Raw genomic sequence first — 72,089 nt, 5'->3', positions numbered from 1 at the left:
ACATCATTAGCCTCCCTATCATTACTAGGATCTTGATTAAATATTGGTCGAGATACTTCATATGGGGCAAACAATATTACATTACTTATTCCTTTATATAGATGATACATCAGTTGATTCAAATGTAGATAGGCCAATGATGTTATTGAGGCGTGCATGTATGCATGTTGCCAACTCAACAGTTCAATTGCTTGTTTGTTTCAGACATAGTTAAATTGCTCTTTTCAATTGCTTTATTTGTCCTAAGTTAATGAGATGCCCAAACAATGATGCCTGATATAGGGTACTTGTACAACTATTAGTTGACATGATTAAAGGCCTTACCATTTAATTACTCTGGTGAAGTGTGCCTGAAGCTTTGAAGTCTATTAACCAACTATTACTGGATGAGGCTCACAATATAGTTTATATGAGGCTAATGAGTGCATAGTTTTGCTTGCTGTAGTAGGTTTGTATGAATCCCTCTACAGTTCATTATGCTCCCTAAGACTCTTCTAGAACATGGCACATAATGTTCCAACTAGTTAATTGAGCTACCGAATGGGTAATTGCTTGCTCACTTATACGCAAGATATATATATAATGTTCAGTAGCTGCACGTGGTCTAAATTTGTAACCTGTCTGTGTATTGGATTTGGCCCCAACATCATCCTCCTCTGGTAAGCTAAGAGAGATTTCTGTATGCGGGCTGCACAGACTACCGTTTTTATAATTTGTAAAATATCACCTGCTTATGCTTCATGACGTGTAATATTATTGTTAGTCCTGTTTTGCCATGTACAAGATAGTTTGTCTTGCTCGCTTCACTGTTGTAACTATATTTTTGCCCTAGTCATGTGTACTTAAAGAAACGTTTCAGGATGAAGTGACATCAACACAAAGATCTGAGAGCAGTGCAGCATGGTCGTTACCAAATGATTATGGATTGGAATTGGAATGTGCTGATGTTCTAGAGCATCAACTAGAGGTGGCAAGAAACGTGTATATGATTCTCAACATGTAATCAACATGTCGAGACTGGAGTTGCAGGTATTAGATGCAGGAGTAAAAAAATCAAACAAGACACTAAGTAACCACAAAGGAATTGGAGATTTTGCTGACTGAAATTCATGCTATCTGAATCCGGCCAATCCTATTTTCTGAAGAGATTATAGTTCAAATGGCAAGTTCTGTTGATGCACGTCCATGATGTATGAGCTTTATTTGCTGAGTGTATGTAATTTGTTGTTTGTGTATGCTTTATTAACACTGGTGCCGAACTATAATGCCCAGTGTATATAATCTGTTGTAATTTCTTTATTGTATAGTGTAGGATTATTCTTCGTTTATATGCCTTAGTCTCTTTATTATATAGTGTAGGTTTTTTAGAGGCGATAGTATAGAGTAGGATAATTCTTTGTATATGCTATATTGTTGAAACAGGGGTCAACACGCGCAAACATTACCTGGACGTCATCCGAATGAACAAACATGTGTAGTCAAAGTGGGCCTTAATTGAGTTGGTCAACTAATATTTAGTGGATCCTAATTGATGTGGTCTCATAATGGATCGATGGCCCAATCAACAAGGCCCTTTACAATTAGTGGATTTCGGCCCACCTCTGTGGCCCATCGTAACAAGGGCTCTTAGCAGGCCGTTAACAGGCTGAAAGCTCGATAGGGCCGTATAAACGGAAACGGCCTGCGGGCCTCTAGCAGGCTGAAATAAACGTCAATTTTGTCTCGGCCCTTTTACTTGACGGGCCAGTAAGAGGCCAAAAGTGTTTTGGGCCAAAAGAGGACCAATTTACAAACTAGGCTTTTAACAGGCCGAAAGTCGTGTCGGATTGAAATTGTGCCCTGGAGAACATGGGCCGCTAATGGACCCAAAATTAGGTGGCACCGTCAAAGGTCTAATTGTTGTGTTTGTCGTTAACAAGCCGAAAGACACAATGGGATAGAAGTTGCCCCATGTACATCATGGGCCAAGAAAAGGCCGAAAGTCAAAACAAGCTAGAAGTTGGTCCAACTACAAAATGGGCCGAGAAAAGGCCGGAAGATGCACCGACGGGATATTGGTCCATATCTATAATGGGTTGCTAACCGACCGAAAGAAGGTCGGGCCGTAATTGAACCCAAAGAAGGTCGGCCCGTAATTGAGCCCAAAGACATAGCGGGCTGTTAACGGGCTGGAACTGGCGATGGGCTGGAAATTGTCAAATCTAGAATGGGTCGTTGATGGGTCGATTATGTGTAACTCGTAGATGTCGTGGTTGTGAATGGGCCTGACGCAAGTAGGCCACTAATGGGCTGGCTCGCTTATTTTGTCAGGCCCGACCTTTTAACCTAAACGGGCCACTGTTGGGCCATGCCACGTGTCGACGTATCATAGGCGACTGCTGTCCATTGGACGACTGACATATGTCGCGACGTGGAGCTGACACGTGGTTCCTTCAACCAATGAGAATTTTACACGTGGAAAATTGCCATTGGTCCGTGCTGTTAGTGGGTTATCGGATCCGAAACCGGACCCGATAGCTTAACGGCGACCCGCTATAGTGGAGGCCACGTGTCGGTTACCCTTGATGAAAGCACTTCCATGATGTGTCATTTATCATCATGGAAGTGAACATTTTCGTGATGATAATTTTAGTATTGTCATGGAACACTTCTACGATGGTACATGTATGACTATCTTGATTCTATCATAAAATCGTCATGGATGTACATGCATGACAGAAAACATGACCTATTGTGACAAACACATATCATCACGAATGTGTTTTTTTGTAGTGTAGCTAGAAATCTAAAAACAAATTACCCGCCTTCAGCAATGCAAATATCGGCGGTTCCGCCGCTTTTCCTTATTATCATACACGCATCTTACTAGACCGTGTGCGATCTCGGATGCTCCCGCCCCACATCAATTCCTTTACCCAAATTTTAGTAGCCACTGTATTTCAACCGTCACCTTCACCCCTCCACCACCGACCTTATAGTAAAATTTTAGTAGCTGAGGCATTTGAACCATCTCCACCCACCATTACTAAATTTTCAGAAGTCGCGACGTATCCTCAAACACCAGCTCTCCCCCTCCATAGCCCCCCTGCTCGAACCCTAGCTCATTGTCACCGGCACCGCCAACCCCTGCCGGACTGCCCGTGCCTCCTAGCTTAGATAATAAAGTTCACGTTACCCAGCGATTCCCATACCGTCGCCCCCCCTAAGTTTTTAGATGAGGCATGTGGTGTCCTGATGACCCACAAGTATAGGGGATCAAGTGTAGCTCTTTTCGATAAGTAAGAGTGTCGAACCCAACGAGGAGCAGAAGGAAATGACAAGTGTTTTTTAGGAAGGTGATGTCTGCAAGTGCTGAAATTGTAAGTAGCAGAGTGGTTTGATAGCAAGGTATTGTTACGAGCAAGTAACGATAGTAGTAACAAAAGTGCAGCAAGGTAACCCAATCCTTTTGAGGCAAAGGACAGGCCAAAACAGTCTCTTATGATAAGCAAAGTGTTTTTGAGGGTACACGGGAATTTCATCTAGTCACTTTCATCATGTTGGCTTAATTCGTGTTCAGTACTTTGATAATTTGATATGTGGGTGGAATGGTGCTTAGGTGTAATTCTTACTTGAACAAACCTCCTACTTATGATTAACCCTCCCGCAATCATCCGCAACTACAAGAAAAGTATTAAGAATAAATACTAACCATAGCATTAAACTTTTGGGTCCAATCGGTCCCTTACGGAATAGCGCATAAACTGGGGTTTAAGCTTCTGTCACTCTCACAACCCATCATCTAGTTGCTACTCCACAATGCATTCCCTTAGGCCCAAATATGGTGAAGTTTCATGTAGTCGATGTTCACATGACACCACTAAGGGAATCACAACATACATACTATCAAAATATCGAACACCTATCAAGTTCACATGATTACTTGCAACATGATTTCTCCCGTGACCTCAAGAACAAAAGTAACTGCTCGCAAATGATAAACATGCTCATGATCAGAGGGGTATTAAATAGCATATTGGATCCCAACATATAATCTTCCACCAAATAAACCATATAGTTATCAACTACAAGATGTAATCAACACTACTAGTCACCCACAAGCCGCAATCGATAGTTCCGGTAACAAGATTGAACACAAGAGATGAACTAGGGTTTGAGAGGTCATGGTGCTATTGAAGATGTTGATGGAGGTTGCCCTCCCTGTGATGGGAGAGTTGTTGGTGATGATGACGACGATGATTTCCCCCTCCGGGAGGGAAGTTCCCCCGGCAGAATCGCTCCGCCGGTGGACAAAAGTGCTCCTGCCCAAGTTCCACCTTGAGGCGGCGTCGCTCCGTCCCGAAAGTCCTCCCTTTATTTTTCTAGGTCAAAATGACTTATATACCAGAAGATGGGCACCGTAGGTGGGCCTTGATAGCCCACAAGTATAGCGGATCGCAACAGTTTTCAAGGGTAGAGTATTCAACCCAAATTTATTGATTCAACACAAGGGGAGCCAAAGAATATTCTCAAGTATTAGCAGCCGAGTTGTCAATTCAACCACACCTAGAAACTTAATAACTGCAGCAAAGTGTTTAGTAGCAACTAATATGATAATAGTGGTAACGGTGGCAAAAGGTAACAGTAGCAAAAGTAATATTTATGGGTTTTGAAGTAATTGTATCAGTAGCAGTGGAAAAGTAAATAAGCGAAGAACAATATATGGAAAGCTCGTAGGCATTGGATCAGTGATGGAGAATTATGCCGGATGCGATTGATCATGTAACATTCATAACCTAGGGTGACACAGAACTAGCTCCAGTTCATCAATGTAATGTAGCCATGTATTCCGAATATAGTCATACGTGCTTATGGAAAAGAACTTGCATAACATCTTTTGTCCTACCCTCCCATGGCGGCGGGTACTAATGGAAACTAAGGGATATTAAGGCCTCCTTTTAATAGAGTACTGGACCAAAGCATTAACACATAGTGAATACATGAACTCCTCAAACTACGGTCATCACCGGTAAGTATCCCAATTATTGTCACTTCGGGGTTAACGGATCATAACACATAATAGGTGACTATAGACTTGCAAGATAGGATCAAGAACTCTCATATATTGATGAAAACATAATAGATTGAGATCTGAAATCATGGCACTCGGGCCCTAGTGACAAGCATTAAGCATAACAAAGTCATAGCAACATCAATCTCAGAACATAGTGGATACTAGGGATCAAACCCTAACAAAACTAACTCGATTACATGATAAATCTCATCCAACCCATCACCGTCCAGCAAGCCTACGATGGAATTACTCACGCACGGTGGTGAGCATCATGAAATTGGTGATGGAGGAAGGTTGATGATGACGATGGCGACGGATTCCCCTCTCCGGAGCACCGAATGGACTCCAGATGAGCCCTCCCGAGAGAGTTTAGGGCTTGGCGGTGGCTCCGTATCGTAAAACACGATGAATCCTTCTCTCTGATTTTTTCTCCCTGAAAGTGAATATATGGAGTAAAGGTTGAGGTCGGTGGAGCGTCAGGGGGCCCACGAGGCAGGGGGCGCGCCCCCAACCCTCGTGGACAGGTGGTGGGACCCCTGACGTGGATCTTTCTTCTAGTATATTTTATATATTCCAAAATACTTCTCCGTTGATTTTCAGGTCATTCCAAGAACTTTTATTTCTGCACAAAAATAACACCATGGCAATTCTGCTGAAAACAGCGTCAGTCCGGGTTAGTTCCATTCAAATCATGCAAGTTAGAGTCCAAAACAAGGGCAAAAGTGTTTGGAAAAGTAGATACGACGGAGACGTATCAACTCCCCCAAGCTTAAACCTTTGCTTGTCCTCAAGCAATTCAGTTGGTAAACTGAAAGTGATAAAGAAAATTTTTACAAACTATATTTGCTCTTGTTGTTGTAAATATGTAAAGACAACATTCAGGTTTTCAGCAAAGATTATGAACTAACCATATCCACAATAACACTTAGGTCTCATGTTTACTCATATAATGACATAATCAACTAGCGAGCTATAATAATAAATCTCGGATGACAACACTTTCTCAAAACAATCATGATATGATATGACAAGATGGTATCTCGCTAGCCCTTTCTGAGACCGCAAAACATAAATGCAGAGCACCTTTAAAGATCAAGGACTGACTAGACATTGTAATTCATGGTAAAAGAGATCCAGTCAAGTCATACTCAATGTAAACTAACAACAATGGATGCAAATGACAGCGGTGCTCTCCAACTGGTGCTTTTTAATAAGAGGGTGATGACTCAACATAAAAGTAAATAGATAGGCCCTTCGCAGAGGGAAGCAGGGATTTGTAGAGGTGCAAGAGCTCGGTTTTGAAATAGATATGAATAATATTTTGAGCGGTATACTTTCATTGTCAACATAACAACCGAGAGATCTCGATATCTTCCATGCTACACACATTGTAGGCGGTTCCCAAACAGAATGGTAAAGTTTATACTCCCCCTCCACCCACAAGCATCAATCCATGGCTTGCTCGAAACAACGAGTGCCTCCACCTAACAAGAGTCCCAGGGGAGTTTTGTTTGTAGTTATTTTGATTTGATTTGCATAAAGCATGGGACTGGGCATCCCGGTGACCAGCCATGTTCTCGTGAGTGAGGAGCGGAGCCCACTCCTCTTGAGAATAACCCGCCTAGCATGGAAGATGCATACAGCCCTAGTTGATACATGAGCTATTCGAGCATACAAAACAGAATGTTTATTTGAAGGTTTAGAGTTTGGCACATACAAATTTACTTGGAACGGCAAGTAGATACCGTATATAGGTAGGTATGGTGGACTCATATGGAACAACTTTGGGGTTTATGGAGTTGGATGCACAAGTAGTATTCCCGCTTAGTACAGGTGAAGGCTAGAAAAAGACTAGGAAGCGACCATCTAGAGAGCGACAACAGTCATGAACATCATTAAAATTAATCAACACCGAATGCAAGCATGAGTAGGATATAATGCACCATGAACATAAATATTGTAGAGGCTATGTTCATTTTGTTTCAACTACATGCGTGAACATGTGCCAAGTCAAGCCACTTGAATCGTTCAAAAGAGGATACCACCCTATCATACCACATCACAACCATTTTAATAGCATGATGGCACGCAAGGTAAACCATTATAAACTCCTAGCTAATTAAGCATGGCATAAGCAACTATAATCTATAATTGTCATTGCAAATATGTTTTTTCATAATAGGCTGAATCAGGAACGATGAACTAATCATATTTACAAAAACAAGAGAGGTCGAGTTCATACCAGCTTTTCTCATCTCAATAAGTTCATCATATAATCATCATTATTGCCTTTCACTTGCACGACCGAATAGTGTGGATAATAATAATAATAGTGCACGTGCATTGGACTAAGCTGGAATCTGCAAGCATTCAATTCAAGAGAGAAGACAAGGTAATATGGGCTCTTTGTTAGATCAACAATAATGCATATAAGAGCCACTCAACATTTTCATTATGATCTTCTCCTCTCGACCCAAAGAAAGAAAGAAATAAAACTATTTACACGGGAAAGCTCCCAACAAGCAAAAGAAGAACGAGAAATCTTTTTAGGTTTTCTTTTTAATTACTACCACTACAGGCATGGAAAGTAAACTAGCTAAAAAGCTACAACTAATTTTTTGGTTTTTTCTTAAGGTTTATCAAACACACAAGAAGAAAGCATAAAAAGGAAAATAAACTAGCATGGATATTACAGTGAAAAAGTATGAGCACCGACAACTAGCATGAGTGTGTGAACATGAATGTAATGTCGGTGACAAATACGTACTCCCCCAAGCTTAGGCTTTTGGCCTAAGTTGGTCTACGGCCACGCTGGCCTAGCGGATATCCAAAGTTGTAGCTGGGGTCGTACTGAGAAGAATCCCCCTGGTGCCACTGGTTGGCGATCTCTTCCGGATTCCACTGATAAATAGACTGCCGATGAGGATCAAATTATGGTTCCGGCTCTGGCTCTATAGCTGGTGTGGAGTTTCGGTAGGCGTGAATGGCCTCCGGTGAAACAAGGTACTTGCCTGCAGATAAGTCAAACAAGGAAGGAGCAGGCAAAGTAATAGTCTCAGGGTGTTTTTTATCAAATATCAGCTTGTACTTAAGCATCTTTTCCTTATTCTTAACAATAAAATCATGTGCTACCATACTCTTATAGTCTAGAAAAACAGGAGGCATCAACTTTTCTTCCTTCTCATAATGTCTAATAGGTATGTTACAATGTGCAGCGAGGCGCGAGGCAAAAATACCTCCCAAGATGGGGCCCTTAGTACGGTTAAGATTTAACCGCTTTGCAACAATAGCGCCCATACTAAATGTGTCATCACGGAACAAGGCATGGCACAAAATAATGATATCAGGGGCACTAAGATTGCCACAGTTTCCGCGACCAATTAAGCATCTACTAGCAAATATTTCAAAGTAACGTAAAACAGGAAAATGTATGCTAGTAATTCTTGCATCAGAAACTTTCCTCGTTCCCCTACAACAATTGTATCAATAAACCCTTCCACATCGTCACGATGTGGTTCCTCTACACTGCCCTCGAAAGGGATCAAACAAACCCGACAAAAATCACGAAGTGACATCTCCTTATGCTCATCATATAAATAAAATTCCACCATAGTAGGTGAGCTCCTAGCATGAAAATGAAAGTTTTGCACAAAGATATTGGTGAGTAAGAGATATTGTTCGCATTGGCCGTGGAGGAAGGCCGTGAGGCCTGCATTCTCAGCCAACTCATAGAAATCATCATAAATCCCGGCTGCTCTCAAGAAATCATCACAAGCCCATTCACACGGCCGGACATCCATGGTGCGAGGGAGATTATACTTGGGCTTCTTGTTCTTTTCACTTTGTTTATCCTTCGAGCTTCGGCTCGATGAGCCCCTCAAAAATCTCCTCATCTTTTTCTGAAATTTTTAGCAACTTCAAAATAAAAGTGAACCAAACTCAACAAAATTGCTAGCAACTACTCCTACAAGTGCCTAGAGACTATATCATGCATTAGAACTAATTTTGACCACATAAATTTGACATGCAAGCTCAAGAACAGGGTCACCTAAGCAGCAAAAATTTGCAATGAATAAAGCACTAGAAAAAAACTAATTGGACCATTGGAGGAGTCACATACCAAAGAACAATCGCCCAAAGCAGTTTTGTGAATGGAGCTTTGAGCTAGGAGATCGAAAATGGTAGCAAGATGAGCTTGAACTCGGGTTTGAGCTGGCTAGTGATTTTTTTGGGAGGAAGGAGTGTGTGGTGGCTGAAATAAGTGGAGGGGACCCACGTGGGGTCCACGAGGCAGGGGGCGCCCTCCACCCTCGTGGGCACGTGGCTGCTCCCCCTGCTGTGTTTTCAGTGCCAGATATTCTCAAATATTCTAAAAAAATCATATTTAATTTTTAGTGCACTTGGAGAACTTTTATTTTCGGGGTATTTTTTATTGCATTGATAATTTAGAAAACACACAGAAATTACTATTTTTGATTTATTTAATATAAATAACATAAAGTAAAAAGAGGATACAGAGAGTTGTGTTTTCTAAATTCATCCATCTCATGCTCATCAAAAGGAATCCACTAACAAGGTTGATCAGGTCTTGTTAACAAACTCATTTCGAATAACATGAAAACGGAGAATTTCGAATAACACAATGTTACCTCAACGGGATATGCACGTCCCCAATAATAAGAATATCATATTTCTTCTTGACAGTAGGTAGAGGAAATTCAAAACCTCCACAAATAATCGATGGAATTTTTCCAATAGAGTTTATACTATGAACTTGATGTTGTTTCCTCGAAAAGTGTATCGTATGCTCATTGCCATTAAAATGAAAAGTGACATTGCCTTTGGTGCAACAAATAATAGCCCCTGCAGTATTCAAAAAGGCTCTTCCAAGAATAATAGACATACTATCGTCCTTGGGAATATCAAGAATAACAAAGTCCGTTAAGATAGTAACGTTTGCAACCACAACAGGCACATCCTCACAAATACTGACAGGTATAGCAGTTGATTTCTCGGCCATTTGCAAAGATATTTCGGTAGGTGTCAACTTATTCAAATCAAGTCTATGATATAAAGAGAGAGGCATAACACTAACACCGGCTCCAAGATCACATAAAGCAGTTTTAACATAGTTTAATTTAATGGAGCATGGTATAGTTGGTACTCCTGGATCTCCAAGTTTCTTTGGTACTCCACCCTTAAAAGTATAATTAGCAAGCATGTTGGAAATTTTAGCTTCCGGTATCTTTCTCTTATTTGTAACAATTTCCTTCATATATTTAGCATATGGATTCATTTTAAGCATATCAGCCAAACGCATACGCAAAAAGATAGGTCTAATCATTTCAGCAAAGCGCTCAAAATCCTCATCATCCTTTTTCTTGGATGGTTTAGGAGGAAAAGGCATGGGTTTCTGAACCCATGGTTCTCTTTCTTTACCGTGCTTCCTAGCAACAAAGTCTCTCTTATCATAACGTTGATTCTTTGATTGTGGGTTATCAAGATCAACAGCAGGTTCAATTTCTACATCATTATCATAACTAGGTTGAGAATCAACATGAGCATCATCATTAACATTATCACTAGGTTCATGTTCATTACCAGATTGTGTTTCAGCATCGGAGATAGAGATATTATTGGGATTCTCAGGTGTGTCAATAACAGGTTCACTAGAAGCATGCGAAGTCCTATCATTTTTCTTTCTCTTCCTTTTAGAAGGACTAGGTGCATCAATATTAATTATCTAAGAATATTGCTCAATTCTCTTAGGATGACCCTCGGGATACAAAGGTTCCTGAGTCACTTTACCTCCTATAGTTGCAACTCTAACAGCAAAGTCATTATTTTTACTATTCAATTCATTGAGAAAATCATTCTGAGCCTTAAGTACTTGTTCTACTTGAGTGGTAACCATAGAAGCATGTTTACTAATAAGTTTAACTTCACCTTTAACATTAGCCATATAATCACTCAAGTGTCCAATCATATAAGCATCGTGTTTCAATTGTCTACCAACATAAGCATTAAAATCTTCTTGCTTAACCATAAAGTTATCAAATTCATCCAAACATTGGTTAGCAAACTTAGGAGGAGGGATTTTAGCTTTATCATATCTATAGAGAGAATTTACCTTCACTACCTGTGTCGGGTTATCGAGACCATGTGTTTCTTCCATACGTGATGAATTAAGACCATGTATTTCTTCAACAGACGGTAAATTCTTAACATCTTCAGCTTTTATACCTTTTTCTTTCATAGATTTCTTTGCCTCTTGCATATCTTTAGGACTGAGAAATAGAATGCCCCTTTTCTTCGGAGTTGGCTTAGGAGCTGGTTCAGGAAGTGTCAAATTATTTTCATTGGTCAACATATTATTCAATAGAATTTCAGCTTGATCAACAGTTCTTTCCCTGAAAACACAACCAGTACAACTATCCAGGTAATCTCTGGAACCATCGGTTAGTCCATTATAAAAGATATCAAGTATTTCATTTTTCTTGAGAGGATGATCAGGCAAAGCATTAAGTAATTGGAGAAGCCTCCCCCAAGCTTGTGGGAGACTCTCTTCTTCAATTTGCACAAAATTATATATTTCCCTTAAAGCGGCTTGTTTCTTATGAGCGGGGAAATATTTAGCAGAGAAGTAGTAAATCATATCCCGGGGACTACGCACACAACCAGGATCAAGAGAATTAAACCATATCTTAGCATCACCCTTTAATGAGAACAGAAATAATTTAAGGATATAATAGTAGCGAGTTTTCTCATCATTAGTGAACAGGGTAGCTATATCATTTAATTTAGTAAGATGTGCCACAACAGTTTCAGATTCATAGCCATAGAAAGGATCAGATTCAACCAAGTAATTAACTCAGGATCAACAGAGAAATCATAATCCTTATCAGTAATAAAGATAGGTGAAGTAGCATAAGCAGGATCATATTTCATTCTAGCATTCAGAGTTTTTTCTTTAAGCTTAGCTAATAGTTTCTTAAGATCACTTCTATCATTGCAGGCAAGAAAGTCTCTAGCAGTTTCTTCATCCATAACATAACCCTCAAGAACAACAGGCAATTCATATCTAGGGGGAGAATCTTCATCATCACTTTCATCAATATTATCAGTTTCAATAATTTCATTCTCTCTAGCCCTAGCAAGCTGTTCATCAAGAAATTCACCAAGTGGCACAGTAGTATCAAGCATAGAAGTAGTTTCATCATAAGTATCATGCATAGCAGAAGTGGCATCATCAATAACATGCGACATATCAGAATTAATAGCAGAAGCAGGTTTAGGTGTCGCAAGTTTACTCAAAACGGAAAGTGAATCAAGTGCAGAGCTAGATGGCACTTCCTTACCTCTCCTCGTAGTTGAGGGAAAAATCTTGGTTCTTTAATCTTTCAAGTTCTTCATAATGATAAGAAGATATAAATCCCAAGTGACTCAAAGAATAGAGCTATGCTCCCCGGCAACGGCGGCAGAAAATGTTCTTGATAACCCACAAGTATAGGGCATCACAAAGTTTTTGAGGGTAGAGTATTCAACTCAAATTATTTGATTCAACACAAGCGGAGCCAAAGAATATTCTCAAGTATTAGCAGCTGAGTTGTTAATTCAACCACACCTGGAAACTTAATATCTGCAGCAAAGTGTTTAGTAGCAAGTAATATGATAGTAGTGGTAACGGTGGCAAAAGGTAACGGTGGCAAAAGTAATATTTTTGGGTTTTGAAGTAATTGCAACAGTAGTAGCGGAAAAGTAAATAAGTGAAGAACAATATATGGAAAGCTCGTAGGCATTGGATCGGTGATGGAGAATTATGGCGGATGCGATCGATCATGTAATAGTCATAACCTAGGGTGACACAGAACTAGCTCCAGTTCATCAATGTAATGTAGGCATGTATTCCAAATATAGTCATACGTGCTTATGGAAAAGAACTTGCATGCCATCTTTTGTCCTACCCTCCCGTGGCAGCGGGGTCCTAATGGAAACTAAGGGATATTAAGGCCTCCTTTTAATAGAGTACCGGACCAAAGCATTAACACATAGTGAATACAGGAACTCCTCAAACTACGGTCATCACCGGTAAGTATCCCGATTATTGTCACTTCGGGGTTAACAGATCATAACACATAATAGGTGACTATAGACTTGCAAGATAGGATCAAGAACTCTCATATATTGATGAAAACATAATAGGTTCATATCTGAAATCATGGCACTCTGGCCCTAGTGACAAGCATTAAGCATAGCAAAGTCATAGCAACATCAATCTCAGAACATAGTGGATACTAGGGATCAAACCCTAATAAAACTAACTCGATTACATGATAAATCTCATCCAACCCATCACCGTCCAGCAAGCCTACGATGGAATTACTCACACACGGTGGTGAGCATCATGAAATTGGTGATGGAGGAAGGTTGATGATGACGATGGCGATGGATTCCCCTCTCCGGAGCCCCGAACGGACTCCAGATCAGCCCTCCCGAGAGAGTTTAGGGCTTGGCGGCGGCTCCGTATCGTAAAACGCAATGAATCATTCTCTCTGATTTTTTTTCTCCCCGTAAGTGAATATATGCAGTCAAGGTTGAGGTTGGTGGAGCGTCAGGGGGCCCACGAGGCTGGGGGGCGCCCCCCCCCCCACCCGCGTGGACAGGTGGTGGGCCCCCTGACATGGATCTTTCTTCTAGTATTTTTTATATATTCCAAAATAATTCTCCGTTGATTTTTAGGTCATTCCGAGAACTTTTATTTTTGCACAAAAATAACACCTTGGCAATTCTGCTGAAAACAGCGTCAGTCTGGTTTAGTTCCATTCAAATCATGCAAGTTAGAGTCCAAAACAAGGGCAAAAGTGTTTCGAAAAGTAGATACGACGGAGCCATATCATGCCTGGGTGAGCACAACCCAGCAGGGCGCGCCTGGGCTCCCTGGCGCGCCCAGGTGGGTTGTGCCCACCTGGTGGGCCCCCTCTGGTACTTATTGGGTCCAATATTCCTCATATATTCCATAAAAATTCTCCGTGAAGTTTCAACTCATTTGTAGTTGTGCAGAATAGGTGGCCTAACGTAGCTTTTCCAGGTCCAGATTTCCAGCTGCCGGAATTCTCCCTCTTTGTGTATACTTTGCATATTATGAGAAAAAAGGCATTAGAATTACTCCAAAAAGCATTATTATGGATAAAAACATTATAAATAATAGTAAGAAAACATGATGCAAAATGGACATATCAACTACCCCAAGCTTAGACCTCGCTTGTCCTCAAGCAAAAACCGAAATCAAAAAACATGTCCACATGCTTGGAGAGAGAGGTGTCAATAAAAACAAAATACGAGCATAGAAGGATCGTGTTGATTATTATAATAGCAACAAAATTAAACATAAGACTTTTGTCATATAGTTCTCATGAATAAGTAACAATACATCACACAATCGAAGTATAAAGCAAAAACTCTATTTGAAACCAACAAACTATGTTCTCAGTCAACTTTGCAACAACAATTCATCATCTTTTCAGCAAGGGTCATGTATCAGAGCCTTTAGGCAAGTCCACATACTCAACCATCATATATTCTTCTATAATTGCTAACACTCACCGCGTACACATGAGCAAAACGTTTCAACTAGACACATAGGAAAATAGGGGCTTATAGTTTCGCCTCCCAATGTACTCACCTCAAGGGTGATGTCAACAATAATAACTCATGCTATCTTATTCAACTGGATATATGTGCCTAGATCTTTCATCACCACATGATGCTTGCCAAAGGAGAAAAATAAAAAGGAATAGAAGGAAAACTTTGACTCTTTGCATAAAAGTAAATACATAAAAGTAAAAGATAGGCCCTTCGCAGAGGGAAGCAAAGGTTGTCATGCACTTATTTGTTTGTATGCTCAACCCCTTGGTACAAAAGAATGGCAACTTACTTGAGGGATCTTGCTCAATCCTTAGGTAGGTATGGTGGACACTTGAAGATAAGATTTGGGTTTAAGGGTTTTTGGATGCACAAGTTGAAGGAAATATGCCCTAGAGGCAATAATAAAGTTGTTATTTATATTTCCTTATATCATGATAAATGTTAATTATTCATGCTAGAATTTTATTAACCGGAAACTTAGTACATGTGTGAATACATAGAAAAACAGAGTGTCCCTAGTATGCCTCTACTTGACTAGCTCGTTAATAAAAGATGGTTAAGTTCCTAGCCATAGACATGTGTTGTCATTTGATGAACAGGGTCACATCATTAGAGAATATGTGATGGACAAGACCCATCCATTAGCTTAGCATAATGATCATTCAGTTTTTCTGCTATTGCTTTCTTCATGACTTATACATGTTCCTCAGACTATGAGATTATGCAACTCCTGAATACCGGAGGAACACCTTGTGTCCAATCAAACGTCATAACATAACTGGGTGATTATAAAGATGCTCTACAGGTGTCTCCGATGGTGTTTATTGAGTTGGCATAGATCAACATTAGGATTTGTCACTCCGTGTATCGGAGAGGTATCTCTGGGCCCTCTTGGTAATGCACATCACTATGAGCCTTGCAAGCAATGTGTCTAATGAGTTAGCCACGGGATGATGCATTACAGAACAAGTAAAGAGACTTGCCGGTGACGAGATTGAACTAGGTATGATGATACCGATGATCGAATCTCGGGCAAGTAACATACCGATGACAAAGGGAACAACGTATGTTGTTAATCGGTTTGACCAATAAAGATCTTCGAAGAATATGTAGGAACCAATATGAGCATCCAGGTTCCGCTATTGGTTATTGACCGGAGATATGTCTCGGTCATGTTTACATAGTTCTCAAACTCGTAGGGTCTGCATGCTTAACATTCGATGATGATTTGTATTATGAGTTATGTGATTTGATGACCGAAGGTTGTTCGGAGTCCCGGATGAGATCACAGACATGAAGAGGAATCTCGAAATGGCCGAGGCATAAATATTTATATATTGGAAGGTTACATTCGAACACCGGAATGGTTCAGGTCGTTTCGAATGAGTTTTGGAGTACTGGGGGTTACCGGACCCCCCCCGGAAATTATTAGGCCTCATGGGCCTAGTGGTGGAAGAGAGGAGGCCGGCCAAGGAGTGGCACGCGCCCCCTGATACGTCTCCAACGTATCTATAATTTCTTATTGTTCCATGCTATTATATTATCAACCTTGGATGTTTTATATGCATTTATATGCTACTTTATATGATTTTTGGGACTAACCTATTAACCTAGAGCCTAGTGCCAGTTTCTGTTTTCTCCTTGTTTTAGAGTATCGCAGAAAAGGAAAATCAAACGGAGTCCAATTGACCTAAAACTTCACGGAACTTATTTTTGGACAAGAAGAAGCCCACAGAGTATCGAAGTTGGACCAGGAGAGTCCTGGGCTGCCCACGAGGGTGGTGTAACGCCCTCAATGCGGCTATATCTCCTACGTGTCGAAGCACGACTTAGAGGCATAACCGCATTGAAAGCAATGTCGCAAGTTAGGCAATCTTCACAACATCCCATGTAAATAGATAATAAAAGGGGGAAGGTACATAGTTGGCTTACACTCGCCATGTCAAACAAAGTACATAAATAGCATTACATCATCCAATCACTCAAGGCCCGACTACGGTGCCAAAATAAAAGATCAACCCAACATGCGACACGGTCCCGATCGCCCCAACTTGGCACCACTACTGATCATCAGGGAAAGACACATAGTAACGGCGTGAGTCCTCGTCGAACTCCCACTTGAGCTCAAGCGCGTCATCTGGAACGGAGTCGTCAGGCCCACCATATGGTTTGGAAGTAATCTATGAGCCACAGGGACTCAGAAATCTCGCACCCTCGCGATCAAGACTATTTAAGCTTATAGGTAAGGCAAGGTAATGTGTGGAGCTGCAGCAAGCGACTAGCATATATGGTGGCTAACCTGTTCGCAAAAGAGAGCGAGAAGAGAAGGCAAAGCACGAACGAATAACTAGAGAACATCCTGCGCCAAGCATTACTCCAACACCGTGTTCACTTCTCGGACTCCGCCGAGAAGAGACCATCACGGTAACTCACACAATTGATTCATTTTAATTAAGTTAAGGTTCAAGTTATCTACAACCGGACATTAACAAATTCCCATCTGCCCATAACCGCGGGCACGACTTTCGAAAGTTCAAATCCCTGCAGGGAGTCCCAACTTAGCCCATGACAAGCTCTCACGGTCAACGAAGGATATACCTTCTCCCGAGACATTCCGATCAGACTCGGTATCCCGGTTCTACAAGACACTTCGACAAGTTAAAACAAATCCAGCAACACCGCCCGAATGTGCCGACAAATCCCGATAGGAGTTGCACATATCTCGTTCTCAGGGCACACTCAGATGAGACATCCTACGAATAAAACCAAAGCTCAAGTTGCCCCGAGGTGGCCCTGCAGTCTACTCGGTCGGACCAACACTCAGAGGAGCACTGGCCCGAGGGGTTTAAATAAGATGACCCTCGGGCTCCGGAAACCCAAGGGAAAAAGAGGCTAGGTGGAAAATGGTAAAACCAAGGTTGGGCATTGCTGGAAGAGCTTTAATCAAGGCGAACTATCAAGGGGTTCCCATTATTACCCAACCGCGTAAGGAACGCAAAATCCGGGAACATAACACCGATATGACGGAAACTAGGGCGGCAAGAGTGGAAAAAAACACTAGGCGAGAGGCCGAGCCTTCCACCCTTGACCAAGTATATAGATGCATTAAGATAACAAGATAATATAATGATATCCCAACAAGAAAAAATAATGTTCCAACAAGGAACGGTCTCCAATCTTCACCTGCAACTAGCAACGCTATAAGAGGGGCTGAGCAAAGCGGTAACATAGCCAATCAATGGTTTGCTAGGACATGGTGGGTTAGAGGTTTGACATGGAAATTTTGGAGGCATGATAAGCAAGTGGTAGGCATCGTAGCATAGGCATAGCAAAAGAGCGAGCATCTAGCAAAGCAAATATAGAAGTGATTTCGAGGGTATGATCATCTTGCCTGCAAAGTTGTCAGAGTTGACTGGATCCTCGAAAGCAAACTCAACGGGCTCCTCATTAGCGAACTCGTCTCCCGGCTCTACCCAAACAAGACAAACAAGCTAAAGGAATGCAATCAACCATGTGCAAAGCTCAAACAACATGATACAAACATGGTATGCTATGCGGGATGCGATATGTGATGCATATGCAAGATTTGACAAAGGATGAATGAACCTGGCCTCAACTTGGAAAACCAAGTGTGCCACTGGAAAGGTGAGGTGATTTCGGTTGAAATCGATATAAAGAACGCCGGAATCGGATGCACGGGTTGGAAATGGCAAGCAATTCAAATATAACAAGGGTCTGCAATAAACAGCAAGTAGCCATCTAAATGCAACAAGACAAACATGCTACAGCACTCAAACATGGCAAGAAAATACATGGAAGGGATCCATTCATAATGCTTAACAAAATATGAACACTGAGCTACGGCCAATTCATCCATTAACAGGTTCAAACAAGCATGACAAAAGTGCAATTGGTAAACAGATTTCAGACTTAGCGAAATTAACACTTGTCTGGAATTTCAGATCAGGTAGCACACTTTGGAGCACGAAAACTGGATGCTACATGAGTTTAACATGGCAAAGCAAAGCATGGCATGGATCTAATCAAAGAGCTTAACAAAAGTCCCTTAGTGACCTTGAGCCAAAAGGGATCAGAAAATACAATTGCAAGCATGTGAACATGGCAAAAACATAAACAGATCACAGACTTGGAGAAAAACTGGAGCATGCAAATCAGATATCAGGTAGGCATGTTTACAAGCTTGATGCACTCACTACAGAGCATGACATGACAATCTAAGCATACACCCATCAAGAATACACATTATACAAGCTAGACATGGCCAGAACAACAACAGAGCATGCACGGATCAACTACAACATCCTCGGCAAAATCGCTAACAAGTAGACAATCTGCCCAGATTCACGAAATAACAAAAGTAGAGCTCGATTGACTCAAGCTAGGATGCTCCAAAATTGCAAACAAAGACACATATGGATAGATCACTACAAGATTAACAAATCATCCTTACTGATCATCCTCAAAAGAGGCACGGATCACTAGGAAACAACATGAACATATGGCAAATTGATAAAAACAGATCAAGGACTTAGTGGAATTGCTAAGTCCCTGAAATCAGCATTAACGAATGCACCACTTTGCAAGCTTTCTCTAGTCACCACACTCATCACAAAAATACATGGATTGCACCTCTAGAAAGATGGAAAAGCATATAACAAAACACATGTAGAGCTCAGGGGCATATGATGCACACATTAATCATGGAAAAAATGACAAATAGCTATTTGGAGCAGCAGATCTGACAATTAACTCAAATAGCACTCTTCCAACAGCATTTCGGGCATCAAGATGAACTCAAATGAAAATGATGCAATGAGATGAAATGATGTACTCTCTGAGTCGAACATTTTTATATGCTATATGCCCAAAATGGATCTACGGATGCAAAGTTACGGCACAATGAACATGGCAATTTAATTAGGGACTTAGGAAAAAAAGGAGGTCAACCCCTAGGGTTTCCAGATCTCGATCGCCGGTACAGTTTTCGAAGAAGCTCACCAGAGTTATTGGGAGGGGTCGCCGGAGTAGAGGTTCCCGGGCCGGAACTCGCCGGATCCGACCGGCGGGGAGCCGGAGTGGCGGCGGGGGCTCCGGCGAGGGAGGAAGAGGCGGCGCGGGCGAGACCGATGACCGGCGCCGGAGGACGGGGCAGCGCGCGAAGCACGTCGGCGACGATGGCGGCGGTGGTGCGGCGGAGAGGCTGGTGGCGGCCGGTGCTTCCCGGAGGCGGTGCGTGACCCGAGCGAGGCGCGGGCCTCGGCGGCGGCGGCTTCGGTCCGGGGGGCCCCGCCTGGGCCCCGGCGGGCCGGTGCGGCGATGTGGGCGCGCGGGCGGCGGGCGAACCGGGCGATGACATGTGGCATCGGCGGGCGGACCGGACACGTCCGACCTGCGGAAATTCGTCCGGCAGCGACGGATGGAGTGGATCTAGGGTTTCAGGAGAGGGGAACCGAGAATTTCGGAGGAGGGGCTATATATAGGCATAGAGGGAGCTAGGAGAGTCCAAATGAGGTGCGGTTTTCGGCCACGCGATCGTGATCGAACGCTCTAGATGATGGAGAGGGTTTTGATGGGTTTTGGGCCAAAATGGAGGGGCGTTGGGCTGCAACACACACGAGGCCTTTTCGGTCCCTCGGTCAACCGTTGGAGCATCAAACGAAGTCCAAATGGTACGAAACTTGACAGGCGGTCTACCGGTAGTAAACCAAGGCCGCTTGGCAAGTCTCGGTCCAATCCGGAAAAGTTTAATCCCCACACACGAAAGAAAGGTAGAAATGACCACCGGAGAAGAACGAAGCGTCGGAATGCAAAACGGACAACGGGGAAAATGCTCGGATGCATGAGATGAACACGCATGCAAATGCAATGCACATGATGACATGATATGCAATGCATGACACGCAAGCAATGACAAGGCAACAACAGCGAATAACTGGACGACACCTGGCACATCGGTCTCAGGGCGTTACAACACTCCACCACTACGAGAGGATCTCGTCCCGAGATCTAGAATGGCACCGGAGGGAACAACGGAAAAGAAAAAGAAGAGGTAAAACTAAGTTGCTTCTTTGACAAACGAGTGAAATGAAATAACCTTGAAAGGTTAAGTCATTTCGAGAAAAGAATACAACGGAGATGAACAAAATTGAAAACGCTCCGGTAGGGAAGAGGAACAAGGAAGAACGACTTCGGGCAGCACTCCGATTGAAACGGAAGTCAAAAACTTGATAAAATGAAAAGAACTTGAGCAGAGGGCACGACACTCCGGTTAAACAAGACAGAGAAGGAATAAAACTGATATAATTTGGACAACACTTCGACTGTAAATGGAAGAAATTGAACATGATCTTGACAAACCGAGATGAGGAGTGAAAAGAACAACATCACTAGACCTCCGGGAGAAATAAAAGAATAAAGATAATTGAAATAAAAGAATGGAGAAGAAAATGCCAACTTCTGCCACAAAAGAACTTGAAAAGGTATCCTTGGGAGAAGGGTCGAACGGAGTTGTTGGAAACACAACAACGAAAAGATAAGCTTGATATGGTCTTATGGAATACAGCTCAAAATATGAGGTGACAACCTGCCACTCATGGGAAAAAGAATTGATTGAATTTACATGAACAAGGAGATGATAAACTTATTTCACCGGGAGGATAAAGAAGAACTTGGGTCCTTTATAAGCACCATAATAGCAACAATCCTTGGAGAAAGCTTCAGGTGAAATATAACCCAAGAATACTTCAATGAAGAGATTGATGGATTTAAGATATCTCTTTCTTGATAACTTGTGAATCGTGAAACACGAAGGAAAAATTATCGAAAATGACATAACACCACCACAAAAGATAAGCTAGAAAAAATTGCACTCCGGATTGCAAGATGAAGAATGCTTGAGCTCCTTAGAAAAGAATCTCGATGAACACTTCGAGAAGGAAATAAATCCTTGATGAACTATCATGTAGAACCTCCATGAAGAACTCCAGTAACAAAAGAATAACAAAATAAAGAGAAGTCAGAAACACAAGGTGAAGACTTGCAATGATTTAGATGAAGCTTTTTGACAAGATAGAGTGGAAACTTGTAACTCCGTAAAAGAAAGATGGACAACTTGAATCGAGAATTTGAAGAACCTCCGGAATAAGGAATTAATCACTTGGATGAACAAGAATAAGAATTATGTTATGCATATCCTTCACCAATTAAATTGATGACAAGCAATGTATTTGGCATACTACTTACTCTCTTAGAAAGGATTAAGGTAGATATAGCGCAAACTAGAGAATGCCTTCAACGAAACACCGGTGGAATTGAAACAACGAATGAATTGATATGATAATGAAAGAAGAGGAATCTTGCACGAACCATCGTAAGAATTAAAAAATGAACGAAGAGAAGATAAAGAAACACCGGGAAGAATTATAAAATGAACGAGGATGCTTGAGAAGATTTAGACACATGAAAACGAAGAGATCACGAGCCGATTTGAGAACACTTGAACGAAGCACCGGTTAGCTTGGAGAATGAAAACTGAAGGCTGGGAATGAATAAACCTGAATTGATGGACTCCAGATAGGTGAAAAGGAATTCCCACAATCAAAACAATTATGAGAGGATGGCCTTGAACTAGAACCACGAATCTCTGAGAGAACGGATAAGATATGGAGGTTAAACTCTTCTTCGGTCTTCAAATGACGACGAGAAACACCACCAATAATTATTGAGGCACACCAGAATGAAGAATGGAAAAGTTGATGCAACGATGAAAAGAATTTGAAAGATCTTGGAGAAAAGCATATGACTGATGAAAAATTCATTCTTACGTCAAACTTGGAAAAAGAATTTGAGAGTAACGCTGGGAAAAGAGAAGAGTCAGGTAAGATCCTGGGAAAAGACCTGTGGGTTAGGGCCCACTCAAAAGATACACCGTTGAACAATTTAAAAGAGAGAAAACACCGGTTAAATAAAATGGCTTGAATAAGATAACAACCTTGGATTAGGTTTGAACGGATCTTGAATGAAAAGACGAGCCTTCCGAGATATCTTCAGCACTCCAGAACAACTGAATAGCGAGAGGTGAATGATTAAGAATTGCACCGGCATGAGAAAGCATTGAAATGAGTAAAAGGGTATGATCAACACCAAAAGCTTGAATAGAATCCACCGGAGAAGAAAAAGAATGACGAATGACGAACTTGAAGCTCCATTAGAATCTTCCTGAGAATCACCGGATAAGAACATTGACGGAAAAGGAATGGAGAGACTTCCATCAATAAAATGGATACTTGAATAAGAAATCTGGGTCCTTGAAGAAACAAGGGTGGGAGGGTGGGAAAAACAAAGGCAACTTGGAGACGGAAGAAATGAACACCGTCGAGAAGAACTGATACTTGATCTTGCGGATGTTGAAATGTTCGATCCACTTGAAAATAAAACACGCCGGTTGAAAAGGATTGACATGACAATATCGATGATCATGAAGGATTGGTATCCACATCGGAGTATGAGAACACCATTTGGGAAGGTATGGAATCAACATTTGACTTCGAAGCAACTCGAATACCCCAACTCAAAACAAAACAAAGGATTGGCTTGCAAAATAAGCCGGAACAAACATATCATAGAGATTTCGTCCGAAGTTTTCATGGTGGGGCCTACACAGGCTCGATCATACATCACCATCATGTACAAGGCAGTCCACATGACATACGAAGCGTCCCCGAGTCGGCATAGCCAAGGACTCTTTAAGACACAACGAGACCACTGTAAAACCGACCGTGAATAGGCGGACCACTAGACGTCGAACCCGAATTTCATATCATACATCTGTCGGAAAGATATCCTAAGAGCTACTTGAATTCCCACTTATAAACTCCCGAAACTTTCCCAGTTATGCAATCAGGTGTTGGGGATACAGGGGAAGCATAATATCTCACCCAAAACTAGCAAATCCTACATCCAGCTGTATCCATCCTTCAACACATAACCAAGAAAAACTTCGGAAACCATCTACCTCAACCTTCGAAAAGCATCCGTTATACAAGTTATGGCAATACTCCCGAACTCCCGCCCCAGTACTAGGTGGCGTCGAGGTTATCTCACCAACAACTGCATAAAAGAGATTTTCGATGTTGGTGTACTAAACTCAGGTATTCCAGAACTACAACGATAAAATTGTGATGACAACACCTCGGAGCTCAACTCCCCGGGACACTGCCACAACCTCTAAATGACAGGAGGCACCAAGAACAATGTTCTCGTCACAAATCCATCGGAACGATTCCAAGATACCCGCGTGATCCTAATTTTTTTTGTGAAATTTGAGAAGAGAAGAGTTAAAACTCTACGTCAGGATGCCTTACCAGAGCGATGAAGGGACTGGGGACTAAAAAAGAATTCCTAAACTCTCCGATATATAATTCCTAAATGACTCAAAAACATTTTTCTAGACTCAACAACGGCTGCTAAAAATGATCAAGCAGTGGGGGCTCCTAAGGTCGGGGAAGGCTCTGATTACCAATTTGCAACGCCCTCGATGCGGCTATATCTCCTACATGTCGAAGCACGACTTAGAGGCATAACCGCATTGAAAGCAATGTCGCAAGTTAGGCAATCTTCACAACATCCCATGTAAATAGATAATAAAAGGAGGAAGGTACATAGTTGGCTTACACTCGCCACGTCAAACAAAGTACATAAATAGCATTACATCATCCAATCACTCAAGGCCCGACTACGGTGCCAAAATAAAAGATCAACCCAACATGCGACACGGTCTCGATCGCCCCAACTGGGCACCACTACTGATCATCAGGGAAAGACACATAGTAACGGCGTGAGTCCTTGTCGAACTCCCACTTGAGCTCAAGCGCGTCATCTGGAACGGAGTCGTCAGGCCCAGCATCTGGTTTGGAAGTAATCTATGAGCCACAGGGACTCAGCAATCTCGCACCCTCGCGATCAAGACTATTTAAGCTTATAGGTAAGGCAAGGTAATGTGTGGAGCTGCAGCAAGTGACTACCATATATGGTGGCTAACCTGTTCGCAAAAGAGAGCGAGAAGAGAAGGCAAAGCACGAACGAATAACTAGAGAACATCCTGCGCCAAGCATTACTCCAACACCGTGTTCACTTCCCGGACTCCGCCGAGAAGAGACCATCACGGTAACTCACACAGTTGATTCATTTTAATTAAGTTAAGGTTCAAGTTATCTACAACCAGACATTAACAAATTCCCATCTGCCCATAACCGCGGGCACGACTTTCGAAAGTTCAAATCCCTGCAGGGGAGTCCCAACTTAGCCCATGACAAGCTCTCATGGTTAACGAAGGATATACCTTCTCCCGAGACATTCCGATCAGACTCGGTATCCCGGTTCTACAAGACACTTCGACAAGTTAAAACAAATCCAGCAACACCGCCCGAATGTGCCGACAAATCCCGATAGGAGCTGCACATATCTCGTTCTCAGGGCACACTCAGATGAGGCATCCTACAAGTAAAACCAAACCTCAAGTTGCCCCGAGGTGGCCCCGCAGTCTACTCGGTCGGACCAACACTCAGAGGAGCACTGGCCCGGGGGGGTTAAATAAGATGACCCTCGGGCTCCGGAAACCCAATGGAAAAAGAGGCTAGGTGGAAAATGGTAAAACCAAGGTTGGGCATTGCTGGAAGAGCTTTAATCAAGGCGAACTATCAAGGGGTTCCCATTATTACCCAACCGTGTAAGGAACGCAAAATCCGAGAACATAACACCGATATGACGGAAACTAGGGCGGCAAGAGTGGAACAAAACACTAGGCGAGAGGCCGAGCCTTCCACCTTTTACTAAGTATATAGATGCATTAAGATTAGAAGATAATATAATGATATCCCAACAAGAAAAAAATAATGTTCCAACAAGGAACGGTCTCCAATCTTCACCTGCAACTAGCAACGCTATAAGAGGGGTTGAGCAAAGCGGTAACATAGCCAATCAACAGTTTGCTAGGACATGGTGGGTTAGAGGTTTGACATGGCAATTTGGGAGGCATGATAAGCAAGTGGTAGGCATCATAGCATAGGCATAGCAACAGAGCGAGCATCTAGCAAAGCAAAGATAGAAGTGATTTCGAGGGTATGATCATCTTGCCTGCAAAGTTGTCAGAGTTGACTAGATCCTCGAAAGCAAACTCAACGGGCTCCTCGTTAGCGAACTAGTCTCCCGGCTCTACCCAAACAATACAAACAAGCTAAAGGAACGCAATCAACCACGTGCAAAGCTCAAACAACATGATGCAAACATGGTATGCTATGCGGGATGCGATATGTGATGCATATGCAAGATTTGACAAAGGATGAATGAACCTGGCCTCAACTTGGAAAACCAAGTGTGCCACTGGAAAGGTGAGGTGATTTCGGTTGAAATCGATATAAAGAACGCCGGAATCGGATGCACGGTTTGGAAATGGCAAGCAATTCAAATATGACAAGGGTCTGCAATAAACAGCAAGTAGCCATCTAAATGCAACAAGACAAACATGCTACAACACTCAAACATGGCAACCAAATACATGGCAGGGATCCATTCATAATTCTTAACAAAATATGAACACTGAGCTACGGCCAATTCATCCATTAACAGTTCAAACAAGCATGGCAAAAGTGCAATTGGTAAACAGATTTCAGACTTAGCGAAATTAACACTTGTCTGGAATTTCAGATCAGGTAGCACACTTTGGAGCACGAAAACTGGATGCTACAGGAGTTTAACATGGCAAAGCAAAGCATTGCGTGGAGCTACTCCAAGAGCTTAACAAAAGTCCCTTAGTGACCTTGAGCCAAAAGGGATCAGAAAATACAATTGCAAGCATGTGAACATGGCAAAAACATAAACAGATCATAGACTTAGTGAAAAACTGGAACATGCAAATCAGATATCAAGTAGGCATGTTTGCGACCTCGATGCACTCACTACAGAGCAAGTCATGACAAACTAAGCATACACCCATCAATAAGACACATTATACAAGCTAGACATGGCAAGAACAATAACATATCATGCACGGATCAACTACAACATCATCAGCAAAATCGCTAACAAGTAAACAATCTGCCCAGATTCACGAAATAGCAAAAGTAGAGCTCGATTTACTCAAGCTAGGGTGCTCCATAATTGCAAACAAAGACATGGATGGATAGAGCACTCCAATATTAACAAATCATCCTTACTGATCATCCTCAAAAGAGGCACGAATCACTAGGAAACAACATGAACATATGGCAAATTGATAAAAACAGATCAAGGACTTAGTGGAATTGCTAAGTCCCTGAAATCAGCATTAACGAATGCACCACTTTGCAAGCTTGTGATTGTCACCACACTCATCGCAAAAATACATGGATTGCACCTATGGAAAGATGGCAAAGCATATAACAAAACACATGTAGAGCTCAGGGGCATATCATGCACACATTAATCATGGCAAAAATGACAAATAGCTATTTGGAGCAGCACATCTGATAATTAACTCAAATAGCACTCTTCCAACAGTATTTCGGGCATCAAGATGAACTCAAATGAAAATGATGCAATGAGATGAAACGATGTACTCTCTGAGACGAACATTTTGATATGCTATATGCCCAAACCGGATCTACGGATGCAAAGTTACAGCATGATGAACATGGCAATTTAATTAGGGATGGGGAAAAAAAGGAGGTCAACCCCTAGGATTTCCAGATCTGGATCGCCGGCACGGTTTTCGAAGCAGCTCGCCGGAGTTCTTGCGCGGGGTCGCCGGAGTAGAGGTTCTCGGTCTGGATCTCACCGGATCCGGCTGGCGGGGAGCCGGAGTGGCGGCGGGGGCTCCAGCGAGGGAGGAAGAGGCGGCGCGGGCGAGACCGGTGACCGGCGCTGGAGGACGGGGCGGCGCGTGAAGCACGTCGGCGATGATGGCGGCGGTGGTGCGGCGGAGAGGCTGGTGGCGGTCGGCGCTACCCGGAGGCGGCGCGCGACCCGAGCGAGGCGTGGGCCTCGGCGGCGGCGGCTTCGGGCCGGAGGGCCCCGCCTGGGCCCCGGCGGTCCAGTGCGGCGATGTGGGCGCGCGGGCGGCGGGCGAACCGGGCGATGACACGTGGCGTCGGCGGGCGGACCGGACACGTCCGACCTGCGGAAATTCGTTTGGCGGCGGCGGATGGAGTGGATCTAGGGTTTCAAGAGAGGGGAGCCAAGAATTTCGGAGGAGGGGCTATATATAGGCATAGAGGGAGCTAGGAGAGTCCAAATGAGGTGCGGTTTTCAGCCACGCGATCATGATCGAACGCTCTAGATGATGGAGAGGGTTTTGGGCCAAAATGGAGGGGCGTTGGGCTGCAACACACACGAGGCCTTTTTGGTCCCTCGGTCAACCGTTGGAGCATCAAACGAAGTCCAAATGGTACGAAACTTGACAGGCGGTCTACCGGTAGTAAACCAAGGCCTCTTGGCAAGTCTCGGTCCAATCCGGAAAAGTTTAATCCTCACACACGAAAGAAAGTTAGAAATGACCACCGGAGAAGAACGAAGCTTCGGAATGCAAAACGGACAACGGGGAAAATGCTCGGATGCATGAGACGAACACGTATGCAAACGCAATGCACATGATGACATGATGTGCAATGCATGACACGCAAGCAATGACAAGGCAACAATAGAGAATAACTGGACGACACCTGGCATATCGGTCTCAGGGCGTTACAGGTGGGGGGCGCGCCCACCCCCCCTAGGCGCGCCCCCTACCTCGTGGACATCCCGGAGGTCCACCGATGTACTTCTTCCTCCTATATATACCCATATACCCTAAAAACTTCGGGGAGCACAATAGATCGGGAGTTCCGCCGCCAGAAGCCTCCGTAGCCAATGAAAGCCAATCTAGACCCGTTCCGGCACCCTGCCGGAGGGGGAATCCCTCTCCCGGTGCTCTCCATGACGAGGAGGGAGTAGTTCTCCCTCGGGGCTGAGGGTATGTACCAGTAGCTATGTGTTTGATCTCTCTCTCTCTCGTGTTCTTGAGGTGGTACGATCTTGATGTATCGCGAGCTTTGCTATTATAGTTGGATCTTATGATGTTTTCTCCCCCCTCTACTCTCTTGTAATGGATTGAGTTTTCTCTTTGAAGTTATCTTATTGGATTGAGTCTTTAAGGATTTGAGAACACTTGATGTATGTCTTGCGTGGGATACCCGTGGTGACAATGGGGTATTCTATTGATCCACTTGATGTATGTTTTGGTGATCAACTTGCGGGTTCCGCCCATGAACCTATGCATAGGGGTCGGCACACGTTTTTGTCTTCACTCTCCGATATAATCTTTGGGGCACTCTTTGAGGTTCTATGTGTTGGTTGAATAGATGAATCTGAGATTGTGTGATGCATATCGTATAATCATACCCACGGATACTTGAGGTGACATTGGTGTATCTAGGTGACATTAGGGTTTTGGTTGATTTGTGTCTTAAGGTGTTATTCTAGTACAAACTCTAGGGTTGTTTGTGACACTTATAGGAATAGCCCAACGGATTGATTGGAAAGAATAACTTTGAGGTGTTTTCGTACCCTACCATAATCTCTTGGTTTGTTCTCCGCTATTAGTGACTTTGGAGTGACTCTCTGTTGCATGTTGAGGGATAGTTATATGATCCAATTATGTTATTATTGTTGAGGGAACTTGTACTAGTGAAAGTATGAACCCTAGGCCTTGTTTCAACACATTGCAATACCGTTTACGCTCACTTTTATCATTAGTTACTTTGCTGTTTTTATATTTTCAGATTACAAAAACCTATATCTACCATCCATATTGCACTTGTATCACCATCTCTTCGCCGAACTAGTGCACCTATACAATTTACCAGTGTATTGGGTGTGTTGGGGACACAAGAGACTCTTTGTTATTTGGTTGTGGGGTTGCTTGAGAGAGACCATCTTCATCCTATGCCTCCCATGGATTGATAAACCTTAGGTCATCCACTTGAGGGAAATTTGCTACTGTCCTACAGACCTCTGCATTTGGAGGCCCAACAACGTCTACAAGAAGAAGGTTGTGTAGTAGACATCAAGCTCTTTTCTGGCGCCGTTGCCGGGGAGGTTAGCGCTTGAAGGTATATCTTTAGATCTTGCAATCGAGTCTTTTAGTTTCTTGTTTTATCACTAGTTTAGTTTATAAAAGAAAATTACAAAAAAATGGAATTAAGTTTGCCTCATACGCTCCATCTTTTTAATATCTTTCGTGAGTATGATGGAAAGGAAAATTGTGCCAAAGTGTTAGAAGAAGAATGCATTAAAATGTTTGGCACTAAATCCTTGAATGATGAGCATGATTGCAATGTTGTTTGTATGAACTCCTTGAATATCCATAGTACTAATGATGATTTCACTAGTTATGATGAAAATGTCTCCTATAAACATGTCAATTTTTGTGGAGTGCATTGGGTTTGCAAGTACACACCAAATAGGGAAGATACATATTGCAAGAGGCATAAGCATTCGGAAACTAAATTGTTGCAAGAAAGGCTAGATGTTTGTGCTAAAAATTTATATTTTCTTAGCCGTACTTGTGAACTTTGCAATGAACGTGGTCATTTAACCATCCGATGCAAATTGTTTCATGATCTAATCGTTTCCAAAAATTGTGATGACTTGATTTCCCTTGCATATCATAATGAACATAGTTTGCTTATGGGTTACGAAGAAATGAAACGTATAACTAACTATCTTCCAGTATTTTCCCGTGATAAACTTCTTGGCTTTGATCTAGAGGAAATTTATATGTATTGTGCGGTGAATTGTATTTAAAATCCTTATATTGCCAACTACATAAAGAAAAGAAAACAAATATAAGATGAATAGAATACTAATGAAAGGGAAGAGACTTCCCAATACCCTCCTATTATTTCTTATGATGAATTAGGTAACGAGGAGGAGCCTCCTATTCAACAAATCTCATTAAAGGAGCTCCAAAAAGAGGATTGAACCCACACGTGATGTGGTGAAGAAGAAGAAAAGAAAAAGGAAGAGAGGCAAAAAGATATCTCCCCCAAATAATGCTTCTCCTATTACTATTGTGCCTCATGAAAATATAATTGTGGAAGATAATGATACTTCTTATTATCTTGAAAATCTTTTTGGCACTTGCTTGGAAGAATATGATAATTGTTATACTATTGGTGCTATCCATACTATTAATGATGAGAGTGATTATGATTATGATATGAAAAGGCCCAAGCTTGGGGATGCTATGTTTGATGAAGATCATGTTTTTGAGAATATATTTGCTGCAATTAATGTTTGTCCCAGGCTAGGGGATGCTATGTTTAATGAAGATGATATTTTTAGTCTTCTAAGTTTTGATATGCAAATTTATAATGATGATAGCATGCCTCCTACCTATGATGATTATTGTGATGATACTTATGCTATAAAAAGTAGTGATTATATTTATAAAACGTGTCATGATTATGATTACCCCTTTTCTGAACATTACTCTTTTAATGTGGAAACAATTTATAGTATTCGAGTCTCTTATGATACTCCCACTATTCCGAATGAGAAGAATTTTGCTTATGTGGAGAGTAATAAAAATTCTATGCTTGTAGATCATGAAAAGAATGCTTTAGGTGCTGGTTATATTGTTGAATTCATTCATGATGCTACTGAAAATTATTATGAGGGAGGAATATATGCTTGTAGGAATTGCAATAATATCAAGTTTCCTCTATATGTGCTTAAAGTTTTGAAGTTATGCTTGTTTTACCTTCCTATGCAAGTTGATTCTTGTTTCCATAAGTTGTTTGCTCACAAAATCCCTATGCATAGGAAGTGGGTTAGACTTAAATGTGCTAGTCATATTCTTCATGATGCTCTCTTTATGTTTCAATTCTTATCCTTTATGTGAGCATCATTGAAATCATCATGCCTAGCTAGGGGCGTTAAACGATAGCGCTTGTTGGGAGGCAACCCAATCCTATTCTTGTTATTTACTTCTTGCTCCTGTTTAGTAATAAATAATTCATCTAGCCTATGTTTAGATGTGGTTTTATATTTTAATTAGTGTTTGTGCCAAGTAGAACCTTTGGGAAGACTTGGGTGAAGTCTTTGCGATCATGCTGTAAAAAACAGAAACTTTAGCGCTCACGAGATTTGCTGCCATTTTTTATTGGAGAGTGCTATTTAGTTAATTATTTTTGAAGATGATTAATAGATAAATTCCTCAGGTCCACCAATTTATTTGAGAATTTTATGAGTTCCAGAAGTATACGTTTGATCCAGATTACTACAGACTGTTCTGTTTTTGACAGATTCTGTTTTCTATGTGTTGTTTGCTTATTTTGATGAATCTATGAGTAGTATCGAAGGGTATGAACCATAGATAAGTTGGAATACAGTAGATATTACACCAATATGAATTTATAATGAGTTCACAACAGTACCTAAGTGGTGATTTATTTTCTTATACTAACGGAGCTTACGAGTTTTCTATTAAGTTTTGTGTTGTGAAGTTTTCAAGTTTTGGGTAAAGATTCGATGGATTATGGAATAAGGAGTGGCAATAGACTAAGCTTGGGGATGCCCAAGGCACCCCAAGGAAATATTCAAGGACAACCAAGAGCCTAAGCTTGGGGATGCCCCGGAAGGCATCCCCTCTTTCATCTTCATTCATCGGTAACTGATAACCCACAAGTATAGGGGATCGCAACAGTTTTCAATAAGTAAGAGTGTCGAACCCAATGAGGAGCTAAAGGCAGAACAAATATTCCCTCAAGTTCTATTGACCACCGATACAACTCTACACACGCTTGATTTTGGCTTTACCTAGAACAAGTATGAAACTAGAAGTACTTTGTAGGTGTTGTTGGATAGGTTTGCAAGATAATAAAGAGCAAGTAAATAAAAAGTGGGGGCTGTTGTAAGTAAAGAAGCAATAAAGTAAATATAGAGAGTGTGGAAAAGTGGTGGTAGGGGTTGCGAAATTTTCCCTAATCAATTGACTACTTTACTAGACCGATAGCAAGTATTATGTGGGAGAGGTCACTGCTAGCATGTCATCCCTGACTTGGAATTGTATGCACTTATGATTGGAACTATTAGCAAGCATCCGCAACTACTAACATTCATTAAGGTAAAACCCAACCATAGCATTAAGATATATTGGTCCCCCTTCAATCCCGTATGCATCAATTTCTATGCTAGGTTGAAGTTTCTGTCACTCTTGCCCTCCAATACATAGTCCTATCAACATACAACTAACCCTATGGTGTGATCCACATGCGCACTCATATGATGGGCACCAAAGGACAACAACATAACCACAATCAAATTAAATCAATCATAGCAATTCATCAACCACCAATAGGACAACGAAAATCTACTCAGACATCATAGGATGGCAACACATCATTGGATAATAATATGAAGCATAAAGCACCATGTTCAAGTAGAGGGTTCAGCAGGTTGCGGGGGAGTGGACCGCTGTAGATAGAGGGGGGAAGGTGATGGAGATGTTGATGAAGATGGTGGAGGTGTTGGTGTAGATCGCGGTGATGATGATGATGGCCACGGTAGCGTTTCGGCGCCATCATAAGATAAGGGGAGAGGGGGCCCCTTCGTCTTCTTCTTCCTTGACCTCCTCCCTAGATGGGAGAAGGGTTTCCCCTCTGGTCCTTGGCCTCCATGGCATGGGAGGGGCGAGAGCCCCTCCGAGATTGGATCTGTCTCTCTATCTCTCTCTGTTTCTGCGTTCTCGTCTGCTGCCCTTTCACCATTTCATATATATATATATATATATATATATATATATATATATATATATATATATATATATATATATATATATATATATATATATATATGAAGATCCATAACTCCGATTGGATCGAAACCTTCGCTGTGATTTTTTTACCAAAAATTAGCTTTATCGCGGCCGAAGAAGGGCATCAACCGCCTTACGGGTGGCCCACAAGGGTCAGGGGCGCACCCAGGGGGCAGGCGCGCCCCCCTGCCTTGTGGCCACCTCGAGCATCATCTCGCGTGGATTTTTCTTCCGGAAATTTTCAAATATTCCAAAAATAAGCTCCATCCGTTTTTATCCCGTTTGGATTCCGTTTGATATGGATATTCTGCGAAACATAAAATATGCAACAAACAGGAACTGGCACTGGGCACTGGATCAATATGTTAGTCCCAAAAATAGGATAAAAAGTTGCCAAAAGTATATGAAAGTTGTAGAATATTGGCATGGAACAATCAAAAAATATAGATACAACGGAGACGTATCAGTAACTTTACTTGGAGCTATATTTTTATTTACCACATGATATGTGTTTTGCTTGGAGCATCATTTTATTTTATTTAGTTTTTCTTGTTGTTTGAATAAAATACCAAGATCTGAAATTATTAAATGTTAGAGAGTCTTCACATAGTTGCATAATTATTCGACTACTCATTAAGCTTCACTTATATCTTTTGGAGTAATTTGTCATTTGCTCTAGTACTTCACTTATATCGTTTTAGAGCACGGTGGTGGTTTTATTTTATAGAAATAGATGAACTCTCATGCATCACTTATATTATTTTGAGAGTCCTAAACAACATGGTAGTTTGCTTTGGTTGTGAATCTAGTCCTAATATGATAGGCATCCAAGATGGGTATAATAAAAACTTTCATATAAGTGCATTGAATACTAAGAGAAGTTTGATACTTGATGATTGTTTTGAAATATGGAGATAGTGATATCAAAGTTGTGCTAGTTGAGTAGCTGTGAATTTGAGGAATACCTGTGTTGAAGTTTGCAAGTCCCGTAGCATGCACGTATGGTAAACGTTGTGTAACAAATTTGAATCATGAGGTGTTATTTGATTGTCTTCCTTATGAGTGGCGGTCGGGGATGAGCGATGGTCTTTGCCTACCAATCTATCCCCCTAGGAGCATGCGCGTAATGCTTGGTTTTTGATGACTTGTAGATTTTTGCAATAAGTATGTGAGTTCTTTATGACTAACGTTGAGTCCATGGATTATACGCACTCTTACCCTTCCATCATTGCTAGCCTCTTCGGTACCGTGCATTGCCCTTTCTCACATTGAGAGTTGGTGCAAACTTCGCCGGTGCATCCAAACCCCGTGATATGATATGCTCTATCACACATAAACCTCCTTATATCTTCCTCAAAACAGCCACCATACCTACCTATTATGGCATTTCCATAGCCATTCCGGGATATATTGCCATGCAACTTTCCACCGTTTAGTTTATTATGACACGCATCACCATTGTCATATTGCTTTGCATGATCATGTAGTTGACATCGTATTTGTGGCAAAGCCACCATTCATAATTTTTCATACATGTCGCTCTCAATTCATCGCAATCCCGGTACACCGCCGGAGGCATTCATATAGAGTCATATCTTGTTCTAGTATCGAGTTGTAATCTTTGAGTTGTAAATAAATAGAAGTGTGATGATCATCATTAATAGAGAATTGTCCCCAAAAAAAGGCCAAAAAAAGGCCAAATAAAAAATAAAAATAAAAGGGGCAATGCTACTATCCTTTTTCCACACTTGTGCTTCAAAGTAGCACCATGATCTTTATGATAGAGAGTCTCTTGTTTTGTCACTTTCATATACTAGTGGGAATTTTTCATTATAGAATTTGGATTGTATATTCCAAAAATGGGCTTCCTCAAATGCCCTAGGTCTTCGTGAGCAAGCAAGTTGTTTGCACACCCACTTAGTTTCTTTTGTTGAGCTTTCATACATTTATAGCTCTAGTGCATCCGTTGCATGGCAATCCCTACTCCTTGCATTGACATCAATTGATGGGCATCTCCCTAGCCCATTGATTAGCTGGGTCGATGTGAGACTTTATCCTTTTTGTCTTCTCCACATAACCCCCTCATTATATTCTATTCCACCCATAGTGCTATATCCATGGCTCACGCTCATGTATTGCGTGAAAGTTGAAAAAAGTTTGAGATTACTAAAGTATGAAACAATTGCTTCTTGTCATCAAGGTTGTGCATGATGAGAGCATTCTTGTGTGACGAAAATGGAGCATGACCAAACTATATGATTTTGTAGGGATGAACTTTCTTTGGCCATGTTATTTTGAGAAGACATGATTGCTTAGTTAGTATGCTTGAAGTATTATTATTTTTCTGTCAATATTAAACTTTTGTCTTGAATCTTATGGATCTGAACATTCATGCCAAAATGAATAGAATTACTTAGAGAAATATGTTAGGTAGCATTCCACATCAAAAATTCTGTTTCTATCATTTACCTACTCGAGGACGAGCAGGAATTAAGCTTGGCGATGCTGATACGTCTCCAACGTATCTATAATTTTTGATTGTTCCATGCTATTATATTATCAACTTTGGATGTTTTATATGCATTTATATTCTATTTTATATGATTTTTGGGACTAACCTATTAACCTAGAGCCCAGTGCCAGTTTCTATTTTTTTCCTTGTTTTAGAGTATCGCAGAAAAGGAAAATCAAACGGAGTCCAATTGACCTGAAACTTCACGGGACTTATTTTTGGACCAGAAGAAGCCCATGGAGTATCGGAGTTGGACCAGGAGAGTCCCGGGCTGCCCACGAGGGTGGGAGGGCCACCCCCCTGGGCGTGCCCCCTGCCTCGTGGACAGCCCGGAGGTCCACCAACGCACTTCTTCCTCCTATATATACCCATATACCCTAAAAACTTCGGGGAGCACAATAGATTGGGAGTTCCGCCGTCAGAAGCCTCCGTAGCCACCGAAAGCCAATCTAGACCCGTTCCGGCACCCTGCCGGAGGGGGAATCCCACTCCCGTGGCCATCTTCATCATCCCGGTGCTCTCCATGACGAGGAGGGAGTAGTTCTCCCTCGGGGCTGAGGGTATGTACAAGTAGCTATGTGTTTGATCTCTCTCTCTCGTGTTCTTGAGGTGGTACGATCTTGATGTATCGCGAGCTTTGCTAGTATAGTTGGATCTTATGATGTTTTCTCCCCCTGTACTCTCTTGTAATGGATTGAGTTTTCCCTTTGAAGTTATCTTATCGGATTGAGTCTTTAAGGATTTGAGAACACTTGATGTATGTCTTGCGTGGGATACCCGTGGTGACAATGGGGTATTCTATTGCTCCACTTGATGTATGTTTTGGTGATCAACTTGCGGGTTCCGCCCATGAACCTATGCATAGGGGTTGGCACACGTTTTCGTCTTGACTCTCCGGTAGAATCTTTGGGGCACTCTTTGAGGTTCTATGTGTTGGTTGAATAGATGAATCTGAGATTGTGTGATGCATATCGTATAATCATACCCACGGATACTTGAGGTGACATTGGAGTATCTAGGTGACATTAGGGTTTTGGTTGATTTCTGTCTTAAGGTGTTATTCTAGTATGAACTCTAGGGCTGTTTGTGACACTTATAGGAATAGCCCAACGGGTTGATTGGAAAGAATAACTTTGAGGTGGTTTGTACCCTACCATAATCTCTTTGTTTGTTCTCCGCTATTAGTGACTCTGGAGTGACTCTCTGTTGCATGTTGAGGGATAGTTATATGATCCAATTATGTTATTATTGTTGAGGGAACTTGTACTAGTGAATGTATGAACCATATGCCTTGTTTCAACGCATTGCAATACTGTTTACGCTCACTTTTATCATTAGTTACTTTGCTGTTTTTATATTTTCAGATTACAAAAACCTATATCTACCATCCATATTGCACTTGTATCACCATCTCTTCGCTGAACTAGTGCACCTATACAATTTACCATTGTATTGGGTGTGTTGGGGACACAAGAGACACTTTGTTATTTGGTTGCAGGGTTGCTTGAGAGAGACCATCTTCATCCTACGCCTCCCACAGATTGATAAACCTTAGGTCATCCACTTGAGGGAAATTTGCTACTGTCCTACAAACCTCTGCACTTGGAGGCCCAACAACGTCTACAAGAAGAAGGTTGTGTAGTAGACATCACCCCCCAAGCCCAATCCAAATTGGGTTACGTTTGGGGGGGGGGGGGCTTTTCTTCTCTCCTCCTTCTCTTTCCCTACTTCTCCTACTAGGAATAGGAAAGAGGAGGGGAATCCTAATTGGACTTGGGAGTCCTAGTAGGATTCCCCACACCCGGCGCACCCCCTTAGGGCCGGCCACCTCTTCCTTCCCCTCCTTTATATACGTGGCCAGGGGCACCCCATAGACACACAAGTTGATTTTTTAGCCGTGTGTGGTGCCCCCATCCACAGTTACACACCTCGATCATATCGTTGTAGTGCTTAGGCGAAGCCCTGCGTCAGTAACTTCATCATCACCGTCACCACGCTGCATTCTGATGGAACTCTCCCTCAGCCTCAACTAGATCAAGAGTTCGAGGGACGTCATCGAGCTGAACGTGTGCTGATTGCGGAGGTGCCGTGCGTTCGGTACTTGGATCTGTAGGATTGCGAAGACGTTCGAATACATCAACCGCGTTACTAAACGCTTCCGCTTTAGGTCTACAAGGGTAAGTAGACACACTCTCCCCTCTCGCTGCTATGCATCTCCTAGATAGATCTTGCGTGATCGTAGGTAAATTTTTTGAAATACAGCATTCCCCAATAGTGGTATCAGAGCCAAGTCTATGCGTAGATGTTATATGCACGAGTAGAACACAATGAACTTTGGGCGATAATAGTCATACTGCTTACCAGCATGTCTTTCTTTGATTCGGCGGTATTGTTGGATGAAGCGGCCCAGACCGACATTACATGACCGCGTTCATGAGACTGGTTCTACCGACGTGATTCACACACAGGTGGCTAGTGGGTGTCTGTTTTCTAACTTTAGTTGAATCGAGTTTGACTATGCCCGGTCCTTGTTTAAGGTTAAAACAGCACACTTGCCGAAAAATCGTTGTGGTTTGGATGTGTAGGTAAGAACGGTTCTTGCTAGAAGCCCGTAGCAGCCACGTAAAACTTGCAACAACAAAGTAGAGGACGTCTAACTTCTTTTTGCAGGGCTTGCTGTGATGTGATATGGTCAAGACGTGGCGATATATAAACTGTTCTATGAGATGATCATGTTTTGTAATAGTTATCGGCAATTGGCAGGAGCCATATGGTTGTCGCTTTATTGTATGAAATGCAAACGCCATGTAATTGCTTTACTTTATCACTAAGCGGTAGCGATAGTCGTAGAAGCAATAGTTGGCGAGACGACAACGATGCTACGATGGAGATCAAGGTGTCAAGCCGGTGACGATGGTGATCATGACGGTGCTTTGGAGATGGAGATCAAAGGCACAAGATGATGATGGCCATATCATATCACTTATTTTGATTGCATGTGATGTTTATCCTTTATGCATCTTATTTTCCTTAGTATGGCGGTAGCATTATAAGATGATATCTCACTAAATTTCAAGGTATAAGTGTTCTCCCTGAGTATGCACCGTTGCTATAGTTCGTCGTGCCGAGACACCACGTGATGATCGGGTGTGATAAGCTCTACGTTCACATACAATGGTGAAAGCCAGTTTTGCACACGCAGAATACTCGGGTTAAACTTGACGAGCCTAGCATATGCAGATATGGCCTCGGAACACTGAGACCGAAAGGTCGAGCATGAATCATATAGTAGATATGATCAACATAGTGATATTCACCATTGAAAACTACTCCATCTCACGTGATGATCGGACATGGTTTAGTTGATATGGATCATGTGATCACTTAGATGATTAGAGGGATGTCTATCTAAGTGGGATTTCTTAAGTAATATGATTAATTGAACTTTAATTTATTATGAACTTAGTACCTGATAGTATTTTGCATGTCTATGTTGTTGTAGATAAATGGCCCATGCTACTGTTCCTTTGAATTTTAATGCGTTCCTAGAGAAAGCTAAGTTGAAATATGATGGTAGCAACTACACGGACTGGGTCCGTAATTGAGTATTATCCTGGTTGCTGGACAGAAGAATTATGTCCTGGAAGCACCGCCAAGTGCAAAGCCCGTTGCAGGAGCAACACCAGATGTTGTGAATGTTTGGCAGAGCAAAGCTGATGACTACTCGATAGTTCAGTGTGCCATGCTTTACGGCTTAGAATCGGGACTTCAACGATGTTTTGAACGTCATGGAGCATATGAGATGTTCCAGGAGTTGAAGTTAATATTTCAAGCAAATTCCCGAATTGAGAGATATGAAGTCTCCAATAAGTTCTATAGTTGCAAGATGGAGGAGAATAGTTATGTCAGTGAACATATACTCAGAATGGCTGGGTACCACAACCACTTGACTCAACTGGGAGTTAATCTTCCTGGTACTAGTGTCATTGACAGAGTTCTTCAATCACTGCCACCAAGCTACAAAAGCTTCATGATGAACTATAATATGCAAGGGATGGATAAGACAATTCTTGATCTCTTCACAATGCTAAAGGCTGTGAAGGTAGAAATCAAGAAGGAGAATCAAGTGTTGATGTTCAACAAGACCACTAGTTTCAAGAAGAGGAGCCAAGGGAAGAAGGGGAACTTCAAGAAGAACGGCAAACAAGTTGCTGCTCAAGTGAAGAAGCCCAAGTCTGGACCTAAGCTTGAGACTGAGTGCTTCTACTGCAAAGGGACTGGTCACTGGAAGCGGAACTACCGCAAGTATTTGGTGGATAAGAAGGATGGCAAAGTGAAAGGTATATTTGATATACATGTTATTGATGTGTACCTTACTAATGCTCGCAATAGCGCCTGGGTATTTGATACTGGTTCTGTTGCTCATATTTGCAACTCAAAATAGGGGCTACGGATTAAGCAAAGATTGGCTAAGCATGAGGTGACGATGCGTGTGGGAAATGGTTCCAAAGTCGATGTGATCGCGGTCGGCACGCTACTTCTACATCTACCTTCGAGATTAGTTTTAGACCGGAATAATTGTTATTTGGTGCCAGCGTTAAGCATGAACATTATATCTGGATCTTGTTTGATGCGAGACGGTTATTCATTTAAATCAGAGAATAATGGTTGTTCTATTTATATGAGTAATATCTTTTATGGTCATGCACCCTTAATGAGTGGTCTATTTTTATTGAATCTCGATAGTAGTGATACACATATTCATAGTATTGAAGCCAAAAGATATAAGTTTAATAATGATAGTGGAACTTATTTGTGGCACTGCCGTTTAGGTCATATTGGTGTAAAGCGCATGAAGAAACTCCATGTTGATGGGCTTTTGGAATCACTTGATTATGAATCACATGATGCTTTTGAACCATGCCTCATGGGCAAGATGACTAAGACTCTGTTCTCCGGAACAATGGAGCGAGCAACAGACTTATTGGAAATAATACATACTGATGTATGCGGTCCAATGAGTGTTGATGCTCGCGACGGGTATCGTTATTTTCTAACCTTCATAGATGATTTGAGCAGATATGGGTATATCTACTTAATGAAACATAAGTCTTAAACATTTGAAAAGTTCAAAGAATTTCAGAGTGAAGTGGAAAATCATCATAACAAGAAAATTAAGTTTCTACGATCTGATCGTGGAGGTGAATATTTGAGTTGTGAGTTTGGTCTTCATTTGAAACAATGCGGAATAGTTTCGCAACTCATGCCACGTGGAACACCACAACGTAATGGTGTGTCCGAACGTCGTAACCGCACTTTATTATATATGGTGCGATCTATGATGTCTCTTACTAATTTACCGCTATCATTTTGGAGTTAAGCTTTAGAGACGGCTGCATTCACGTTAAATAGGGCACCATCGAAATCCATTGAGATGACACCATATGAACTGTGGTTTGGCAAGAAACCCAAGTTGTCATTTCTTAAAGTTTGGGGTTGTGATGCTTATGTGAAAAAGCATCAACCTAATAAGCTCGAACCCAAATCGGAGAAATGTGTCTTCATAGGATACCCAAAAGAGACTATTGGGTACACCTTCTATCACAGATCCGAAGGCAAGATATTTGTTGCTAAGAATGGACCTGAGGGAGTCCGGGATTAGGGGTCTCCGGACAGCCGGACTATATCCTTTGGCCGGACTGTTGGACTATGAAGATAAAAGATTGAAGACTTCGTCTCGTGTCCGGATGGGACTCTACTTGGCGTGGAAGGCAAGCTTAGGCAATACGCATATGTATATCTTCTCCCTTGTAACTGGCCTTGTGTAACCCTAGCCCTCTCCGGTGTCTATATAAACCGGAGGGTTTTAGTCTGTAGGACACGATAACATACAATCATACCATAGGCTAGCTTCTAGGGTTTAGCCTCTCCGATCTCGTGGTAGATCAACTCTTGTAATACTCATATCATCAAGAATAAATCAAGTAGGACGTAGGGTTTTACCTCCATCAAGAGGGCCCAAACCTGGGTAAAACATCGTTTCCCCTGCCTCCTGTTACCATCCGCCTTAGACGCACAGTTCGGGACCCCCTACCCGAGATCCGCCGGTTTTGACACCGACATTGGTGCTTTCATTGAGAGTTCCTCTGTGTCGTCGCTGTTAGGCTTGATGGCTCCTACGATCATCGATAGCGATGCAGTCCAGGGTGAGACTTTTCTCCCCGGACAGATCTTTGTGTTCGGCGGCTTCGCACTGCGGGCCAACTCGCTTGGCCATTTGGAGCAGATCGAAAGTTACGTCCCTGGCCACCATGTGAGGTTTGGAAGCTTAAACTACATGGCCCATATCCGCGGAGACTTGATCTTCGACGGATTCGAGCCTCTGCCTTGTGCGTCACGCAGTCACGATGAGTACGATTTAGCTCTACCATCAGACAGCATCTGGGAGATCGCACCGGCAGCCGCTCCGACCCTTAATTCAGAGCCAGTTGCGCCTCCCATGGACGGGTGGATAGACCCCGCCACAGAGGCCGCATCCCCAACGGCGATCGAGCCGAATATCGATCTTACCCTTCACGAGAGTCGTGTTGTCAAACTGTCGGATACTTCTCCGGCCACGGACTCCGAACCGCCTGCGCCCGTTCCTATCGAATCCGGTTGGGCGTCAATCATGGAGTTTACCTCCGCGGATATCTTTTAGCACTCACCCTTCGGCGACACACTGAACTCATTAAAGTCTCTCTCCTTGTCAGGAGAGTCCTGGCCGAACTATGTCCGGCAGGATTGGGATGTGGATGACGAAGAAATTTGCCGCCCACCCACCACCCACTTAGTAGCCACTGTCGATGACTTAACCGACATGCTCAACTCCGACTCCGAAGACATCGACGGTATGGACGACGATGCAGGAGACGAACAGGAACCACTACCCACAGGGCACTGGAAGCCCACTTCATCACATGACGTATACATGGTGGACACACCAAAAGACGACGATGACGAGGAACGGAAGGACGCAACGAAGGGTTGTCCCCTCGAGAAGCAGTCAAAGCGGCGGCGTAAGCGCCGCTCCAAATCACGCCTCGGCAGAAACAACGATCATATAGACCCAGCGTTAGAGCAGGGTGAACCATCGCCGGACCACGACAACACGGATAATCAAACCGAACAACTCGACTCTATCAAAGATAATAGTCCGGACGACATCACACCAGAAAAACACCCGGAGCAACATAACGCCCGTCAAAGGCTTGTTGCCACCGCGAGGAGTCTAAAAAAGCAGAAGCAAAGGCTCAAGGTTGTGCAAGACACACTCTGAATCAGATGGAGTAAAGTACTCAACTCAGCAGCAAAGTATGGCGGTAATCGCCACACCAATAGCTACCCGAAGCGGAAGTTGCTACCTGAATTCGATGAGGAGGCCTTAGATCCCCTGCAGCCAAAAATTAAAACGGCCATCTGGCCGGATAGACGACCTCATGGCTAACATAGAGCGGCAAACAACGCCGCACATAAGCCAATATGCGATCCACGCGAGGGCTCGCATCAAAAGGACGGCGCAACCAGATCCATCTATGGACCACGCAAGCGCGCTCCAGCATATGATGCAACACAATAAACATCCGAACAACGCGGTACACCCAGATACAGGGGTGCCGCACACCCCCTATGTTTCACCAATGAGGTGCTGGACCATGAATTTCCAGAGGGATTCAAACCCGTAAACATAGAGGCATACGACGGAACAACAGACCCTGGGGTTTGGATTGAGGACTATATCCTTCATATTCATATGGCTCGAGGAGATGATCTCCACGCCATCAAGTATTTACCCCTCAAACTCAAAGGGCCAGCTCGGCACTAGCTTAAAAGTCTCCCCGAAAGCTCCATTGGAAGCTAGGAAGAGCTTGAAGACGCTTTCCAGGCAAATTTTCAAGGGACTTATGTCCGACCTCCGGACGCAGACGATTTGAGTCATATAACTCAACAGCCCAGAGAGTCAGCCCGAAAGCTTTGGAACAGGTTTCTTACTAAAAAGAACCAAATAGTCGACTGTCCAGACGCCGAAGCCTTGGCAGCTTTTAAGCACGGCGTCCGCGACGAATGGCTTGCCAGACACCTCGGCCAAGAAAAGCCGAGAACAATGGCAGCATTAACAAGCCTCATGACCTGCTTTTGCGTGGGTGAGGACAGCTGGCTAGCCAGATGCAGCACCAGCGACCCAAGTACATCCGAAGTTAGAGATGGAAATGGGAAATCACGACGCAACAAAAATAATAAGCGCCAGAATAAAGAAGACAGCCTGAAGAGCACGACAGTAAACGACGGATTCAGAAGCTCTCGGCCAGGTCAGCAAAAGCCGCCCCCTAAAGGCGCCAGAGATGAACTATCCAGCCTGGAAAAAATTCTGGACCAAATATGTCAGATCCATAGCACCCCTCGTAAACCCGCTAATCATACCCACAGAGAATGTTGGGTCTTCAAACAGTCCGGCAAGCTGAACGCCGTACACAAGGGGGAGGATACACCAAGCGAAGACGAGGATGAGCCTCTCAAACAAGACACTGGGGAACAAAAGAATTTTCCACCAAAAGTCAAAATAGTAAACGTGTTACACGCGATCAAGGGGAGAAACAAAGCGACACTCCTAGAGAAATATGCCCAAGGGCCTATCACCGCGGAGTCCTGCCACTGGTCGTCTCAATAGATCACTTTTGACCATCGGGATTACTCAGCAAGTATCTGGCATGCTGGATGGCCTGCCCTGGTATTAGACCCAATAATTGACGGATACCATTTCACACGAGTCCTGATGGACGGTGGCTGCAGTCTAAACCTGATATATCAGGGCACAATCTGCAAAATGGGGATAGACCCAACGAAAATTTGCCACAGCAATACTACCTTTAAAGGAGTAAAGCCAGGACCAGGGGCTCATTGCAAGGACTCCCTGCTACTAGAGGTTATATTCGGCTTCCCCGATAACTTCCGTAGAGAAAATTTAACCTTCCACATTGCTCCGTTCCAAAGTGGCTATCAAGCACTACTTGGACGCGAAGCTTTCGCTCGCTTTAATGCAATACCGCATTATGCTTCCCTCATGCTTAAGATGCCCGGTCCACGTGGCATCATTATAGTAAATGGAAATATTGAGCGATCCCTGCGCACCGAAGAGAGTGCGGCTGCCTCGGCAGCCGCACAATAAAACGGCCTCACCAACTAAAGCATTCGACAGGTCGTCAAGACTACGGACACGGTTAGACGAGTCCGACGTAGCTATATGTAATTCATACAGGTTTGATGGCCACACCACTATTACAAATACAAGGGGCTCAACGTGCGCAGACAAGGGGCAATTTTTACTCATCTTGAATTATACATGGTTTCTTTAAACCTACCTTTTTGCACGATAACTTTTCACTTAAGTTCTTCTCTTTTACAGATGACCATCGTGCTACACCCGTCCAGGATACGGCACAACGGAGACACAGGCGCAGACGTGCAGCAGGGACCCGTTCCAAGGATTCTTTTTAGATTAAGACCCTGGTAAACCTTTCTTACTGTCTCTTGTTGATACACATCCCTTGGATTCTCAGTACTATTGAGAAGGATGCTGGTGTCTTGGCATGTGGCCACGTCAGAATAATGCACGTACCCGGACACCAGGGGCTTCTTACAAAGGGCACTGTTTAGGCCCGGTTTATACCATAAAGACCGAATACCTTAGGGAGTGTTCGGCGTCGCGAGTTTGGCCTTATATGCATCAGCTCCGAATCATGTCTTTGGTCAAATGTTGGGTTTTCCTGGCTCCTGTGTTTTGTTGCCTTACGTTCCGCTCTATCGGCTAAGGCGGCACCAGGAGAACTACTGCGATTGTGCCCCGGGTCATCCGGACGAGTACCTTAGTAGAGAAAGCCGAAAACTGACTGTCATGATATAGCGTGAGACTGGTCAACCACTCAATGACCTATCGGAATGTTAGAATTCCTCCGCCTCAATGAAGGGCCGTTTCCCGGCTAGGCATGTACGCACCCCGAATTCGGAAGAGTGCGGAACCACCAGGGGCTATACAGTAGCCCCACCGTCAAACTCCTATGGCTAAGTGAAAGTGTTAAAGCATTATAGTCCGGTTGCCTCGTTCGCTGCACTATCACCTCCTTATTAGGACCAAGACGTTGGATTAAGTGTGAACACGCGTCTTCTGCGAACACCCCCGCATTACATGCGTGGGGGCTGAAGCCGACGACTGCAATCTTTCAGGTTATATACATATATACATAAACGGCCGCACAGGAGGCATCATATTACTTCCAGGCAAAAGTATAAATACAGCCTTAATAAATTTCATAAAAACATTGTGTTTACAATGGGAATACATGTCACTCAAACATAATATTCTTCGAGCACTGGGCCTCTATCAAACGAGCACCCTCGAGAACTTCTTCGAAATAGTGCTCGGCAGCCACTCAGCCTATGGCCGAACCCTGCGCCGCAACAGTGGTAGCATCCATCTCTGCCCAGTATGCTTTGACATGGGCAAGGGCCATCCGCGAGCCTTCTATACACGCCAACCTCTTCATCGCATTGATGCACGGCACCGCTCCAAGGAACTGCTGCACTAAGCTGAAATAGCTGTTCGGCTTCGGTTTTTCCGGCCACATATGATCTACGACGGACCTCATGGCAAGTCCGGACAATCTATTGAGTTCGGCCCATTCGGCTAGCTGATCAGTCAAGGGAAGCAGATGCTCTCGAACGTTAAATTGCGACCAAAACAGCTTGTCCACTTCATGATCTGTTTGATCTCGGAAGTATTCGGCCGCATCGACAGCGCTCGCCGCCAAGTCCATATATGCGTCTGCCGAACTCCACAGCCGATCCAGAGGGGCATACCGCGGATCTCCGAACTTCCTCCGCAGCAAAAAGGGCTTCCCAGCCACAATATCACCAGCTTCACGCAGCTCTTCCTTCTTTGCCCTCATGACAGAGCGGGTGTCTTTGGCCGCCATCGCGGCTTTTTCAAGGTCCATCGCCTTCGCTCGGTTTTCTTCTTCAAGGAACCGGCAATGGTCGGCAGTGTCTTTTAACTTTACAGCCATCTTGGCCATCTTTTCTTTGCTCTCGCAATGCGCGGCCTTCTCGGCTCTTAACTCTTCGGCCGCCTTTAAAGCGGCCGCATTACTAATCCTTGTTTGTTCGGTGGCTCGGGCAAGTTCCGCCCGAAGGGTCTCCAGGGCGGCAGCTCCATCTGCAGTCACAACATATTAAAGATACTGGTATCACGCTGCTCTTACCATGTGACATTGACCGGAAAAACATTACTTACCCCGTGCCTCGTCAAGCCGCTTGTTAACAAGCTCGATGTCGGCATCTACCGCATCAAGTTGCCGCTTTAGTTCGGCAAACTCATTAATCCGGCCAGCCACCGGAGCTCCCATCACCTGCACATAAAGAGGTATGGTTATTACCTGGGACTACGATCCTCTGTTTGCCGCCGTTCTCGGCGACAACCAGAGTCTCAGGGGCTACTATCTACATAGGGCACACCTAAAAAAGTGTGATACTATCATAAAGTATATCATTTCACGTACCTCAAAGCGCATCAGTAGACTCATAAAAGCTTCATGCAATCCGCTTTCGGCGGACGAAATTCTTTCCATCACCGTACCCATCAACGTACGGTGTTCTTCTGAGATGGCCGCTCGCTCCAACAGCTCCCTCAGTACGTCCGTCCGCATACCAGACAGTGCCGGACTCTTTTGTTTGCTCTCTTCAAGAGACGGACGCTGGGGATTTCGGGTGACTATAGGATTATCTTCTGGCCTCACCAGATCCGGAGAGGCCCTCCGTGACGACACTTCAAGGTCGCCCGCTTATTGAGTGGGGGAGTCCGGGGGAGGCGTTTCGCTCTCCATCATCTCTGGAAGAAGATCCCCCGAAGACGAGCTCTGCTGAGAAGGGCTAAGATCCGAACTGCAAGATAAACGCTTCGGTTATTTTCCCCAGAGGTAAGGTAGTATATCTCCACTATTAAAGTACTTTTTGATTACTTACAGCTCGTTGGAGGGCTGATCCTCGCGCGGACTTTGTGCGGCAAAAGCACCCTCCGAGGCAGGACCCTCTGGTGGAGACTTCTTCTCCCGTTTGGAAGCCTTGGTTTCCGGATCTTCAGAGGCAGTCCTCTTCCTTCCCTGAAGCGAGAGAAGGTCTGATTCTTCCCCTTGGTTATCCTCCTTCACGGAGGCGCTCATTCCCTCGGTTGGAATTGGTAGCGATGGGGGCCTACTTTCGACCTCATTATCACCCCCCCCCCTTTATCTTCCTTCGAGGGCTCCAGGCAAGGTGCTAGCTCGAGCATCTTTTCCAGTACCGGATTCTCCAAACCCTCAGGAAGGGGGGCCGAACACCGAATCATCTTCGCCTTTGTTAGCCAGTCCTGGTCAAAGAGCGATTTCTCATAATGACATCATGGTAAATGAAAGACGGTGTGTTCGGCTAGAGGATTACTTACTTGGTCGGCGGTACGGTTGTTGCTCGGGCCCACGTCCTCGGTAGTATCCGGACACTCTATTTGGGGTCCGAAGAATGATTTGTACATCTCCTCGTGCGTCAGGTCGAGGAAATTCTAAATAGTGCGCGGCCCTTCTGGGTTGAACTCCCACATGCGGAGGGGCCGGCGTTTGCATGGCTAGATTCGTTGAACTAGCATGACTTGCACCACCGTAACCAGACTGAAATCTCCTTCAAAGAGATCTTGAATGCGGCTCTGCAGTATAGGCATGTCCTTGGCTGGACCCCAGCTCAGTCCTTTGCTAATCCATGACATCAGTTGTGGTGGAGGGCCCGAGCGGAAAGCAGGGGAAGCCACCCACTTGGCACTTCTGGGAGTTGTGATGTAAAACCACTCCCGTTGCCATAATCCGGACACCTCTGGAAAGGAACCTTTTGGCCACGGAGCTCCTGCTATCTTGCTTATTAATGCGACTCCGCACGCTGCATACTGCCCCTCGACCATCTTCGGCTTCACGTCAAAGGTCTTGAGCCACAGGCCGAAGTGAGGGGTAATGCGGAGGAAGGCCTCACACACGACAATAAATGCCGAGATGTGGAGAAAGGAGTCCGGGGCTAGATCGTGGAAATCTAGCCCGTAATAGAACATCAAACCCCTAACAAAGGGATCCAGGGTGAGGCCTAGGCCTCGGAGGAAGTGGGAGATGAACACAACGTTCTCGTTGGGTTCGGGAGTAGGGACGACCTGCACTCGGGTAGGCAGCCGATGCGAAACCTCGGCGGTTAGGTATCTGGCCTCCCTCAACTTCTTGATATCCTCTTCCGTAATGGAGGAGGGCATCCATCGGCCTTGAAGGCTGGATCCGGACATGATTGAAGGTCCGAAGCACCTGACCTGAGCTTTGGGTGTTAGAACTCGAGGCGGGGGAAGGATTCAATTGAGCACGGGAGGGAAAAAAAGTAAAAGCCTTGTCCCTTTATAAAGAGGGTGAATATCAAGCGTCCTCCTAGTGGTCGTTTGGGACTTGCCTAGAATCTAGGAGTCCTAGGCACGGTTCGGTTACCCACGACCGTATTGATGAGAATCACGTAATTAGGGGAACACGATCTCTACTTTGACAAGACGTGTCAAGAAACCGCCTCTGTTATGTGTGGAGCTGGTTGAAGAAAAACGGTTCGAATAATCACCGAGCTATGGCCTGACGTCATGTTGCCAAAGCGTGTCAGTAGATTAAGATTTGTGGAAATATTATTCTCTCTACGGTGGTATGTGGAATTTATTTTGTAGGGTCGGACACTATCCTGGTATTCAAACTCTTCCGTGATATGTTCGGAGGAGGAACCCGCCTTGCAATGCCGAAGACAACACTGCGTGCCGGACTCATCGTCATTGAAGCCTGGTTCGGGGGCTACTGAGGGAGTCCGGGATTAGGGGTCTCCGGACAGCCGGACTATATCCTTTGGCCGGACTGTTGGACTACGAAGATACAAGATTGAAGACTTCGTCTCGTGTCCGGATGGGACTCTACTTGGCGTGGAAGGCAAGCTTAGGCAATACGGATATGTATATCTTCTCCCTTGTAACCGACCTTGTGTAACCCTAGCCCTGTCCGGTGTCTATATAAACCGGAGGGTTTTAGTCTGTAGGACACAATAACATACAATCATACCATAGGCTAGCTTCTAGGGTTTAGCCTCTCCGATCTCGTGGTAGATCAACTCTTGTAATACTCATATCATCAAGAATAAATCAAGCAGGACGTAGGGTTTTACCTCCATCAAGAGGGCCCGAACCTGGGTAAAACATCGTTTCCCCTGCCTCTTGTTACCATCCACCTTAGACGCATAGTTCCGGACCCCCTACCCGAGATCCGCCAGTTTTGACACCGACAGGACCCTTTCTAGAGAAGGAGTTTCTCTCGAAAGAAGTGAGTGGGAGGAAAGTAGAACTTGATGAGGTAATTGTACTTGCTCCCTTATTGGAAAGTAGTTCATCACAAAAATCAGTTCCAGTGATTCCTACACCAATTAGTGAGGAAGCTAATAATGATGATCATGAAACTTCTGATCAAGTTACTACCGAACCTCTAAGGCAACTAGAGTAACATCCGCACCAGAGTGGTACGGTAATCCTATTCTGGAGGTCATGTTACTTGACCATGACGAACCTACAAACTATGAGGAAGCGATGATGAGCCCAGATTCCGCAAAATGGCTTGAGGCCATGAAATCTGAGATGGGATCCATGTATGAGAACAAACTGTGGACTTTGGTTGACTTGCCTGATGATCAGCAAGCCATAGAGAATAAATGGATCTTCAAGAAGAAGACTGGCGTTGGCGGTAATATTACTATCTACAAAGCTCGACTTGTTACGAAAGGTTTTCGATGAGTTCAAGGAGTTGACTACGATGAGACCTTCTCACCCGTAGTGATGCTTAAGTCTGTCCGAATCATGTTAGCAATTGCCCATTTTATGATTATGAAATTTGGCAAATGGATGTTAAAACTGCATTCCTTAATGGATATCTCAAAGAAGAGTTGTATATGATGCAACCAGAAGGTTTTGTCGATCCAAAAGGTGCTAACAAAGTGTGCAAGCTCTTGCGGTCCATTTATGGACTGGTGCAAGCCTCTCGGAGTTGGAATATATGTTTTGATAGTGTGATCAAAGCATATGGTTTTATACAGACTTTTGGAGAAGCCTGTATTTACAAGAAAGTGAGTGGGAGCTCCGTAGCATTTCTGATATTATATGTGGATGACATATTGTTGATTGGAAATGATACTAAATTTCTGAATAGCAAAAAAGGACACTTGAATAAGAATTTTTCAATGAAAGACCTCGGTGAAGCTGCTTATATATTGGGCATCAAGATCTATAGAGATAGATCGAGACGCTTAATTGGACTTTCACAAAGCACATACCTTGATAAAGTTTTGAAGAAGTTCAAAATGGATCAGTCAAAGAAAGGGTTCTTGCCTGTGTTACAAGGTGTGAAGTTGAGTCGGACTCAATGCCCGACCACTTCAGAAGATATAGAGAAAATGAAAGTCATTCCCTATGCCTCAGCCATAGGTTCTATCATGTATGCAATGTTGTGTACCAGACCTGATGTGTGCCTTGCTATTAGTTTAGCAAGGAGGTACCAAAGTAATCCAGGAGTGGATCACTGGACAGCGGTCAAGAACATCCTGAAATACCTGAAAAGGACTAAGTATATGTTTCTCGTTTATGGAGGTGACAAAGACATCGTCGTAAACGGTTACGTCGATGCAAGCTTTGACACTGATCCGGATGACTCTAAGTCACAAACCGGATATGTATTTTTATTGGATGGTGGAGCTGTCAGTTGGTGCAGTTCTAAGCAGAGCGTCATGGCGGGATATACGTGTGAAGCGGAGTACATAGCTGCTTCAGAAGCAGCAAATGAAGGAGTTTGGATGAAGGAGTTCATATCCAATCTAGGTGTAATACCTAGTGCATCGGGTCCAATGAAAATCTTTTGTGACAATATTGCTGCAATTGCCAGGGCAAAGGAATCCAGATTTCACAAGAGAACCAAGCACATCAAGAGACGCTTCAATTTCTTCCGCGATCAAGTCAGAAGGGAGACATAGAGATTTGTAAGATACTTACAGATCTGAATGTTGCAGACACGTTGACTAAGCCTCTCTCACGAGAAAAACATGATCAGCACCAAGACTCCATGGGTGTTAGAATCATTACTATGTAATCTAGATTATTGACTCTAATGCAAGTGGGAGACTGAAGGAAATATGCCCTAGAGGCAATAATAAAGTTGTTATTTATATTTCCTTATATCATGATAAATGTTTATTATTCATGCTAGAATTGTATTAACCGGAAACTTAGTACATGTGTGAATACATAGACAAACAGAGTGTCTGTGACGCCCCCGATTTGATCGTACACTAATCATACACGCAAACATGTACGATTAAGATCAGGGACTCACGGGAAGATATCACAACACAACTCTACAATTAAAATAAGTCATACAAGCATCATATTACAAGCCAGAGGGCTGACTACAAGAGCTCGATCATAGACGAGTCAGTGGAAGCAACAATATCTGAGTACAGACATAAGTTAAACAAGTTTGCCTTAAAAAGGCTAGCACAAACTGGGATACAGATCGAAAGAGGCGCAGGCATCCTGCTTGGGATCCACCTAAACTACACTTGGTCGTCGTCAGCGGGCTGCATGTAGTAGTAGGCACCTCCAGAGTAGTAGGAGTCATTGTCAGCGATGTCGTCTGGCTCCTGGACTCCATCGCCTGGTCGCAGCAATCGGGTATAGGAAGGGGAAAAGGGGGAGCAAAGCAACCGTGAGTACTCATCCAAAGTACTCGCAAGCAAGGAGCTACACTACATATGTATGCATTGGTATCAAATGGAAAAGGGGTATCATATGTGGACTGAACTGCAGAATGCCAAAATAAGAGGGGGATAGCTAGTCCTGTCGAAGACTATGCTTCTGGCCTCCTCCATCTTGTAGCATGTAGAAGAGAGTAGAAGGTAAGTCCACCAAGTAGCATCACATAGCATATTCCTACCCGGCGATCCTCTCCTCGTTGCCCTGTTAGAGAGTGATCACCGGGTTGTATCTGGCACTTGAAAGGGTGTGTTTTATTAAGTATCCGGTTCTAGTTGTCATAAGGTCAAGGTACAACTCCAAGTCATCCTGTTACCGAAGATCACGGCTATTCGAATAGTTTAACTTCCCTGCAGGGGTGCACCACATTTCCCAAAATGCTTGATCCCCTTTGTCCGGACACACTTGTATGGGTCATGCCCGGCCTCGGAAGATCAACACGTTGTAGCCCTACCTAGGCACAACAGAGAGGTCAGCACGCCGGTCTAAATCCTATGCGCGCAGGGGTCTGGGCCCATCGCCCATTGCACACCTGCACGTTGCGTACGCGGCCAGTGAGCAGACCTAGCAACCTCCATTACAAAGGAAGTTACGTTACGCGGTCCAACCCGGCGTGCGCCGCTCAGTCGCTGACGTCACGAAGGCTTTGGCAGATACCACGACGTCGAGTGCCCATAACTATTCCCGCGTAGTTGGTTAGTGCGTATAGGCCAATAGCTAGACTCAGATCAAATACCAAGATCTCGTTAAGCATGTTATCTTGAAGTCACCGCGAACGCCGACCAGGGCAGGCCCACCTCTCTCCTAGGTGGTCTCAACCTGCCCTGTCGCTCCGCCACAAAGATCCACCCAGAGGGCCGTCGGGACAAAGGTCCTTTCAGCCCCCAATCCGTGAATCACTCGCGGGTACTCCTCGAGCCGACCCGTCTTTTGTCACCACAAGTATCATATATTATGTATAAGTATATACTCGTGATCACCTCCCGAGTGATCACGGCCCGATAGTATAGCATGGCGGACTGACAAGAATGTAGGGCCACTGATGATAAACTAGCAACCTATACTAAGCATTTAGGATTGCAGGTAAGGTATCAACAACTATAGCAACAATGACAGGCTATGCATCAGAATAGGATTAACGGAAAGCAGTAACATGCTACACTACTCTAATGCAAGCAGTATAGAGAAGAGTAGGCGATATCTGGTGATCAAGGGGAGGGGGGGCTTGCCTGGTTGCTCTGGCAAGAGAGAGGGGTCGTCAACACCGTAGTCGATCGGGGCACCAGCAGCGACGTCAGTCTATTAGTCTACCGGAGAGAAGAGGAGGAATAAACAATGAATACAATGCAAACACATGCATATCGATGTATGACATGACAAGTAACGGTGCTAGGTGTGCCCTAACGCAGTAGGAGGTGATACCGGCGAAAGGGGAAAACAACCGGGAAAGCATCCCCGGTGTTTCGCTTTTTCAGACAGACGAATCGGAGGGGGAAAATTGTGTGTTCGCTATGCTAGGGATGTGTGGCGGACGAACGGGCTGCGTATCCGGATTCGTCTCGAAATTCTGAGCAATTTTCATGTACAAAGTATTTTCATCCGAGTTACAAATTATTTTTTAAATTTTCAAAGTGTTAAATGATTTTCTAATTTTTCTGGATTTAATTTTAATTCGAAAATATATTAACCTTAATTGTTATGGGTACACAGAGAGTGTACTTAGAGATGTGCTTGCTTGGCTGACAATGGGCCCAGTTGATTGCTTAGTCAACAGTCAATTGTGGACCAGTTGACTAGCCAAACTGGCCAGGGACCACTTGTCATTGACTACTACTTAACAGATTTTATTTAAAATAGTTTAACTAACAGGGGACCCACATGTTTGTGTTTTAATAATTTCCTACATGATATTTCTTTAATCTAATTCAGCGAGACCACACGTCATAGACTACACCTTATTAGACAATCTATTAACCTAAGCACTAACTATTCCTAAACTAGCTACTAACTAGACCATGGCCGGTCACAACAGCGGCAGTAGAAAGCAACAACGACACTAGGCAGCAGTAGAATCATCGGCAATAGCATGAGCAACAGCAGCGACATAAACAACAGCAGTACAATGAGCAGCAGCAGCAGCGCACCAGCACGGGCGCGACAGGAACCAGCGGACGCGAGCGCGGGGAGCTTGGGCGAGAATGGCATGGCCAGCGCGCGGGCTTAAGGTGGACGCTGGCGGCTGCGGCCGGGCACGGCGGCTGTGGAGGTGGGCACGGGTGGCGGCAAGGAGCAATAGCAGGCGGCAACAGCACCGAGCTGCAGCCAAGTAGAGCAGCAAATAGCAGCGGCAGTCACAAGCTGCAGCAATTACCAGCGCAACAGCAGTAGGGGCACAGCCCGAGCGGACACACGCACGAGGGCGCGGCCTGGGACGGCCAGAGCTACGGGGAGCACGACCACGGGTGCAGCGAGCGCGCGTGGGGCGAGCCTGGGGCGGCTACGGCGGGGTTTCGGCCATGGCAGGCGCGGCGTTGCGCGGCGGCATCTAAGGCGATGAATCGAATCGGGAAAACAGGGGAAACGGGAGAGGAGCTCACCGCGAGCCAGAAGAGGTGCTTGAGTAAGGCTGAGGTGGACCGAAGAGGCGCTGGTGACGGAGGGTTGAGATGGCCGGACGAAGAAGAAGACGATGACGCCTTCTACGCGGCTCCCCTGCTTGCTCCAACGGCCGGAACGGACGCTGTCGACCGAGACGGACCTCCAGGACGTGCCCCCGCATGCCGGAGGGGCCTGTGGATGCATCAATCAACGGAGAGGCAGCGGTCACCGCGGATCTTCCGAGCTCAAATCCGAGCAGTAGATGTAGGGGGCACAGGGGGATTGAGGGGGGAAAGGAAGGGAGTGCTCTAGGGTTTCGGTCGACATCCATATAGGTCGTGGGGAGGGCGACGTGGAGGCCATCCATGGCCAAGGCGCCATGGATGCACGCCACGACCTCTCTCTCCTCCTGTAGCTGGAGGCAGAAGGAGGCCTGTGTGGGCTGGGCCTGCTATGGTGCTAGATGGGATAAATCTTCCAGTAGAGTAGGTCCTCCTCTTTTCTATTTTCCCTTAGCTAGTCTTTTCTGGTTTTCTTTATTTCTTTACTACTCTTCATTTTAATTGAGTGACCAAATGAATTTAGTCGAAGGTGAAACTTCGCACAAAAATTGATGACAATATTGTTGAGCCACAAACAAGTTTGTAGAATATTTGGAAAAGGATAATTATTTTTAGAATTCAAAATGGCCAAGCTATGTGTTGTTGGACCACATATTAATTTGTTAAGGGCATTTTAATAATTCAAATGAGGTTGGTTAATTCATCAAAATTTCTTATTTAATATTTTCAACACAACGAACATTTTTGTTTTACTATTTGAAGAAATAATAATTTGACTTTATTTTAAATTAGAATTTGAATCGGGTTTGAACTAACATGAGATTAACAACAGTAACCGAATGACGTGGCATCATTAGCAGAGGTTCACTGTAGCTTAATTATCCGGGCATCACAATTCTTCCTCCACTACAAGAAATCTCGTCCCGAGATTTAAGAAGTAGAGTAAGGGGGAAATGTCTGGTTACGATATTATAACGGATCTTCTCGGTCTTGGCATGCTCCTCTCGAAGAAGTTGATCACTTCCATTGATGTCTTCAATTCTCTGCTTCAGGTCATCATGATGAAGTCGACATCCTTTCTTCGGGAACTCCATCGTACTTACAAAAGAATAAAGGGTGGGTATTCCGGGAGAACGGGCCTCTGTGAGGTCGACTACCTGGTCGATAACATTGGGGAAGGTGACTAAACTATCTCTCAAATTGAAATTTAAGAAAATATCGAGAGCAAAGTAAGGAGGCATCATGGAAAGTTTCGAGCAGGCAGGCAATTGTTCGATGCCTGAAACAGACTATGAAAGGGGTTCAGAAGAACGAGAATAAGTATTGCGTCTGATACCAGAATATATCACTAGGAAGGTGGCTCGTGAATTACACACGAAGCCAAGCGTGAGTATTGACTTTGGGAACATGGGTGTATAGGAGAGTCAGGTTTCGATCATGTGGAACTGTGGGTTATGGGCCCACCATGTGGGCCAAAAGTAGATAAGGGGCGCTGACATTTTGCACGGTCATGATAGCAAGGCATGTCAGAGGATAGCCTGCCAGTTATGTTGGCAATAATGCCGGTACCAAGAGCGAGGGACAAAGAGAATCATTTTCCTGCTCATTGAACGAGGCGGACCAATAGGTAAAGTTCTCGTCCATCGGTGGTTACCGGAATGTTATCAACAATATTAACAGGGTCTTACTCACATAGTTGTACAACCGAGGTGTTTACATAAGCAGGGAAATATTACTACTTATATCATATAGATCACAAGGAAGGTTAAACAAAACAACGGAAAGGAAATTATGATTATCAGATCCAACAGAACAATGGAAAGGAAAATGTGTTTAAACACATATTTCAAGGGTATATCCTTCCCAAGGACAAACAGAGCATGATATCCATGACATGATATAATGTAGAAAACTCTTTAGGTAAGGGGAGAGAAATTTCATGACATTACTCATACAACGGTGTTTGGATAATTGAGCATGAAACATTTAGCAATGGGCTTCAAATGTTCTTGTTGAAAATTGGAGTACCACAGACATGCTTCGAGATAGCATTGACATGGTCATTGGGTAAAGATCAGACTTTGGAAACACAAAGGATCCACCAGGAACGACTTGTAGAATAAGTCTTACAATTTCCTCATGGAAGAAAGGATAGCCTTGCTAAAAAGGAAACGGTAACAATAGGTCCTCCGGCCAGGTGTGCTAGGCACGATATCACCTTACCAGGTCATATAAAGACCATTGTTATTACTCTTGGAAATATGTTCCCACCAGCATATCTGATTGAGGGATCTAATTGGTGTCGGGATACCTCAGACTTAGGATGCCTGAGAAGAAAAGGTGCAACACAAATTGACAAGATGACATTATAAGATTCTCGGGAAATGAACTATAGAAGCAAGTTACAAAACAAAAGTTCATCATTAACCAAGGAGAAAATGAGGATGTGGTTGATGGAGTCAGCAACAATTCATCGAGATTAACCAAAGACGGATTTCCATAATTATGTGAACAAGGAGGTAACACTTGTCATATCAACTGATATAGCGAGGTATGATCGAGGAAAACATACACAGTTAAACATCGGTTGAAAAGTGCACCCAAAATAAGGGCTTAGGTAGCATGATCAATGTTAGAATGTTGATTCGATAACCAATAGTCTAAGAATTAACTATCGACCATTAACTCCAAAGAAATAGGATTGCTAGAAGTTTTGAATTCACGCATCATAGTTCAATTGTCGGTATTCAGGTTAGAAACAACACGGGGATCAGAAAACGAAGGGAGATGGCGAGAAGTATTACTATATCAAGAATTCTCAAGAGGTGGAGCAATTCTCACAATATCCTTGACATAAAAGATGCTAATACTCCAAGGTAAAGAAGAATAATTGCTGGATAGCAAGGATCTCAAGGTATAACACAAAACACGAACAAGTTTGTGTTGGAGGGAAGTCAATACAGTGGTCGATGATAACACAGATCATCGAGGGCAAGGATGGTATTTTTCATCATGAACTCAATTGACATCCTGGAAGAGCTCAGAATGCTGATGATGATCATGACACATTTGTCAAGATATTTCATGAAGATGTAATCGATCGGCGATGCCATCAAGTCAAATGATGATAAAGCAAAAACTTATGGGAACCAAGGGTACGACATAAACTCGAAATCAAGTTTGATGTTCAAGGAGAAATGATATGATGAGGAAGTTCGACGTAAGATTAGCTCATTGTCGAAAATTATGCGCCGAGAACCTGGACCAGGTAGCACAATTAAAATTTAGCACGATAATGATATAGCCGATCGGGCTAGGAATGACTTGAAGGATTATTAAACTCATAAGAAACGACACCTAAACCTGCTTTTGCAATTAATTCTGATATGTCGCATGTTATTGATGATGCCACTTCTGCTTTGCATGATACTTATGATGAAACTACTTCTATTGTTGATACTACTGTGCCACTTGGTGAATTTCTTGATGAACAACTTGCTAGGGCTAGAGAGAATGAAATTATTGAAACTGATAATATTGATGAAAGTGATGACGAAGATTCTCCCCCTAGATATGAATTGCCTATTGTTCCTGAGGGTTACGTTATGGATGAAGAAACTGCTAGAGACTTTCTTGCCTACAATGATAGAAGTGATCTTAAGAAACTATTAGCTAAGCTTAAAGAAAAATCTCTGAATGCTAGAATGAAATATGATCCTGCTTATGCTATTTCACCTATCTTTATTACTGATAAGGATTATGATTTCTCTATTGATCTTGATATAATTACTTTGGTTGAATCTGATCCTTTCTATGGCTATGAATCTGAAACTGTTGTGGCACATCTTACTAAATTAAATGATATAGCTACCCTGTTCACGAATGATGAGAAAACTCGCTACTATTATATCCTTAATTTATTTTCGTTCTCATTAAAGGGTGATGCTAAGATATGGTTTAATTCTCTTGATCCTGGTTGTGTGCGTGGTCTCCGGGATATGATTTACTACTTCTCTGCTAAATATTTCCCCGCTCATAAGAAACAAGCCACTTTAAGGGAAATATATAATTTTGTGCAAATTGAAGAAGAGAGTCTCCCACAAGCTTGGGGGAGGATTCTCCAATTACTTAATGCTTTGATTGATCATCCTCTCAAGAAAAATGAAATACTTGATATCTTTTATAATGGACTAACCGATGCTTCCAGAGATTACCTGGATAGTTGTGCTGGTTGTGTTTTCAGGGACAGAACTGTTGATCAAGCTGAAATTCTATTGAATAATATGTTGACCAATGAAAATAATTTGACACTTCCTGAACCAACTCCTAAGCCAACTCAGAAGAAAAGGGGTATTCTATTTCTCAGTCCTGAAGATATGCAAGAGGCAAAGAAATCTATGAAAGAAAAAGGTATTAAAGTTGAAGATGTTAAGAATTTACCACCTATTAAAGAAATACATGGTCTTAATTTGCCTCCTGTTGAAGAAATACATGGTCTTGATAACGACACAGGTAGTAAAGGTAAATTCTCTCTATAGATTTGATGAAGGCGATATTCCTTGTTATAAGTCTGCCAGCCAATGCTTAGATGAGTTTGATAATTTTATTGTTAAACAAGAAAACTTCAATGCTTATGTTGGTAGACAACTGAAACATAATGCTTATATGATTGAACACTTGAGTGATTATATGGCTAGTGTTAAAGGTGAACTTAAACTTATTAGTAAACATGTTTCTATGGTTACCACTCAAGTAGAACAAGTACTTAAAGCTCAGAATGATTTGCTCAATGAATTGAATAGTAAGAATAATGACTTTGCTGTTAGAGTTGCAACTAGAGGAGGTAAAGTGACTCAGGAACCTTTGTATCCTGAGGGCCACCCTAAGAGAATTGAGCAGGATTCTCAAAGAAAAAACGTTGATGCACCTAGTCCTTCTAAGAGGAAGAAAAATAAAAATGATAGGACTTTGCATGCTTCTAGTGAACCTGTTATTGACACACCTGAGAACCCCAATGATATTTCTATCTTTGATGCTGAAACACAATCTGGTAATGAACATGAACCTAGTGATAATGTTAATGATGATGTTCATGTTGATGCTCAACCTAGCAATAGTAATGATGTAGAAATTGAACCTACTATTGATCTTGATAACCCACAATCAAAGAATCAATGTTATGATAAGAGAGACTTTGTTGCTAGGAAGCACGGTAAAGAAAGAGAACCATGGGTTCAAAAACCCATGCCTTTTCCTCCTAAACCATCCAAGAAAAAGGATGATGAGGATTTTGAGCGCTTTGCTGAAATGATTAGACCTATCTTTTTGCGTATGCGTTTGACTGATATGCTTAAAATGAATCCTTATGCTAAATATATGAAGGAAATTGTTACTAATAAAAGAAAGATACCGAAAGCTCAAATTTCCACCATGCTTGCTAATTATACTTTTAAGGGTGGAATACCAAAGAAACTTGGAGATCCAGGAGTACCAACTATACCATGCTCCATGATACGTCCATTTTGCATCATGCTTTTATATCGATATTTATCGCATTATGGGTTGTTATTACACATTATGTCACAATACTTATGCCTATTATCTCTTATTTTACAAGGTTTACATGAAGAGGGAGAATGCCGGCAGCTGGGATTCTGGGCTGGAAAAGGAGCAAATATTAGAGACCTATTCTGCACAGCACCAAAAGTCCTGAAACTTCACAGAAGTTATTTCCAGAATATATAAAAAATACTGAGCGCAAGAAGTACCAGAGGGGGCCACCCACTAGCCACGAGGGTGGGTGCGCGTCCCCCTGCCTCGTGGGCCCCCTGGTGGCCCTCAGATGCCCATATTCTACTATATGAGGTCTTTCATCCAAGAAAAAATCATAAGCAAGCTTACGAGACGAAACTCTGCCGCCACGAGGCGGAACCTTGGCGGAACCAATCTAGGGCTCCGACAGAGCTGTTCTGCCGGGGAAACTTCCCTCTGGGAGGGGGAAATCATCACCATCGTCATCACCAATGATCCTCTCATCAGGAGGGGGTCAATCTCCATCGATATCTTCACCAGCACCATCTCATCTCAAACCCTAGTTCATCTCTTGTATCCAATCTTTGTATCCAAACCTCAGATTGGTACCTGTGGGTTGCTAGTAGTGTTGATTACTCATTGTAGTTGATGCTAGTTGGTTTACTTGGTGGAAGATCATATGTTCAGATCCAATATGCATATTAATACCCCTCTGATTATTAACATTAATATGCTTTGTGAGTAGTTACGTTTGTTCCTGAGGACATGGGAGAAGTCTTGCTATTAGTAGTCGGGTGAATTTGGTATTCGTTCGATATTTTGATGAGATGTATGTTGTCATCCCTCTAGTGATGTCATGTGAACGTCGACTACATGACACTTCACCATTGTTTGGGCCTAGAGGGAGTAATTGGGAAGTAATAAGTAGATGATGGGTTGCTAGAGTGACAGAAGCTTGAACCCTAGTTTATGTGTTGCTTCGTAAGGGGCTGATTTGGATCCATATGTTTCATGCTATGGTTAGGTTTACCTTAATACTTCGGTTGTAGTTGCGGATGCTTGCAATAGGGGTTAATCATAAGTGGGATGCTTGTCCAAGTAAGGACAGTGCCCAAGCACCGGTCCACCCACATATCAAATTATCAAAGTACCGAACGCGAACCATATGAATGTGATGAAACCTAGCTTGACGATAATTCCCATGTGTCCTCGGGAGCGCTTTCCTTCTTATAAGAGTTTCTCCAGGCTTGTCCTTTGCTACAAAAAGGATTGGGCCATCTGCTGCACCTTATTTACTTTTATTACTTGCTACTCGTTATCAATTACTTTATCACAAAACTATCTGTTACCGATAATTTCAGTGATTGCAGAGAATACCTTGCTGAAAACCGCTTATCATTTCCTTCTGCTCCTCGTTGGGTCGACACTCTCACTTATCGAAAGGACTATGATAGATCCCCTATACTTGTGGGTCATCAAGACTCTTTTCTGGCGCCGTTGCCGGGGAGTGAAGCGCCTTTGGTAGGTGGAATTTGGTAAGGAAAAATTTATATAGTATGCTGAAATTTACTGTCACTTGTTACTATGGAACATAATCCTTTGAGGGGTTTGTTCGGGGTATATTCACCTCGTCCGGAACCACAATTAGTTACCCCTCAACCTACTGAACCTACTGAAAATGTTTACTTTGAAATTCCTTCAGGTATGATAGAGAAACTGCTAGCTAATCCTTTTGCAGGAGATGGAACATTGCATCCCGATTTGCACTTAATCTATGTGGATGAAGTTTGCGGATTATTTAAGCTTGCAGGTATGCCCGATGATGTTATCAAGAAGAAGGTCTTCCCTTTATCTTTGAAGGGAGATGCATTGACATGGTATAGGCTATGTGATGATATGGGATCATGGGACTATAAGAGATTGAAATTGGAATTTCATCAGAAATTTTATCCTATGCATCTTGTTCATCGTGATCGTAATTATATATATAATTTTTGGCCTCACGAAGGAGAAAGCGTCGCTCAAGCTTGGGGGAGGCTTAAGTCAATGTTATATTCATGTCCCAATCATGAGCTCTCAAGAGAAATGATTATTCAAAAAATTTATGCTCGGCTTTCTGACAACAATCGCTCCATGCTCGATACTTCTTGTGTTGGTTCTTTTATGATGAAGACTATTGAATTTAGATGGGATTTATTGGAGAGGATTAAACGCAACTCTGAAGATTGGGATCTCGACGAAGGTAAGGAGTTAGGTATGACACCTAAGTTTGATTGTGTTAAATCTTTTATGGATACTGATGTTTTCCGTAAGTTTAGCACTAAATATGGACTTGACTCTGAGATAGTAGCTTCTTTTTGTGAATCTTTTGCTACTCATGTTGATCTCCCTAAGGAGAAGTGGTTTAAATATAATCCTCCCATTGAAACAAAAGTAGTTGCACCTATTAAAGTTGAAGAAAAGACTATCAATTATGATGATCCTGTTGTTCCCACTGCTTATGTTGAGAAACCACCTTTCCCTATTAGAATTAAGGATCATACTAAAGCTTCAATTGTAGTCAACAAGAGTAATATTAGTACACACAAACCCCCTGAGCAAATTAAAGTTGAACCTAATATTGCTATGGTTAAAGATCTCTTGACCGGTAATATTGATGGGCATGTTATTTATTTCTGTGAAGAAACTGCTAGAATTGCTAAGCCTGGTGCTAAGGATAAACATAGACCTGTTATAGGCATGCCTGTTATTTCTGTTAAAATAGGAGATCATTGTTATCATGGCTTATGTGATATGGGTGCTAGTGCTAGTGCAATACCTCATACCTTATACAAAGAAATTATGCACAATATTGCACCTGCTGAGATAGAAGATATCGATGTTACAATTAAGCTTGCCAATACAGATACTATTTCACCAATTGGGATTGTTAGAGATGTTGAAGTCTTGTGTGGGAAGGTTAAATATCCTGCTTATTTTCTTGTTCTTGGTTCCCCACAAGATAGCTTTTGTCCCATTATATTTGGTAGACCCTTCTTAAATACTGTTAATGCTAGGATAGACTGTGAAAAGGATGTTGTTACTATTGGTTTGGGTGTCTCATGAGTTTAACTTCTCTAAATTCCGTAGACAACCCCGTGATGAGGAATTACCTAGTAAGGATGAAATTATTGGTCTTGCCTCTATTGTTGTGCCTCCTAATGATCCTTTAGAACAATATTTTCTCGACCATGAAAACGATATGTTCATGAATGAAAGAAGGGAAATATATGAAGTATTCTTTAAACAAGGACCTATTCTGAAACACAACTTGCCTGTTGAAATCCTAGGGGATCCTCCTCCACCCAAGGGTGATCCCGTGTTTGAGCTTAAACCATTACCTGATACTCTTAAATATGCTTATCTTGATTAAAAGAAGATATATCATGTTATTATTAGTGCTAACCTTTCAGAGCATGAAGAAAATAAATTATAGAAAACTTTGAGGAAACACCGTGCTGCTATTGGATATACTCTTGATGATCTTAAGGGCATTAGTCCCACTCTATATCAACACAAAATAAATTTGGAGAAGGATACCAAACAAGTTATTGATCACCAACGACGGCTAAATCCTAAGATGTAGGAAGTGGTAAGAAAGGAAATATTAAATCTCCTTGCGGCAGGTATAATTTATCCCGTTGCTGATAGTCAGTGGGTAAGTCCTGTCCATTGTGTCCCTAAGAAGGGAGGTATTACCGTTGTTCCTAATGATAAAGATGAATTGACCCCACAAAGAATTATTACATGTTATAGGATGGTAATTGGTTTCCGCAAATTAAATAAAGCTACTAAAAAAGATCATTACCCTTTGCCTTTTATTGATCAAATGATAGAAAGATTATCTAAACATACACATTTTTTCTTTCTAGATGGTTACTATGGTTTCTCTCAAATACCTGTGTCAGCTGATGATCAAGCTAAGACCACTTTTACTTGCCCTTTCGGTACCTTTTCTTATAGACGTATGCCTTTTGGTTTATGTCATGCACCTGCTACCTTTCAAAGATGCATGATGGCTATATTCTCTGACTTTTGTGAAAAGATTTGTCAGGTTTTCATGGACGATTTCTCCGTTTATGGATCCTCTTATGATGATTGCTTGAGCAACCTTGATAGAGTTTTGCAGAGATGTGAAGAAACTAATCTTGTCTTGAATTGGGAGAAGTGCCACTTTATGGTTAATGAAGGTATTGTCTTGGGGCATAAAATTTATGAAAGAGGTATTGAAGTTGATAAAGCTAAAGCTGATGCTATTGAAAAGATGATGTGTCCCAAGGACATCAAAGGTACAAGAAGTTTTCTGGGTCATGCCAGTTTTTATAGAAGGTTCATTAAGGACTTCTCAAAAATTTCTCGGCCTCTCACTAACCTACTACAAAAAGATATTCCTTTTGTCTTTGATGATGATTGTGTAGAAGCATTTGAAATACTTAAGAAAGCTTTGATTTCTGCACCTATTGCTCAGCCACCTGATTGGAATTTACCCTTTGAAATTATGTGTGATGCTAGTGATTATGTTGTAGGGGCTGTTCTAGGACAGAGAGTTGATAACAAATTAAATGTCATTCAATATGCTAGTAAAACTCTAGACAATGCCTAGAGAAATTATGCTACTACTGAAAAAGAATTTTTAGCAGTTGTATTTGCATGTGATAAGTTCAGACCTTATATTGTTGATTCTAAAGTAACTATTCATACTGATCATGCTGCTATTAAATATCTTATGGAAAATAAAGATGCTAAACCTAGACTTATTAGATGGGTTCTCCTGCTACAAGAATTTGATTTGCATATCATTGATAGAAAGGGAGCTGAGAACCCCGTTGCAGACAACTTGTCTAGGTTAGAGAATGTTCTTGATGACCCACTACCTATTGATGATAGCTTTCCTAATGAACAATTAAATGTCATAAATGCTTCTCATACTGCTCCATGATATGCTGATTATGCTAATTACATTGTTGCTAAATTGATACCACCTAGTTTCACATACCAACAAAAGAAAATTTTCTTCTATGATTTAAGGCATTACCTTTGGGATGACCCACATCTTTATAAAGAAGGAGTAGATGGTGTTATTAGACATTGTGTACCTGAGCATGAGCAGGAAAAGATCCTACGCAAGTGTCACTCCGAAGCCTATGGAGGGCACCATGCTGGAGATAGAACTGCACACAAGGTATTGCAATCCAGTTTTTATTGGCCTACTCTCTTCAAGGATGCCCATAAGTTTGTCTTGTCTTGTGATGAATGTGAAGGAATTGGTAATATTAGTAGACGTCATGAAATGCCTATGAATTAGTCACTTGTTATTGAACCATTTGATGTTTGGGGCTTTGGTTATATGGGACCTTTTCCTTCCTCTAATGGGTATACACATATTTTAGTTGTTGTTGATTACGTTACTAAGTGGGTAGAGGCTATTCCAACTAGTAGTGCTGATCATAACACCTCTATTAAGATGCTTAAGGAAGTTTTTTTCCGAGGTTTGGAGTCCCTAGATATTTAATGACTAATAGTGGTTCACATTTTATTCATGGTGCCTTTCGTAAAATGCTTGCTAAGTATGATGTTAATCATAGAATTGCATCTCCATATCACCCACAGTCTAGTGGTCAAGTAGAATTGAGCAACAGAGAGCTCAAATTAATTTTGCAAAATATTGTTAATAGATCTAGAAAGAATTGGTCCAAGAAACTTGATCATGCATTATGGGCCTATAGAACTGCATATAAAAATCCCATGGGTATGTCTCCGTATAAAATGGTTTATGGTAAAGCCTGTCACTTACCTCTTGAATTAGAACATAAGGCATATTGGGCCATTAAAGAGCTCAACTATGACTTCAAACTTGCCGGTGAGAAGAGGTTATTTGACATTAGCTCACTTGATGAATGGAGAACCCAGGCTTATGAAAATGCCAAGCTGTTTAAAGAAAAAGTTAAAAGATGGCATGATAAAAGGATACAAAAACATGAGTTCAATGTAGGTGAGTATGTATTGCTATACAACTCTCGTTTAAGATTTTTTGCAGGCAAACTTCTCTCTAAACGGGAAGGTCCTTAGGTCATCGAGGAGGTCTATCATTCCGGCGCCATAAAAATCAGCAACTTCGAAGGCACAAATCCGAGGGTGGTAAACGGTCAAAGAATCAAACATTATATCTCAGGTAATCCCATAAATGTTGAAACTGATGTTATTGAAACCGTAACCCCGGAGGAATACATAAGGGACACTTTCCGGAACGTTTAAGACTCCGAAAAGGAATAGGTACGTGGTACGGTAAGTAAACCGACTCCAAAACAGTTCTAATGGCAATATTTCTCCATTTTGGAATATATAAAAAAATAAGAAAATAAGAAGCAGACCGGAAAGGACACGGGGCTTCCACGAGGGTGGAGGGCGCGCCCCCTACCTCTTGGGCACCTCGTGCGCTTTCCGGACTATGTTTTCTTCCACAATACTTCTTTTGGTCGGTAAAAATTCATTATATAATCTCCCGAAGGTTTTGACCACTCTATCACGCAAAAATCTCCTGTTCTTGTTTCGAGCTGCTTTCTGCCAGGGTTGTTGTCGGTGTCAAAACCGGCGGATCTCGGGTAGGGGGTCCTGAACTGTGCGTCTAAGGCGGATGGTAACAGGAGGCGGGGGACACGATGTTTACCCAGGTTCGGGCCCTCTCGATGGAGGTAATACCCTATGTCCTGCTTGATTGATCTTGATGATATGAGTATTACAAGAGTTGATCTACCACGAGATCGTAGAGGCTAAACCCTAAAAGCTAGCCTATGGTATGGTTGTTGTTGTCCTACGGACTAAACCCTCTGGTTTATATAGACACTGGAGGGGGCTAGGGTTACACAGAGTCGGTTACAAGGAAGGAGATCTACATATCCGTATTGCCAAGCTTGCCTTCCACGCCAAGGAGAGTCCCATCCAGACATGGGACGAAGTCTTCAATCTTGTATCTTCATAGTCCAACAGTCCGGCCAAAGGATATAGTTCGGCTGTCCGGAGACCCCCGAATCCAGGACTCCCTTAGTAGCCCCTGAACCAGGCTTCAATGATGATGAGTCCGGCGCGCAGATTTGTCTTCGGCATTGCAAGGCAGGTTCTTCCTCCGAATACTCCATAGAAGATTTTGAACACAAGGATAGTGTTCGGCTCTGCAAAACAAGTTCCACATACCACCGTAGAGAGAATAATACCTCCACAAATCTAATCAGCTGACACATTTAGCAACATGACATCATGCCATGGCCCGGTCATTATTCGAACCGTTTTTCTCAACCAGCACTGCACATATCGCGAGGCGGTTTTCTTGACACGTCTTGTCGAAGCAAAGATCGTGTCCCCCTTATTACAGGATTCTCATCGATACGGACGTGGGTAACCCAATCGTGCCCGTTGGTATGACTCCTCGATTTTAGGCAAGTCCCAAACGGCCACGAGGAGGACGCTTGATATTCACCCTCTTTATAAAGAGGCCAAGGCCTGTCCTTTTTCTCGTACTCAATCGAATCCTTCCCCCGCCTCGAGTTCCAACACCCAAGGCTCAGGTCAGGCGCTTCGGACCTTCAACCATGTCCGGATCCAACCTTCAAGTTCGGTGGATGCCTTCCTCTGTCACAGAGGAAGACATCAAGAAGCTAAGAGAGGCCAGGTATTTGACCCTCGAAATCTCGCACGGGCTGCCTGCTCGAGGGCAGGTCATTCCCACCCCCTAACCCAGTGAGAGCGTTGTATTTATTTCTCACTTCCTCCAAGGGCTAGGCCTCGCTCTGGATCCCTTTGTTAGGGGGCTCATGTTCTATTATGGGCTAGATTTCAATGACCTGGCCCCGGATTCCCTCCATCACATCTCGTCGTTCATCGTCGTGTGTGAGGCCTTCCTCCGCATTACCCCACACTTCGGCCTGTGGCTCAAGACTTTCAATGTGAAGCTGAAGATGATCGAGGGGCGACACGCAGTGTGCGGAGGTGCTGTAATAAGCAAAAGCGTTGATGTTCCATGGCCAGAGGGTTCCTTCCCAGAGGTGTCCAGTTTATGGCAACGGGAGTGGTTTTATATCACAGCCCCAGAATCCCAAGTGGGTAGCCGCCCCAGCCTTTCGCTCGGGCCCCCCACCACAACTGACGTCATGGATCAACAAGGGGCTGGACTGGGGGCCAGTAAATGATGTGCCGATGTTGCAGAGTTGCATCCGAGATCTCTTAGAGAGAGATGTCAGCCTGGTCACGGTAATGCAAGTCATGCTAGTTTGTCGAGTCCCGCCTTGCAAACGTCGACCCCTCCGTATGTGGGAATTCAACCCGGAAGGACCGCGAACTATTCAGCACTTCCTCGGCATGACGCTCGAAGAGATGTGCAAATTATTCTTCGGACCACAAATAAGGTGTCCGGACACCATCGAGGATGCGGGTCTGAGTTGCAATCGCCCAGATACCCAAGTAAGTAATTCCGTGGCCGAACACGTTGTCTTTTTATTTATCATAACATCATTCTGAAAAGTCGCTCTTTGACCAAGACTGGGTAACAAAGGCGAATATGATCAGGTGTTCGTCCCCCCTTCCCGAAGGCTCGGCCGATCCAGTACTAGCTAGAATGCTCGAGTCGGCGCCTTATCAGGCGCCCTCAGGGGAAGATAAAGGTGGGAATAAAGAGGCCGGGAGCAGGCCTCACTCATTATTCATCCAAACCGGGGGAATTAGCACCTCCGCGAAGGAGGATAACCAGGGAGAAGAATCTGAAATTCCCTCTCCCCAAGGAAGGAAGAGGACCACCTCTGAAGACCCGGAAACAAAGGTTTCCAAACGGGGGAAGAAATCTTCGCCAGGGGGTCCTGCCCCGGAGGTACTCTTGCCGCACAGTGCCCGTAACGGGATCAGCACTCTACCGAGCTGTAAGTAAACAAAAAGTACTTAATAGTAAAAATATCCTACATTACTTCTGAAGACAATAACCGAAGCATATGTTTTGTAGTTCGGATCGTAGCCCTTCTCGACAGAGTTCGTCTTCGAGGGATCTTCTTCCGGAGATGATGGAGAGTGAAACACCACCCCATGCCACCCTGCCTCACGAGGCGTGCGACCACGAAGTGTCGTCGCGGAGGGTTTCTCCTGATCCGCCAAGGCCAGAGGGTAATCCTTCGGCCACCCGAAGTCCTCAGTATTCGGCTCCTAAAGAGAGCAATAGAAAGAGTCCGGAACCGTCCGGTGTGCGATCGGACACACTGAAGGATCTTCTGGAGCGAGCGGCCATCTCAGAAGCGCATCGTACGCTAATGGGTTGCATGAAGCTTTTATGAGCCTGCTAAAAGGCTTTGAGGTACGTGAAATAGTGTATGTTTTTGACGGTACCGCACACGTTAGGTGTGCCCTATGCAGATAGTAGCCCCTGAGACTCTGGTTGCTGTTGAGAGCGGTGGCAAACAGAGGATCATAGTCCCAGGAATAATCAGGTCGCCTTCATATGCAGGCGGCGGAAGGTCCGGTGGCTAGCCGGATTGGTGAGGTTGCCGAGCTGAAGCGGCAACTTGATGCGGCAGATGCTGACATCGTGCTTGTCAACAAGCAGCTCGACAAGGCACAGGGTATGTGATTTCTTCGGTGATCAACAACATAGTAAGAGGAGCATGATGCTAGTATCTTTAATATGTTGTGACTGCAGATGGAGCTGCCGCCGTGGAGACCCTTCGGGCGGAACTTGCCCGAGCTGAGGAACAAGCCAGGAATAGTGATGCGGCCGCTCTAAAGGCGGTCGAAGAGCTGAGAGCCGAACAGGCTGTGCATTGCCAAAGCAAGGAAAAAATAGCCAAGATGGCCGTTGAATTGAAAGATGGTGTCAAAACCGGCGGATCTCGGGTAGGGGGTCCCGAAATGTGCGTCTAAGGCGGATGGTAATAGGAGGCGGGGGACACGATGTTTACCCAGGTTCGGGCCCTCTCGATGGAGGTAATACCCTACGTCCTGCTTGATTGATCTTGATGATATGAGTATTACAAGAGTTGATCTACCACGAGATCGTAGAGGCTAAACCCAAGAAGCTAGCCTATGGTATGATTGTTGTTTTCCTATGGACTAAACCCTCCGGTTTATATAGACACTAGAGGGGGCTAGGGTTACACAGAATCGGTTACAAGGAAGGAGATCTACATATCCGTATTGCCAAGCTTGCCTTCCACGCCAAGGAGAGTCCCATCCGGACACGGGACGAAGTCTTCAATCTTGTATCTTCATAGTCCAACAGTCCGGCCAAAGGATATAGTCCGGCTGTCCGGAGACCCCTGAATCCAGGACTCCCTCAGTTGTCAAGGCCAAGCATCATGTCGTCTCCCTCCTCCTCCAACAATGAGGGCAATGATGCTTGGCTAATGAAGATAGAGCTGAAGAGAGAAGAACCCGGAGAGATCAACAAGGATGATGGGATCAAGAAGGCCATGGGGGATCAAGTTCTGACGGTAGCAGAAGAAGACATCCTTCCACCTCACCACAATCTCTTTACCCCAATGGAGATTGAGGCTTTCAAGATGATTGAGTTAGCTCGTATTCAAAACAAGTATATCACACGTGAAAATATTTTGTTGAAGGAGCATATCATCGCACTCAAGGGCATTATCCGCAAATTGGAGGATCTCTTACGCTCGATGTGCGACTACCCATCATCACCAACACCTTTTTCACCAACAAAGAAGAACTAAGTATCTGGTATGGGTACTTCCCTTGGCAACTGCCAAGCTTGGGGGAGTTCCCCGGTACCGTATCACCATCACTTTTATCTCTACTGTTTTTCTTAGTCCGATCCTTTTGATAATATCTTGATCTAGTAGAATAAAGTTTTAGTATGATCTAGTTGTGAGTTTTGCTTTATGATCCTTCTATGTAAT

This window comes from Triticum aestivum, chromosome 5A (assembly GCF_018294505.1).
Source record: "Triticum aestivum cultivar Chinese Spring chromosome 5A, IWGSC CS RefSeq v2.1, whole genome shotgun sequence".
Lineage (NCBI taxonomy): Eukaryota > Viridiplantae > Streptophyta > Magnoliopsida > Poales > Poaceae > Triticum > Triticum aestivum.
Note: the sequence above shows the minus strand (reverse complement) of the source record.